General features: G+C 40.3%; 1 long non-coding RNA gene across 1 annotated transcript; it reads left to right on the forward strand.

The window, feature by feature from the left end:
* Positions 1–1,694: 1,694 nt before the first annotated feature.
* Positions 1,695–11,032, forward strand: LOC120518100. The gene is made up of 3 exons (XR_005631177.1): positions 1,695–1,992; positions 2,911–2,999; positions 10,870–11,032. It is a non-coding gene; the product is annotated as an uncharacterized LOC120518100 (long non-coding RNA).
* Positions 11,033–72,089: the final 61,057 nt, after the last annotated feature.

Raw genomic sequence — 72,089 nt, forward strand, 5'->3', positions numbered from 1 at the left:
AATGATTAATGTAGTATAGGGAAGCAGGGCCGGTAGTAAAACAACAAAAGGCAAAAGGGTGAAGCAGATAAAGACCTGAAACACCTTTTGCACTCTCAGTTCAGTGAAAGAAGACAACTGCAAGGAGGTTCACATGCCCGTGTATAATGGACAGATCACCATATAGAAATGCAGTATGTAACACCTCTAATGCACCACATGGCTCAACATTCTTGCTGCGTCAACCAGCAAAGAAATGTTCAACACCCCTAATGATGTGCCCACAGTACTGCAACGTAAATGAAGACCACCCTGCTTTTTGAAAGAGTCATGTACTGATTCGATGACTTGGAAATGGCTGTTGGGGGCATTGACTTCAGATGGAGGACTATGTAACAGCACCGACAGGTTGCATCAGCCTAGGGATGAGTCTCCAACAGCATGAGCTGACATTCCATTCATCCATTATCCAACCCGCTATATCCTAACTACAGGGTCACGGGGGTTTCTGGAGCCAATCCCAGCCAACACAGAGCGCAAGGCAGGAAACAAACCCTGGGCAGGGCGCCAGCCCAATGAGCTGATATTCCATCATGTAGCTTCAGAGCCAGCCACTGGGGAGCCCATAAAAATGGCAAGCCTGAGAGGGGACATATGAATTCCAGACTACATTTCTGAGAGTATGCTGAATTATGCAAAAACTAACATGTAACACTACAAAGAAGGCACATTCTTACAACAAGGGTAATGACAAGAAGGCCTAACTAAGCATTAATGAAGTAAAACAGATGACCCAGCCTGGATGTGATGCCTGCCCATTGCTGGACTCTCTTTTGCATGCACACACCCCAACCTATGTAGAAAGTTGCCAGATAAACTTATATACACATTTTTGGAATAAGTAATGTGGTCAGAATGCCTGGGGAAAAAAAAACAAAAACATGACAATGCAATTGGAATGGTGATGTTTGGGAGTTGATGGGGATGGGGCTATGCCAATTGTATATTGGCACTGATAAAGGTTGGAATTGATCATCAGCTTCTGGAGACGTGTGCCACCAAGAAATTGTGTTGAAAATTGAAATTAAAGCACTGATTCATTCTGAGTGTACATTTAGATGCTGGCATTGACTTTGGCAGAAAGTCAATTTGCTCTTTGAAAATAATGAGCCCATATGAAAAATGAGAGCTGGCTGGCCAGTCCATCTGTCCTGTTTGCTTAGCTGATTTTTAAGTTGTCATGGTGTCTCATTCAGATGATTCCTGGATAACAATTGCCACTTCAATGTCATCACTAGGGAATTCGCCCCAGTCTCCTTGCACCTTCTAGTTGAAGAAATACTGCAATGTTTCTTTCCTGAATGCTCTTCTTCTTAGATGTTAGCAGCAGATAAGTTGTCCATTTGACATATAGTAAGTAGGCAGGCAGATCACTGAGAGGAAGTGGGAGCCTCCTGCTAAAATGCATAAAGTCACTTCACCTTCCTTCAGGATGAGAGACCAGCTTTAGATAAAAAATGACGACTGCATTCTCCTTTTTGTCCTTAAGTCAAAATTAGTTGCTTTTGTTTTTTTACTAGGCATTGAAAGAACAGATCAAGATGCATCACAGTTTAGAAGAACTTCCTGGAAATAACCCCAGTGTTAAATACCCCGAACACCTTCAGCCTTGAGCTCAGACTGTACGTCTCCAGAAGGCAGGCTCATGATACAAGCTGATTGTGCTCAGGGCTCTTTCCTAGTAGTGCCGGTTTTCTGCTTAATTGTAGTAACTGCATATTTCAGAGTTTCCATGGCATTCTGATTTCACTCACCAAGTACTAATTCTGGCTCAGAATTTTTTAGAGGTCAACAGCTGCCCTTATCTCTCAACAGGTGCACCTCATGCGGAGTTTACGCAGCGGCTTTGGATTACAGAATGGAAACTTGTTTTGTTGCACGGCACGGACCAAGAATACAAGAGTTGTTTGGCCAGCGGGGGGAGCAGAAGTGCTCTGCAATGGAGATGAATATGTAAGTGTTAGGGCTGGTGATACATCATATACTGACAAGAGATTCATTGTAATTTTTGTATTTTTTAATAGAAGCATGTATTTTCCTATAACCTGATAAGATGACCAAGTAGCAATGTGGAGGACACACATAAAGGCATAGCGGTGGAAAAAAGACAGAGGGGAGAGAGCAGAGTTGCTAAAAGAGATCCACCTTCATTAATGTGGAGACGCCTTGGCTTTAAGAATTTAGATGTAGAACAAAGTGAGGTATGGTATTTTATAAATGTTGCTAGCACTTCTAATCTGTTTCATCACCTCAAACAGTAATCCACATATTATGCAGAATGCGTCCAACTTTGTGGACCTGTCTGTTTTCCAACTGCTGGAAACACCACACCACACACTAATCAATTGTCTTCTTAATGTTAGCAGTACTGCCACAAAGTTTGAATGAACATTCTGACAAACACATCATGCAGATGGACATGTCATTGTGAAAATCAAAATTACAAAAAAAAAAAATTGCACAGTGCTGCCAGGAATGGCAATCTTAACTTGGATATGTGTGTATGTCTTTACCTTCCACAAAACCAAAACAGCGCAGCCGCGTTTGACTTTCCATGGCCAGCACTGTAGGAGCACACAACGAATGAACGAGAGCCTAAGAAGAGTTTCCAGAGATCACGTATAACATTGATAAAGATGATGAAATCAGCAGGGGTACAAAAAATAAGTTAAGTGAGGTGTCAGTCTGGGACACGTAATATACCTGCTATGTTTCAGCCAGGTTTTTTTGCCTGGCTGGGGTTCAGATCTTCTTTATTCATTCTTGGTTCTTTTGTTTGTATCAGTTTTATTTATGTTTATTTGCATTTGAATTTGTCCATGTGTCAATGCCTTTGCTATGTGTCTTGTGTTTCATGGGTGGTCCCCCAAGAGGTAGGCCTACGTGCTGCATCACCGCCAGGGACTGCCCTCAGCCCTATATAAAGGAGACAGTTTCCACAGTTCCTTGTTAGGGTGTTGGTGAGTATTTTGTTTTGTTTTTGTGTCTCTGCTTATGTTTATTGTCTTTTCAGGATTTTTGACCTTCTGCACTGTTTTCTGACCTTGTATTGAGACCTTTCTGACAACTTCTTATTGCCTGTTTTTTGCTCCACATAGCTTCATGTTATTTCACAGAATTTTTGTTAAGAATAAACTTTGTATTCCACTTGATCCTCTGTGTTGACAGCCACGGTTTTTGATGAGATTTCCCCCTCTATTGGTCATTTTTGGAACATTTCAGAACTTAAGCACTTGGGAACTATCAAGCGGCACTGCTAATACTAATGATACTACTGGTTTAACATGGAAGATTTTTCTCCTATGTTTTTCCTTCTTTTTAGACATTTTTTCTTTTTATTTTTGTTATAGTTAACAAAATTATTATTATTTTTTTATCAAAAAGGGCGGCATGGTGGCGCAGTGCTAGCCCTGCTGCCTCACAGTAAAGAGACCTGGGTTCACTTCCTGGGTCCTCCCTGCGTAGAGTTTGCATGTTCTCTCTGTGTCTGCATGGGTTTCCTCCGGGTGCACTGGTTAGGAGCATTGGCAATCCTAAATTGTCCCTGGTGTGTGTACCCTGCGGTGGGCTGGCGCCCCGCCCAGGAATTTGTACCTGTATTGCGCCCTGTGCTGGCTGGGATTGACTCCAGCAGACCCCCGTGACCCTGTGTTAGGATATAGCGGGTTGGAAAATGACTAACTGACAGATATTTTCATTTTTTTTTTTATTAATGAGAAATATAGTTAAAGTATAAAAGAAATTTTTTTGAAAGTTCCCAGGTCTGGATTAATAGATTGTATTTTTTGATATAAATTCTATTTTATATTTGGTTTTGTTTTTTGGTTTAAATATCACTGTATTACTTTCACGTTTAGCGATTTCAGCCCTGGCAAATGAAAATCATCCTGAAAATCCCAAATCTCTGCCACTTGATTAATCAAATTCACGCATCTGCACTGTTTTTAAATGCACAATGGTGTGACAAAAGCAAAAATAAATAAATAATCAGCGATGACTTGATAAACTTAGTTCACAGGAAAAGCAAAGATGAATTCCAAAATTTAAAAAATCGGGAGTTGTCTTCCCTAGACTTTCTTGTATACTCAGATATAGGGATGGATATTTCAGGAGTAAACCTCAAGACATTGGTTATATTTTTATATTATGTACATTAAAGATCTAGTGTGCGTGTGAGTGTGTGTGTACCCTGCGGTGGGCTGGCACCCTACCCGGGGTTTGTTTCCTGCCTTGCACCCTGTGTTGGCTGGGATTTGCTCCAGCAGACCCCCGTGACCCTGTAGTTAGGATATAGCGGGTTGGATAATGGATGGATGGATGGACATTAAAGAACCATCAATAATAAATCAAATTAATAATATATTGAACAATTATTACAAAAGTAAATTTGAATTAATCAGACTCTGCAGCTCAAAAGTTGCTAGAAATCTACATTTTGTACCTAATACTTTTATGCAAAATTTGGTTGACTGAAGTGAAAGCGTACTCAGGTTATCGTGTTTACATACACACACACAGACAGACAGACACAAAGACATAATTCCAAAAATTGTATTTTCTGACTCAAGGAGGTCTAAAATGTCGAGATTCATCAAAATCTCGAAATCGAATTTTTGGGCAATTACAATACTTTCTCTATACTTTGTATATGAGAAAATAAAAAGGAAATTGCCTGAGATATTAATTTTCTTTGGCTGACCTCTTTAATTTGTTTTGCTGTAAGGATAAGATAATCAGTATGGATGTGCTGTGTGGAGACTGGCCCAGACACAGACAGGTGGACACGTTCATTTCACCCAACACACGTTTATTTACAACAATAAAGTCACAAGTGCACCACAAAAAACCCCAAAAGTCCTGGCCACAACAATGCCTTTTCTTCTACTTCAGACCGCCTCCTTCTCTCCTCTTCAGCTCAGTCCACTCCGCTCCCGACTCTCGCCCTGAATGAAGGGAGGCCGCCCCTTTAATAATCACCCGGATGTGCTCTAGGTGGGTTCTGGCAATCACCCGCCGACACGCCCCTGTGTGGCGGAAGTGCCGGCTGCATTCCCGGAAGCACTCCGGGTGTCCCTGCTCTTCTTCCCTCCAGCACTTCCTGGTGTGGCGGAAGTGCTGAGGTCCAGGGCTCCCAAGGCACGGGAACGCCCCCTGGTGGTGACCACGGGCCCCTACAGGGTGAAGCTTCACAGCTCTGTGCCCGTGGCCCCCAAAGCAACCAGCATGGCGGCCCCCACGTGATCTAGGGCGCACGTAGACCCTCCTCCGGTCCCTCAAGGCATCCCGGCCAGGTCGTTGCCCCTGGCATCCCTGACAGCTGTGATTTCATGTAAAATAGCTGCCATTGTCATCGATTGCACACACTGACATGCCTGCTTGAGTTACTGTAACCCCTGGCCACACACAGCATAATAGTAATCCATTTCTAAAAATGACATAGCAAGATCAACATTTAAAGAAAAAAACAAATGTCAGACTAGCAGACAAAATATGACAACAAGGAGGCACAATTCAAAAATCTTTTTCAGATAGCAGAAGAAGAATGAGACTTGAGAATGCCTTTTTGGAGCTACTAAATGTTCCAGTCTTTACAAGATTATATCCTCGCATCTCTGTGCTCTGGACAGGTGAGCCTATTTCGGTAAATGTTCACTCTGGTACTATGTTAGGATTGCTAAAATCGTTACATTCCACAATGACATTTCTCTGCTATATTAAAAATACGACAGTTCCACACATACACACACACACACAAATGCTATGAAACATAGCAACAAATAACGTTGTGTCACACAATAAAGAACCAAGAAGAAGGTGTGATTCTTTTCAGGAATGCTTGATTATACAGAATGGTGCCAGTGAAACCAATAACATAATTCTGGAAAACATGCCTAATGTAATTCAGTCCAGCCCACGCCATACAGACACCCACACAGAGCCAGAATCATCATATAATGTAATCTGGAGGCATATGGCTGAATATCAAAATAATCATAGTAACACCACTCATTAAAATAAAAACATCTACACTAAAATACTATGAAGATGAGAAAACATGTTTAAAACAAATATTAAGGCAAAGCACAGAAAATTCTGAGCAGTGCAGCAATTATATTAACAATTATGTACACCAACAAATAAACAATCAGTCAGCGTGATGAACTTAAAATGCAATCAGTTACATGTCTTTGTTGTCATTTCCTGTAAAAGAATCAGACATAAAAAGGAGAAGTCCATCTCATTGTAGTCGTTCATCTAGAGGCGCTCAATTTTAGGCAATCGGGGAAAGTGACTGAAAAGACCAAGAAATGTTTCAGGAGTTTCAAACTTTCTGGAGCCTGTGAAGAAGGTAACTACAAAGTAGAACGGCCTGTGCGTTTTGGGACCAACTGTCCCGTCTTCAGGGGCCAAGCAGTGTGGTCCTAAAATTATCAAACAACCATGAACAAACTGAAAAAAAAACTGTACAAATGAATGCTGATTTAGTCTAAAATTCACCTTAATGAAAAGGATAAGTATGTGTCTTTATGTCCGTCTGGTTGCTATGTCTCTGTCATTCCAAAAAGGGGGTGCATCACAAACATTTTTAGCAATAAAATCCACTGCATTTGTCATTCCAACAGATGGCACATCACAAACATTTAAAGTGCTTTTATGAATCCCGTACCACATGGTATTATATAACAGAGATTTACGTATTGCATGGTGCACTGCAAACGTTAACACTGAGGTCTACGTTGATTACTTAGATTTCAAACCCATTTTAGACAGGTAGCACAGCTATAGTACTGAATAAAACTTACAGCAAGGTTATTTGATTTACAATTTATATTAATTGTCTGATTATTACCTTTTTGGTGAAAAATAGAATGTGGATCACTTGAAATATCATAAACCAATGGACTGCATAAACACCTACAGTATAAATAATTAAAGCAGTTAAAGACCAATAGTCTATACCAGTAAAAAAGTGAAATAGAGAAAGGAGATTACCTCAGGTACTTTACAGAAGGATAAGCCAGAGACACTAACCCTTTAGTGGCTGTTTTGCCTTTTTAAAGTTTGCAGGCTGGTCTGATTAAGGCCTTCGATGACAATATATTACAGTTAGAGGTTCAGGCTGCTTTTATCTTAAGAACAACTAAGATGAGAACAGGCTTTTCAGCACAACAAAGATCGCTGTTTCTGTCCACGTAATTTTTCCAAAATAACATTGATAAGTCGAGTTTTGAAAGTCCCTAAAGTCCTATTGTCTACCACACTACTTGATATCTTATTCTATGTGTCTTTGGTTTTATGTGTGAAGTTAAACTTCCTAAAAATTATGCAACATTTCTCCTTAACAAGTTTCCAGCTGTGTCCCCGTGTTCTTGATGAACACATTTTAAAATAACAGTCTCGATCCACTGTATTAATACCCTTTATAATTTAAACACTTAAATCTTGTCTCCTCTTAATCTTCTTTTGCTTGAACTGAAAAGGCTCAACTCTTTTAATCCATCCATCCATTATCCAACCCGCTATATCCTAACTACAGGGTCACGGGGGTCTGCTGGAGCCAATCCCAGCCAACACAGGGAGCAAGGCAGGAAACAAACCCTGGGCAGGGTGCCAGCCCACTGCAGAGCACACACACACCAAGCACACACTAGGGACAATTTAGGATTGCCAATGCACCTAACCTGCATGTCTTTGGACTGTGGGATGAAACTGGAGTACCAGGAGGAAACCTATGCAGACACGGGGAGAACATGCAAACTCCATGCTGGGAGAACCTGGGAAGCGAACTCAACTCTTTTAATCTTTCTTCATAATTCATCTCCTTTAGGCCCGGAATGAGCCTCGTCCCTCTTCTCTGGACCTTTTCCAGCACTGTTTTATGTTTTTGTAGCCTGGAGACCAAAACTGTACACAGTACTCCAGATGAGGCCTCACCAGTGCTTTATAAAGCTTGAGCAGAACCTCCTTGGACTTGTACTCCACAAATCATAGAACCTCACATTCTGTTAGCCTTCTTAATGACTTCTGAACCCTGTTAGTTGATAGTTTTAAGTCCACTACGACTCCTAAATCCTTCTCATAAGGTGTACTTTCGATTTTTAAACCTCCCATTTGTAATCAACTGTCAAAGTCTCCATCCTTAATGCAGGGTCTACCCATATGTAACACCGGATATTTGTGTTGAGTTACAGAATGCATTTTACAGAATACAGCATGCAGAACAGAGCTAGTATGAATATTTCTTTTATATTCCATAATTCTGATTTTGAAGGTCTCAATGTTTTCCAGATGTTAAAGAGTGGGCAGGGCAAACCAATACATATCCTACCCTTTTAGTTATCTTATACAATCAGAGCGCTGTTTTAAAGTAACACAGACATTATTAATAATAATCTGATCAATTTTTGGCACATCATTACAACAATTGAATTGAAAAAAATTGAATATTACTCCATTTATTAAATGTTAAGAGGTCAACAGAAGTAGAACAGTAAGGTGGGAGGAATAAATAAAGCCTCTCATACTGCATTAACAATTCATTTATGTTTCAATTACAGGTTAAAGTAAAAAGAAGGGAGGTCTTGAAAAACAGGGTTGAGCTGTAAAATATACTGAACATGTAAAGCTACACACCATTTTGTTATGTGTGGCTTGTTTATAAAAGATTGCAAATAATGCCCTTTTATAGACATTCTTTATACTGCTTGCATTATAAACTCAAATAATAAATGTACTAGTCAAAGAGCTGGCTTATTTAATATTTTCAGACCGGAATATCAAAGCATCAAAAGGAAAACACGTGCAGACACAGGGAGAATGTGTCAGCTCCATGCGGACAACAAACAGATATGGAATTTGAACACAGAATGCTGGATCCTTGAGGCAGCAGTGTGCCTGGGCACTGTCTTTGTGGAGCTTTCATGTTCTCTTTCATTGAGAAAATCAATGAAAGCAAATGGCAGGAGCAGACAGCTGGGAGTATTTGAGTATTACTGAGACCTACAATCATATCAAAGACAAGTCACCTAAAAGGCATTTCAGCCTCCTCTTAGTCTTTACTTCAGTGATATTTACATAGATAGTTAGCTGAGCAGATGAAATTGTCTCAGATCTGTACAAAAGATCGATAATTGTTAAATAAAATGTGAGCAGAATGGCCATTTCAGTTCATCACCATGTTCGGAGATTTAATATTTCATATGACAAGAGTTATCCTTTCCTTCTATCTCTTGCACGTTGATGAAAAAGATTTGAAATGTCAAAATTTACTTTTATCACTTGTACACATCATAGTTTCAGTTCAGTTCATACATTGACTTTTTCTTCATACATTTTGTTAATCATGAAGGGCCATCAAGTTATTTAGACAGAAGTTGATATTGGATATGAATGTTGTGAGCATTTTAGAGAGGCGATAGCCTCCTACAGTAACTGACCCTGAAAACCACTTGGCTGGCTATCACTGAGCAGGGTCTATTAGTGAATATTACCAATTATGTGTAAAAAGAGATGTCAACTAAAAACAAAAAATCTTATATATAAACGTCTTCCCGTGGAAGTGTGTGTGTCTGTCTGGCCCAGAAGTGAGAGGTGGAGTCGGAGTAAGGGGTCCGCCTCCAAGGAACCAGAAAACTCGTTAGACTCTAATAACACAAGCGAGGCCAACACATCAGCAAAACGAAACCTCAGAAGAAAGACAAAGTCGCTTAGCCACTAACATCAGCAAAACGGTATCCCTTTTACTTTTCCTCCCGCCTTTAATGCACAAGCGATGCAAGCACGTCGGCAAAACGAATCCTCCTAGGAGAGAAACACCCAGTGAAGTTCCGTTCAATTAAATGACATCTCTAGATTTCAATTTTTTTCTGACAATTTCAATAGTTTTTAGGACTCCAGGCTTTTTACAGCACGGGCTTACACAGCTAGTAAATAAATAAAGAAAATCTCTGAAAATAGAGTATCTTGCTCAGTGCTCTCCTTCATTACAAATTTGATACAAGTGAGCAGCTAGCTTACTGAAGTGGTACAAAATTTAAAAATGCTATTATGAAAATAATGAATTAAATTAGGCAGCTCCTTTTTTATTATTGAAACATTATTAAAAATGAAGGCAAATTACATTTCATGCATTATATTGGTAATTATTTTCATGTATTTTGCTGATGCTTTTTTATTTTCAAATTTTATGCAATGCTGTGCCACCAAAGCTATGATGGAAGACCGTTTTACAGACCTGTGATGTAGCTACTACCAGCTAACATGAACTTCTCATCACATTTCCACCTTCTACTTCATTTTAAGTTGATTTTTCCGGATCAGGCCATGCTAAACTAAAATAAGCCATTTCCGAGGGGATATCCCACCTGACTGTGCACCTCTTTTATTTTGTATCACTGGAAGGTTCACTGCTGGAAGGTCATTTTATGTTACCTTTAGATCCACAACCTAATTTTTGATATGTGCAGCTATATGGTGATCCTTCAAGACATTTATGAACCACTATATTCTAGACACCACATAACCGCAATTTCCTTCGACAAACAACGGTCAATATGTACAACTGATGCTGGGTCTAATCAGGATGTGGACCTTTCTTCCAATGTGGGTAAACCTTAGCTTATTCCTTTTAGACATGCATAAACTTGTACTGTATATCATTATAATAGTTGAACTTGAAGATAGATGAGCTAATTGGAATTGTCTTGGAGACAAATGGCTGTCATGCATGTGCGTCTTTGGATCACCTTTTTGGCTCAGATCGGATAAGCAATGCCACTCAGGGACTAGAGGGGGCACTGTCACTAAAAGTCTTGCTTCTTCCATCTGCAGTTCAGAGCAGATGCCCGTTGAGTGCGAGTGGCCCCACCCTCATTGGTACAATTTGCCCCACCCCTTCTGGTCAGAACCATATAAAGGCTGGAATTCCTGGAAGAAGACACCTCAATCTTGACCCAAGCCTACTTCAAGACGGAGCTTCACAGACAGACTCTTAACAGAGAGCCATTAGTGCGTGCAATTTGTGTGCTTTATTTTGCTGCCATGAGCTGTCTTTTGTTGTTTTATTATTAAACAGAGAAGCCAGGTTGGCACTGTAACTTTTCTTTGGACTTTTTCTGTCACTCGTACCCAGTACTGTACACATTTTGCTTGAAAGGCCACAATGTACTGTATTTTGCTGCAGGTTTTGGTCAGACGAGCTAAGATGAACTCTAACTGAACTCTGGAACTTTACTCATAAGTGGTTCATATAGAGCAGCTCTGTGAGACCTTCTGAGTGGCACCATGTAATTTCTGGATACATCAATGTATTTGTCCAAGTGTATACATATCTTTGTTTTATGTTATCTTAGTGTATACCTCACATTATAATCTTAGGCTAGAATAACCAGACAGTTTATAATTCTAGCGCCAGATGATAATATCTAATCTCAGTTGAATTGGATATGGTCGAGATAAGTATTCTTGACGAGATAAAGTGTTTCACACATGCTTTTATGACGTAAGCTTCTGGAACAAGCTGTTCATCATCAGAGTAGTTTGCCGATTATCTTTGTGTAACATCACAGAATCCAGAACTCTATTTGTGGCTTTTGGCATAACGGACAGATTGTCCAAAGGTGAGAGTGAGAACCATCCACCTAAACACTGAAGACACCCCCCATGAATCAGCCTGGCTTCTGTGTCAAGACAAGTCGCATGAAAGACAGGCCTTTTCTCTCTTTGTCTCTCTCTCCCTCACACCAATGTTTCTTTTCATGCAGATGTTTAACTTCCATATCATTACAGGAGCGAGAAATGCAATTGTGTGAAATATACATAAACAATATGTATATATATATGTTATTTCTTTACTCAGGTTCTTTTAAACCAATGCTAGGTTTTGCTGGAAGACCTGAAATCCTTTAGAATCAAACATTTTCAATAATAGAGGATATTAGAAAGCAAGCAAATGCAGCAACTATACATAGTTGACTGAAATACAAATGTACAATTTTTCAGAAAAAATAAATAAATGTGAAAAAATATATATATTTGCACATATAGTATGTATAGACTGGATATGGCTTCAGTCCATCTTAGTCCTTCAGTTAGAACTTGATTGGGATATGAGGGTAAAACTGGAGAGTCGCAAAACAGGCCATTAAGAGTGTGCAGTCTGGAAATGGGACCCTGCTACTCTGCAGCTCCTCCATCACCGGATTTTCATATGGTGCAGGCTGACTTGGTCACCCTAAGCTTGTTCGGGTATCAAGATCCCAGTTTCATTGGAATTCACATAGCACTTTGCAGTCATGCTTTGGACATTGTTTTAAATAGCTAAACTGTAGACAAGTCACTTGATATCAAAAGGCCACTTCTAGACCAGACTGTTGGCATGAGTGTTATTATGAATAATTCATTTTAAAATAATGTGCAGAGGAGAGATGCTGGGTATATTGGGAAAAGGATGTTAAGGATAGAGCTGCCAGGAAAAAGGAAAAGAAGAAGGTCTAAAAGGTGGTTTATGGATGTGGTGAGACAGGACATGTAGGTGATGGGTATTAAAGAGCAAGATGCAGAAGACAGAAAGATATGGAAGAAGATGTTCCACTGTGGCAACACCTAATGGGATCAGCCGAGAAAAGAAGAAGTAGAAGAAGCTATTGAGCCAGTTTTCTTATAGCCATAAGCAGAGTCCACTTTCAACTTTTCGTCAAATATTGGGGGGTGTAAGAAAGGCGCTATATTGCACCAGACCTGACACAGATTTGACATGGGAGGCATGTATAAAATACAGAAAGTTTTATTTTTCTTCACCTGTGGGGCACGTATTCCCCGTGAACTCCACAGGCACAACACAGTCCCAAGTCCTTTTCTCTCTTCCACCACCACTCCTCCACAAGCTTTATCCTCCTCCTCCTGACTCTGGCCACTGAGTGGTGGTTTTCGACTCCTTTTATGGCCCACCCAGAAGTGCTCCAGGTGCTTGATCACCTGTTTCCGGTTGCACCCCCGGGTGGGGCTGAAGATTAGTCCAGCTGGGCTCAAGGACCTACGTATGTCACGCCCCCTGGCGGCCACCCCAGATCCCATCAGGGCTGTGAAGGACTCCATCTCCCATGAAACCCTGAGAGAGACTGAGGCACTGCTCCAACCCACAGGGGCGGCCATCCAGCGTCTAGGGGGAGGTACTGCACCGTCCAGGGCTGCTCCCCGTGAATACCCATCAAAGGGGTGTCCACAGGGCCACGAATCAAAAATAAAATACACCAAAAGTGAAGTAGTGGGACACAATGTTTTGGCCTTGTGCATTTGCCAGTTTCGGTCTAGATATTAAACAAAGAACATTCGTTTAAGAAATTTAAGAAGAAGAAATGGACAATACCACAAGTGCACAGTTTGTGCTGTGAGGAAGGATTGAAAGATCTGAGAAGGTTTTTGGTGTCAAGAGAAAAGAGAATAAAAATGAGACAAGAGATAATTGCTTAAAGCTATAAGGGGAATTATTAAGATGAATTCCTGCTGTTACTTTAAAGTTTATTCTTCAGTATAAAGATATATGGAAGGCGGCTAGGAGTAATTCAGATAAGAAATAAATATTATTTTCACCCACAGAGAACTTTAATTGCAAGATGTAGGGCTTGTTACCTGCTATTGAAACTTTAGCTACCAGCTTAGGAATCCTTTTTGGACACATTTTGCAAACTGAAATTGGTTAGCCATTTTGGGCTGAATGGCTGCTTCATAGCAAGATTTTTTTCGGCAGGATGGGGTGGTGTAGTGGATAACACTGCTGCACTTGAGTTTGAATCCCATGGCCAGTCATTGTCTGGCAGAATTTGTTTTCAGATCTGCATGGATTTTCCACTGGCTGTGCTGATGGCAAACAAAAAATAAACCCCAACCCCAAATCACCTAAATACCAATGATAGAGAAGAGATAGTTGGGTAATTGATGACTTTGAATTGGCATTGTGTGCTTGCCAGTGTAGGAGGGCCCTGTGATGGACACGATGAACTGTCTTGGTTCTTACTTTGCACCCAATTCTGCTGGGGTGGGCTCTTACTGGCCACAATCCTGAACTGGACTAAACAACTTAGAGAAAACTTTATTTTGGAACAAGCTACCTTTGCAGATTTAATGTTAAAATATCTTATCTCAATAGTAATAATGACAATGCTATGGTCTTCCAACAGTACATTTACCCACTGTGATATAATCCATCCATCAATCCATTTTCTAACCCGCTGAATCTGAACACAGGGTCACGGGGGTCTGCTGGAGCCAATCCCAGCCAACACAGGGCACAAGGCAGGAACCAATCCTGAGCAGGGTGCCAACCCACCGCAGGACACACACAAACACACCCACACACCAAGCACACATTAGGGCCAATCTAGAATCGCCAATCCACCTAACCTGCATGTCTTTGGATTGTGGGAGGAAACCTGTGATATAATGAACCTTACAAAAGGCTTTGTTTGTGTTTCACAGCAATATGTGGCCAATTCATACATTATATTGAGTCCTTCTTCTACAGAGTTACTGATTTATCTTATGTTCTTCCTTCAGTGTTGTAGTATAAGAAAAATCTATACAGAACCATTTAAAGTGCAGAGTGTTAAACAAACTATACTTAAAAAGAGGCAGAAACACAAGAAACTCATGCTTGTGTGGTTCCAGGCTGAGCTGCCATTTTCTGTAGGTTGTCTGCACGATCTCCCTGTTTTCATATGGGCTTCTTCTCATCACTCTGGTCCCCCCTTTATTCACATACCTATTATAGATTGACTGGAAGTTGAAAACTGACCCAGTATGAGACGCTATGCTTTCATGCCAATTTGTACGTCAGTGTTGATTGAGGGGACTGGCATTCTGCTCAAGGACGGTGTGTGCATTGCTCTCATTGTTTCCTGGAAACACTTTGTGACCCAACCAGTAAATGGAGTGTTCAAAGTATGTATGACAAGATGGATGAAATGAAAACAGAGGATGTAAAATGACAGGGTGTGGGAAACAGTGGGAGCCCAAATGAGCCGAATGTAAAAATAGGTTTGAAAATATTGAAGACAGACAGCCTCAGAGCCTAAAGATGACAAGAATGTGTGTGAACAGGTGTGGGTTCAGTGTGGACGCGAGAAACAGAGGCGATGCCACTAAGCTGAGAAAGTGTTAAGTGAGGCTATGGAATAGTGAGAAGGCTCCCAGGATCTCAGCTGTTGTGCCACTTCACATGGGCAGACATTCAAGTGAGTTATTTTAAGCAATGGTCTGTGAGCAGCGGAGTGTTGTCATCTAGCCAGTCAAGCCATATCAGGTATCTGCAAGAAACGTATATACACTGCCTGTAAACAGCATTCAACCCTTTTAAGTTTTCTCATTTTACACTATTGTATCACAATGGATTGTGTTTGGCATTTTGACCCTTATCAACAGAAAAAGACTCTTTAATGTCAAAGTGAAAACAGATCCTCTTCCAAGAAGCTTAAGTTAATTACAAATATAAAATACAAATTAATTGATCCCATAAGCATTCAGTTTGAGGTGACACACCTACAGTAAATCATCACTGGTGTAGCCAATTGGTGTTAGAAGTCACATCATTAGTTAAGTGGTGGTCCCTTGTCTACAGTCGAGGGTTTTCCATTGACTGTGCTCATCTGGAAGACCCCACTTGTGGTGAGTCAGTATGGTGGCCTAACGTTCACAGTGAAGACAAGAGAACACTTCAAGCAACTCAAATGGAAAGAGTATGGCTTAGCTGGAAATCTGACAAGAGCAGGCCATCCACAAAAATCAAGTGATGGGTTAAGAAGAAGATGAGGGAGTGAGGCCTCCAGAAGACATGTAATAACACCAGAAGGAGTTACAAGCTGCTGTAATGTGTTGTGGCCGGGACACCTATATAGTGGAAGGACCTGGGGAGAGAGCATGTTCAGGGCATTGCCTCCCCTGCTAGATGGCAACCGTCCTGGGTTGCAGTGGTGTATTGGACTCCCACAAAGATCCTTGTGAGTTGGAGTTTGGAGCAACCCTGCTGGGTTCTGTGGGCACCTCTGGGGGCATTGCAGGAATGGCTGAGCCCTTTGGTGCAGCACTTCCACCACAACCGGAAGTGTTGCCAGATAAAGATCACTGGACACCTGGAGCACTTCCGGGTGCCCTATGAAGGAGCCAGCTGCCACTACTCTGGGGGCCAGAGTCAGGATCTGGTGGAGGAAGCTTGCCAGGTGGAGAGGAGGTGCATTAAGAGGAAGAGAAAGGGACAAAGAAGAAGAAAATAAAGTGTTGTGTGCTGTGTGTTTAGTGCAGTGAACTGTGTTGTGCAGGGGGGAAATGGGGGAAGGCATTTCACACAAGGAAAATGAAAAAATAATAAAAATGTGTGTGCTGAACGTGTGTCCTGAGTCTGTCTGTGTCGGGTTTGGGCAACAGGAGCGCCCTCTGCAGGCCACAAAGTATAGAACAACTGTTGCTCAGGTGCTATTGCAGAAAAAATCTAGATGGATCTGTTTGCTTCTGGTTTATCATTCCAACACAAGACAGGAAACAGATGCCATAACAAAATCCAATACTATGACTCCATCAGGGCTGCCACCTTAATGACTTGAGCAGAGGCAAAGATGAGCATAAAAGTTTTCTCCCACAATAGACATATAATGAAAGGCACTTTATGCTATATAATGGATGGTGCTATACATGCATAGATATCAGAACTTAGTATATAGATAATATAGATTTTCCATCACAGTGTTTCACCAATAGTTGGTTTATGGAATAGTGGCACAGAGAAAGCCATTGTTAAAAAACAGTTAGAGTTTGCCAAAAGGCACATGGGAGAATTATGAAGTCAGCAGAAAAAGTGAGAATAAATGCCATGTTTGAATGCTGCACATTATCAAAAACAGTGGGAGTGGTGACAGCATGACTGCTGTGTGGATGCTTCTTTGCAGCAGGCTTGTGAGGCTAACATAAATGCAGAAAAATTCTGCAAGGAAAGCTGGAGTTCTCTAGAACTCGGCCAAATTCAGCATCGGTTCTTGGTTATCTCTCTTATCAAGGCCCTTCTCCCTGATTGTTCAGTTTGTTGGAGTAGCCAGCTCTATGAAGAGTCATGATTGTTCCAAACGTATTCTCATTGCTTCAGGATTTTTTTGTAGCCTTCCCCAGTTCTGTACCCTGACACAATTCCTGTCTCTAGGCTTTGATGACAATTCCTTCAACCTCATGGCTTGGTTTTCGCTATGATACCAATCGTTAACTGTGGGACCTTCTATAGGTAGGTGTGGACCTTTCCTAATCCTGTCCAAGTTGAGTTGACCACAGGTGGACTCCAAAAAAAGTTGTAGAAACATCTCAGGGATGATCAATAGAATGGGATGCACCTGAGACAAATTTCAAAAGTCACAAGGGGTCTGAACATTTGTGTCGGTGTGAGATTTCAGTTTTTTTTTTATTCTTAATAAATTTGCAAACTTCTTTTGTCATTGTAGGACAATGAGTATTGTCTGATAATGGAAAAAATGAGTTTACTTGATTTTTAGCTTTTGTGAAAAACGTTGAAGTTCTGAAAACTTTCCAAAGGCATTCTAAATAATTAACTTACAACGCTGACTTATCACATTTAAACTATTAACCAAATTAAAATAAAGCAGTGGGTTTAATAGTAGAGAGATTAAAAATTAATGCCAGTCATCCACCGTGTCAGGCTTTGCATCCCATGACTGCTTTAGCTGTGATTCTCATAAGGTTTGAGCGCGGGGAGGCAGGGCCACAATTGCTTGAAAATTTTCAGCATGTGGAGGCCTGCTGGTAGCCATGAGAGTTTTAAAGAGCCATTAAGGGTCATTACGGAGAGAGCAGTGGAGCTTTACGGCCATAGCGTTCAGTAAGCCGGGTTCAATTTATCATTTTCAGTGACTGGCATGAGAGTGCAGCAGAGTAATTAGTGACCCTCTACCTACAAAATTGTTTTTGTCTTTAAAACCTGAATCCACTTAAGGTACAGGACATAAAAACAATTCTTAGTCTTGCGTATACTAGAATTTACCATTTAATACTTTTGATTTTCTCATGAGGTCAACAAGATAAAATGAAAGAAAAACAACATTATGAAGGCTTGCAGACAAAGGCTTTTAAGCGGCAATAATAAACATAAACTTATCAAATGATCAAAGGTTTCTTTTATTTACTTACTTATTTTTTAACAAGCTCCATGCTGCTAACTTAATAATCTCACACTAAAAGGCTTGACAGTAACACAGCAGGGTAGACAGCAGTTTAGAGTTGTCACTGTATGTGACGGAGACTTTGCTAGGTGGAAATGAGATCTGTCTGAGTAACTTCATTAGTGGCAGGACTAGCCTCACCCTTCTGTTTCACAGCTGGAATTTCATTATCTTGAGCAAACCACAAATATAATTCTCACACAAAAATACAGTTCTCTTTTTATTTTTCAATGTAATATAAATTAACTGTTTAATACCGCACCTGACAGCGACGAGTCCCTTCCTACAATCAAATCTGTATCTTCACTCTGATCAGCCTGGACACAGTGTGCAAAAAAATGAGCCAATTAGCTCTTCTACAGTACTGTACATTACTAGGGTAATAAAACTCTAATGAAGAGTCAAATAAGTAACAGAGATAATACCTATTTTTATGATAACAATATTCTCAAGATTATTTAATCCATTTCAGACTTGCGGGGGGCCTTGTTATTATAATGTTGAAATGGCTAGTGCTGCTGTCTCTTGCATCCAGCATCCTGGTTTCAAATCCAATGCTTGGTCTTTGTTTGTGTGGAGCCTGCATGTTCCCTCTGTATGTGTGTGAGTTTTCCTGCCACATCCCCAAATAATATTTGGTTCAGTTGTAGTGGTGCTACTGAGTAAAGAAACTTCAACTCCCAGCAGTCCCCGCAGTGGCTCTGATTGTTCGTCTGCTGAGGGTGCAGGGCTGCTGGGAACATGGAGGCCGGCGTGACATTTAAAAGTGGGACAGTTATACAGAGAGGAGTCTTTTGTGTTTCATGTCTGGAGTTGCCTGTCTGTTTGCCTACCCATTTTGTCTTGGATCTTCTCCTGTTTTGGGTGTACTGACTGTCTGGTGTCTTCTGCTGCATGAGCACTGTCTGAGGATTTGTTGTTGTCCTGCAAAGAAAGGAGCGCTCCTGATCCCATTCACACATCATCATCTCGTCAGGACTGATCTTTACATTCATATACAGTGTGCAGATCTCTGAACTATCTACCTCCTCCATTTCATTTCATCAGTTGCCATTTTCCTGGACTTCATATTGTTTGGTTTTTGTTAGTAATTTGTGGTTGCTTAATCTGTGTTTATTGTATAATCGCCGGAAAGGAATTGGGGTGGGATCATTGTAGTTTTCCTATATTTCGTTTATTATTGTTTCATACATTTCTTCAATTTCTGTTTTATTACTGGTTGCTTTTTTGTCTCTGTGAGGAAGTGTGTGTGAGTCAGGCCAAGGCATGGTGCGTTCCTGGGATCCCCATCTAAAAAAATAAGTAAATCGGCATCCTATCGACGGTGTGAATCTTAGCTGGGTTTTAGTCTGCTACAAATTGGTGACTTTAAAATGGCCTCAATGTTAGTGAGCATGAATGGGCCCTATGATGGTCCACAAAATGCCTGCAGAGATGGTTCCTGCCTTGTACCCAGTACTGCCAGGATTGTCTCTGGTCCAAAACATTGAAATAGATTAAGTTGGTTTGAGAATATAATTATTATGCATTTACTATCTTTTATCATTTTAATCAAACTTTAAGGCACTGTTGTTGAAAGCCCTGCCTGAAAACATAGTGGCAGAGAAAGCTAGTTAAGGGTGAAATGCACCCATATATAGAATAATTTTCTTTGTTCCTGAAAATATAAAGTAAAATGGGAACCCTGGGGGACATTGTATCAAGAATTTCACCTCTGCCTAGGTCCAACTGAATGCAGTGAAGCCTCTTATTATGACCTCTTATTATAATATATGCAGTGTCATGAATGTGTGTCAGAGGGTCACTCTCCGAGTTCTTCCTGGGTATTGTGCCACTACCCCGAGCTGAGATGGGGTGCTGCAACTGTCTTGTCTTCTTTAACCTCCACATTGCAGAGAAACCACCCAGTGAGGGCAACGGACTCTGCCTCTTTCAGCTCCTGAGCCATAAAAGTGAGACTGCCTGAATGGAGGCCTCACTTCTGGTTCAAGCAACCTAAGGAGAGGAGCGCAACAGCCTGTTCATAAATTCTTACTTTATCATTTGAACTAGCCCGAGTGTTACAGGGCACCCTTTTGGTTTATTCTTGTTTTTGTTGTCTTTTTCAAATAAACAGGGACAGCTGGGCTGACATTATTGTATCAGCCTATCATTCCCATGGACGCCCAAAGTAGGAAACGTAACCATGTGATCCTGGAGACTCCCAAATGAAAGAGAAACCAGTCAGTTTATGTTGTCTATTGAAGTTTTGTTTAACATGCTGGTTTCAAATGTTGCATCAAAATATTCTGTAACAGTATAGTGTAATGAGAAAACTATTATCAATAGTGTAACATCAAATAAGATTTGATTTGATATGATCACTTGTGGGTCTTGGCAGGGAGCGTAACAACCTTAAATCTCTAGAGTGCTGGCCGACCATCTGCTTTACACATTTTCATATTGTGTCTGTAGAATTCTTTTCCAGGTGATTCAGTTTTCTGACACTTTTCAAGCCTGTGTACATTAGATTCAGTCTGTTATTGCATTAAAGGCCAGTGGAGAAGATGTTGTGAAAAGTAAGTACTAAGTTTCCCTTGGTAATTTAACATAATATTAAAATGTTTATAACAACCATCAGCTCTGTCCTCTTAAGCAATTTTTTTCCAATTTTCTATCATTTGCTTAACATAATTACTTATCTAGAAAAATCCTTCCTCTTGTAGTATTGTAAGTAAAATTGTCTTAATGCCGCATGTTGCAAGCCTGTTTTCAGCTGAGGGGCTGGGTCAATTGGCCATGACGTGTTCTTGGCTTACCTTTGTGTGTGTGTGTGTGTGTGTGTGTGTGTGTGTGTGCATGAACAACATAAACATTCCTGTGAGGCTTGAATATTATCTCCTGTGTTAAAATTAGGACTTCCTGTTGTTTTTTAGTTTTTTCTTCAATCAAGCCTTTCTACTTTCAGCTCAGGCTTTTCCCAATCAAGGCCAGCAAACCAATACAAACAGTCTACTATCACAGTGATTTGAAAAAAAAGGAAGCAGGTTGATATTAGAAATGCATGGATAACAAGATGTTACACTGTACCTTCAGTTCCTCCCACTGCTGAGGAGGACCATGCTAAATTTGAAAATGATATCAAGGAACATTAGAACAATCTAGATTATCAAAGGCCATTCAGCCAATCCTATCCACTTAATTCTTCTAAGAAACCATCAAGTCTAGTTATAAAAAGGTCCTCCTGTCTAACCACACTACTTAGTCACTTATTCCATGTGTCTGTGGATCTCTGTGTAAAGAACATATTTCTAATGTTTGTGTGAAATTTATTCTTAACAATTTCCCAACTGTGTCCCTGTGCTCTTGATGAACTCATTATAATGTAACCATCTCAATCCACTTCACTAATTCCCTTCATAATTTTAAACACTTCAGTCGTGTCTCCTCTTAATCTCCTGTTGCTTAAACTGAAAAGGCTCAGCCCTTTTAATCTTTCCTCATAAATCATCCCCTGTTACCCTTGAATTAGCTTAGTCGCTCTTCTCTGGACTTTTTCTAGCACTACTATGTCCTTTTTGTAGCCTGGAAACCAAAACTGCACAGATACCACTTCTGAGCACTGTGAGCAGTGTGCTTGTTGGTGATGCCAGCTCCTCTCTCTCTCTTATCCCTCAACGTTTCTGTACAACACCAACTACACTCCACCCATCCACTGAGCAAATCTCGCCCTTGTCACCAAGTGTATTGCTGTGGACTCAATCCACAAAGCATCTCAGTTCACAGACTTGCACTGTGGTGAACTGTGGGTGGTCACCCATGAACCTCTGACTCAGAAACGGAGTGCACTCAGCATGAGCTGATAGCCAAATTCCTTGTGTCAGCTAGGTAGACAAAGCACTTCCTGGTGTCATCAGCTGAGATCTCTTTCTCCCATTTCTTGTCATTTCTGCTCAGCAATCACCACTACACTCCATTCCATCCTTGTCTCCGAAGTGTATTGCTCTGGAGTCACACCACAAAGCTTCTCGGTTTGCAGATTGGTATGGCCGTGAACTGCTGGTGAACAGCAGCAAATTGTGGCTCAGAAGCAGTCTCCTCATAGAATGAGCTAATAGAACTCCTGGTCTCAGCCATGTTGATACCACTTGTGAGCACTGTGAGTGGAGTGTTTCCTGATGACGTGAGTGGAGTTCTCTTTCTCTCGCCCCCTTCTTTTCTGCACCACCATTGTAATGATTTAAATGAATGAATGAATGAATCAATCAATGATTCATTGTAGAATAAAATAAGAGCATGTAAAGATATTTTGATCTGTGCATCAGCTACTTAAATACAAGTAAACGGTATTTTATTATAAAATAAAATTATTATAAAAAAATTCTTATAAGAATAACTTATTTCCTTTTTCTCCAGCACAGTAAATTATTTTAATTCACTACTCTTGGCAGCCCACACAGTACCCTTGCTAATCATCCAAGAATCCAAAGTTCTGTTGCCACTATTAAAACTAAAACTAGAACAACTGATCCCATTCACTTATTCGCATTTGTTCCACTAACTTCCAGAGTAGTAAAGAACTGATCTGAACCATTTATAAACCAAAGATGTGAACTGTATAAAGGAATAATAACAGGCAGCTAGAAAACTCTAATCTGAAGGGATCCCTAATTAGTATAGTGCATTATTTGCTCCATTCCCTTAGAACAAAGGTGTTACTTACGTATTTGAAGAGAACTCAGTGGCAAGGTGAAAAATGTCAGACACGTGACAATATCCTGGCAGCAACAAGCACACAACCATGTCAGGGCATCCTTATATACTGTCCCAGATTAGCTATATCTGTTCATTAACACATCTTTAGGCCATTCTACCAAATAAACCCATCCAAGCACATTTCACGTGGAGGGTACCCTAAATAGGAATCATGTTGGGTCCATGTTTAGTATCCACTGAGACATCATAGCATCCTTTACATTTTAAAATTATACAAATTAATATTAAAAAAGACAATAGATGCACACTTCTTATTTGGGTTACCTCTCCAAAGGCTTCAAGAGAAAACTCCAGAATGTAGACGTTGGTAAGTCAGAATCTGGCTGGCTTCTGAGGATGCACAGGTTCATATAAAGTCAGAGCCTTTCCCAGGTACTTAGAGGCATTTATATTTACAGAATTGAAGCCGTAAGGACAGACAGCCAACTAATAATAAAATGGGGTTTCATGAGCTATTCGTCCCAGACACCTTACATGTACAGCACATTCGATCACAAAGTTTGGCGAGTTGCTCACAACTGCACACTAAGGTAGTGCTGGTTCAGCTCATGAATTGCTAAGCCACGTTGTTTGTTTGAGGGTTAAGCTAGCCTGTTTGGCTTTAACAAAAGCCATTTCTGATGTTATTGAGTATATAGTGTATTTATTACATAGGTGGTCATTTTGCTGCTGCTGCAGTGATGTCATGATTGATGGTTGCCACTGTACAACATGGCAGGCCTCTTATGTTCTCATCCTGTGCCAAATTCATGCATATGCGTTTATACACACTTCCACTGAACCTTGAAGCTAATGAATGGCAGATGGCATGTCATTAAATATTTTCCCATTGTATGCTTTGCCAGTATGTTATTTTAACGTTAGATTGAAATGCACAAGGCATTAGAAGTCAAAAGCCATTTCATTTACACAGTGCATCTAAAAATAAATAAGTAAAGAGTTTGGTGACTTGACAAGAGGCAGCAACAGCACTAACACACTTGCTGTTGCTATCTGGCTTGTCTGATCACATCCCAGCTCATTATAGTTAATGTACAAAGCCTTCCATTATTGGCCTAATTGTAAGTCATTGAAAGGACACAGCAATCTTTCAAAACAAGGGGTGAAAAAAAGAGATAATTTATCACCAACAATAAATGCAAGCTCTCATATTTTTTATCATGTGAGTGATGGACTCCGCTCAGGTGACAAAGAGACACAACAGCAGGCACATATGCACTTGGACTCTCATTCAGCATTTTCATTTGTCATCTTTAGTGCTTATGCTTTTGACATCAAATTAATCATATCAGCCGGACAGTTTCTAAGCGTTCCTGTTCCATAACACATTCCCCTGAGTCTTAGCTACTTAATATACAGATGATCCGCATCAGAGCACCTCTCACAAAGAATGACATAACTCTTTAGCAAATCAGCAAGGACGCAGAAAGGAGGGCTCGTGGTGTGTGATTAAGTGAAGGTGACTTGAGGGTCCAACATGTCTCATTGGGTTCATAGATTTGCTATTAATGTTGGATGAGGTGGCAAGAAGAAGGATCTTTGCAAGTTTTACAGGACAGAATTGCTGGGAAACTTCTAATGAGAAAATAAATAATGATAACTTTAATTTATAAGTGCCTTTGAAAACATTTGAGACGCTGTATGAGTTAAAAATGAGGGACATACAAGAAAAAGAAAGTTAAGATAAAACAAAGGATACAATTATCACATCCTTTTTTTTAAGATAAGCCTTTAGGTTACTTTTAAATGCAGAAATTGTAGAAGATTTTCAAACGTAAAGAATTTGGCAGTTCTCTAACCTGGAAGCTGCAGTACTTAATGCTCCATCACCAAGTAAATGCTGTTTAGTTGTTAACACATTATTTATTAGATGACTAAAATTACAGTAAGGTGTCTAATAATATACAAGAAAGAGAACTTTCTGCATAAGAAAAACAATCTTGTAAAGCATTAGTTTCATTGTGGGAGTGTTACAGAGGGACCCCACCTTACGTATTGTAGCGACCCGTGGTGGAGTCTTTAAAGATTTTAGAGCCGAACTCTGCCATGCACTTCTCCCAAGCTGTCGTCTAGCGGATTGCCAGCGTTATGCACGCAGCTGCACCCAGCTCTTTAGATAACGAGCACTCGTGTCCCATACACCGCACGACTCTGAGTGTCTCGGCAATAATTGCTTAGATAGAATTTTAGAGTTTTATTAACAGATAGCCAGTAAAACAAAGCTTAAAAATCATTGAATAGCCATGGTCAAGGTCATTTACAGAGCCATCTTTCTCATTGATGGTGACTATTTACATTTACACAACCCCAGACGGCGATAACCCAACCCACCCCACCGGTTGAGCACAAACACATATAACACTTACAACAGGAAAGACAATTACGTACTTAGTTATTTTTGACACAACAATAAGCTTTTACATAAATTACCCATAAATTCCCCACAAACTATTTACATAAATTACCCATGAGGCGTCACTCCGCCAGCGCTTGCTGCCGGGTCGTTACAGTATCATAACCCCAGTTTACTCGCTATCTGTTTATCTGTTAGTGGGGTCTCAGGCTGCGCTATCTTTCACAGACAACGATTACAGACAGACCAAGACAGGATTAATTTCACGTGCCATTTATCATTAACTTACTCAGAGACAGCAGAAAAAGGGTACAGTATAGCAATCAAGCAGGGGAGCAGGTACAAGTTTTTATTCACTTTATTCATAAATGTTAGTCATAAATATCCTTAGTTTCTAATATACAAAGTGGTTACATATGGGTTTGGCATTAACCCCATATTTTTGTCAAAAGCTACACACCTAATGTGCCTAAGTGGAAGGTCAGTCTGTCTGGCAGATCCTCAGAGATTCAAACTACTTATATGATTTTGCAATTCACTGCTGGGGGTGATGGGTCCCCCTTGGTGAATTGATAATTGTCACAGCTCCCTTGGTTGATTTACAGTGACATATCTGTTTTTTTCACACTTCCACGGGGTGTCAAAGAGTTGGGGCTGACATCCCTCCCATGGTGACCTGTGGTACCTTGACCAAGCCTGGCCTTCTTTTGTTCTCAGTTCTTCCATTACCCATTACAACTCATAGGACATACCTCAGGGGTGGCGCAGTGGTAGCGCTGCTGCCTTACAGTTAGGAGACCCGGGTTCGCTTCCTGGGTCCTCCCTGCGTGGAGATTGCATGTTCTCCCCGTGTCTGCGTGGGTTTCTTCCAGGTACTCCGGTTTCCTCCCAAATTGTCCTGTGGTGGGTTGGTGCCCTGCCTGGGATTGGCTCCAACAGACCCCTGTGTTCGGATTCAATAGGTTGGAAAATGGATGCATGGACATACCTCATTCTTAAACACGTTTGGCCCACACTGATCTTAACCCCCTTTTTTACCTGTTCTAGCAGCAAGCCAAGCAGCTCAACATATCTTACAATAGAGTAATTAGTAGACAAAGTACACTTAAACTTTCCTCCGTTTTTCTACTACATGCTTTTATCACAATTACATTATGTTTCTAATTAATACCTGCATATAAAACAGGGAACGTACAGCACATGGTTATACATAGTTCATCATAGTCCATGCCCTTATCAGACACACAATATTTACCAGATGTCATGAGACAAGCATGAGTCCAAGGATTATTGTGACTGGGTAAAATAGACCAGACATTACATAGGCCAAGATGTAGTCAGGACAGCAAGACAGAGAAGTCAAGACATAATGAAACATTTTCACACCTTCCTGCACCACCATTTTGGATTTTTGTAGGCACTGCCATTTTGTAGATAGTTTTGTCAGTGACTGCTACTGGGTTACCATGGTAGGCCACCTGGAAATATTTGACATGTGATCTCACTTGTGCAAAAGTATAAGGGTCAACATCATGCATTTCCTGGTTGTCCGAGATCGCGATGCAAGCAAATTAATTGCTGCATATTGTCGCATATGGCCGGGTCCCAGCCAGGAAGAAGACAAGAAAGTGCTGTTTTTGTGCTTTGTACTATGCTGCTGAGGGAAGCGAGAGAGAGGAGCTTCCCCACTTATTAAACGTGTGCTGTGTGCTGAAACACGTGCCTGGTGTCTGTCTGTGTTGGGTTTGGGAGACTGGTACACCAACATTTTTAAGACCGTTGGTGTTTTAATTAATTTCTTATTTATAGCGTTTGACTTAATTTATCGGCTTGCGTCTTTCTTCAGGTTCCTTTTCCAATTTTCTTTGTTGCTTGCCATCTCTACTTCCAATTGGAGAACAGCAGCATCCCACTGGTAAGGGAACGTCTAAGATATTCCTGATAGTTTATTGTGTTACTTTTTGTTGTTTATTTTAGGTCATTTTTATATGTTAGTATTTTTTATTCTTATAATGTTATTTTCATTTAATGTATCTTGCTTTTTATTCACTGTGTTAACATTACGTGTTTTCTGCTAACTATTACCCATGTGCTCTGTATTTTGAGCCGACGCTTAGCAGTTGGGCTCCATTTAAGATCATGTTGCCTCTGCACCTTTGCTGACGTGTTTGTTGCTTTTTGCCCTCTTGTCGTTTGGTTTATCCTTGGAATCTTGATTTTGTAACTTCTCATTTAGGCTTTTTTTTTGGTTCTTTGACTCTTTGTTCTTGCAACTGGCTTTTACTTTTGGATCAGAGATTTGGCTTTGTTTCATTTTGGTTTGCCATTTCAGGCACTTTGTTGTTGCTTTTTGATCTTGACTTCCTTTATCGTTTGGAGCATTTTTAAAATAAACTCTATGTTTTTATTATGAATCATTGTCTTGGTTATTATGGGGCAGGGATTTTTGTTGCCATTTCCCTTTTGAAAGTTATAGATTTTGGTTCCTTTTGGTGTGCACCTAAAACTTGATTCTTGATTTTTGGTGGTCAGGTTTATTTTGGAACTTTGAGGCCTATCTGGCAATCCAGGCCCATTGAGCCTAGTTTTGAGGTTAAGCCTTTTTGAATATCCATGAACTGACTTAGCAATGCAGTATAAACATTTCTTACTCTATTGTAACTTTACATCAATCCATCCATTTTGTAACATGTGTATTTGGTTCAGAATTACGGGAGCAGGTCGCATAAGTCTTATGCCCTGCTGAGAAACAGACAGGTGAATTATTTACAGAGCTAAACAGGAAGAAGCGCATAAAAAATTCAACTAAAACAAATAAAAATAAACCTAGCGACCAAGAACTGAATTCAGAAAAACATGCAAAGAGGTCAAACCAAGTGAAACTAGTGAGAAGCATAGAAATGGAAGGCTTCTTTTAAATATATTTTTTTAAAATTTACTTAGGAGGTTTGCATCTGCAGATCAACCCAGCTGACCTTTTATTCTGTCTCGCCAGTTACCTGGCAAGAGGACCCAAAAAACAGCTTTTAAGACAAAGAAAATATCAAATGAATGCACTCGAAACCTAATCATGACAATAAGGTTGTGCATGTTCCGCATGGAAGAAGATCATCAGTGGAATCTCCCAGGGGTCTGTGCTCAGTCCATTACTTTTTCTAATTTAAATTAATGGCATAGATTCCAGTGTAGTCAGTAAACTACTGAAATTTGCAGGCTACACAAAAATTGGTGGATTAGAAAATACTGAGGAGGTTGGAAAAACATTTCAAAAGATCTGGACAATCTTCAAACTGAAAAGAAACTTGGAAAATGCAGCTTAAGGTAAAAAAGTGCCAAGTGTTACATAAAGACAATGTGAACATCAATAATAAATAGGAGATGGGTAATCCTGTCTCTCCTCTTGTTCTTAAATTGTACCAGGTGCAAGGCCAAAACAGACCTAGATAAGATGCCAGCCCATTACAGAACTCACATTTATGAAGCTGGTTTACTGTCACCAGTTAGCTAAACTGTTAGCTATACATCTTTGGGTTCTGGGAAGCAAACCGGAGTGCTTGGAGAAATGTCTACACAAAAATGGGGAGATCACCCTAACAACACATGCAATGACCTGACTGGCATTTGAACTCTCAAGATCTCTGAAGATGGGCGACATCATATCATATAATTTATAGTAACTTGATTTATGGCTTCTTGTGCTGCCTGTACAGCTGCTTTGTACAGATTGATAGATTGAGCGTGTTGACTAATATTTGTTTTAGTTACAGTAATGTCTTTCATGATAATTACCATTACTGGGCACAATGGAAAAATATAACCAGCAAATGCAATATAAAAATGTCAAAAAATGTATTGTATTGTCAGTATATGTGCAGACACTTGCAAAATTGAATAAAGCAGTAAACAGAACCATCAAACAGCTCATTCTGCTTCAGTCCAGATGATGCACCTGACCAATTTACTCTTCATTTGTTGGTAAAAAGCTATGGATCTCTTATCCAGCCGCCACATAATCCTTCAATATTAGTAAAGGATTGTGTGATTTGCCCATGATTTAATCACCGCAAGACAGCAAATCTGCTTTAAGTCACCAAATCTCATGACAGATCGCAAAGTCAATATTATTCCATGGCACTTGAAGCAGGGAACCTGCTACAGAACAGGTTGAATGATTTATGCATTGCAACTTGGGGACCAATTAAAATGAACTAATTTAGCGGTACAGCTTTCAAGCACACCCAGTGGTCAGGTTGGCCTTCCTCTATTTTCTTCTTTTTTTTTACTGCTAAGCGACACAAGGAAAGTATAAAAATATATAAAACGTAGAAAAATGATAGCGGTGTAGAGAGGCATGTACTGTAAAGGATGACGGGTGGGTTGATAGTCCAATGTTGGACGGAGTTGGTATTAATTTAGGCCATTGCACGTTGTACCTGCTGTTATTGTGAATTCTTGTCAAATTGTCCTTTGCTGTTCTTTGATGATATCTGCAATATTCAGGAGGACTTCAACACAAAATGTGCAACACCTTCATTAGAGTTCTGCTGCTTATGGCAGCTAACACCGTGAGTGCATTTTATCACCATTTCTTTAGTCTGTAAATGCCACATAGCTACCTATTGTGTTCAGGAATCAGCAAACACAAAAATCTTGTAGTGTTACTTCGTAATTTAAGTGACAGGGAGAGGCAAACAGCATATGGTGTTATCCTAAGAAATCCTGACTTAAACCACACCAGGAAAAAGTTAAGAAGTACACTACAAAGTGACCTGCAAGAGTCTTCTTCGCCCCACTAATGCTACAAACCTAGAGCCAGCCTTCACATTAACTTGTTCCAATGAGCATACAAACACCACATAAAATCAGGACACAAAATGAAATGGAAGGGAGTGACACATTTTCCTTTTAAACAACTAGTGAGATCACCACTGCAATGGTTCCAGTAGACATCCTAAATTACAACAGATCTGAGCATCTGAGCAAACACCAAGTTCCTATGACAAATTCCGACCTAATAGAGATAGATCTAATTTATACAGATTGGCATGATTTTGTAACACTTTGGTATGATATAGTTCTATAATGTACTCCATGTACCTTAAATGGAAATGTTTCTCAGCCTTTTTCACGTGCCTAAGTGTCTTCGCGACGCACTGTGGGGGAGTCCCCCAGTTGCATGCCATAAGAGATCGGACAGGGACAGTTTCTCTCACAGAGGCATTTCTCACATTCCCACCAAAACTCATTCTCGAACCTCAAACAAACATGCACACACTATCATAAAATGTAAGTATTGCAAAACATAACTCTTCCTTAGATAATCATCAAAGTGGGTCTCCCTCTTTGAATTGACCATGTCCGAGCTGGAAAAGGAAAAATATTTCCCAATGGCAATACCAATTGCTTATACAAACCGGCACATCCCTCTACCATTAAAAAGAATTGCACGTTGTTACCCATTAGCTGCAGCGATTGAGTGGTTAAGTGGCAGCGGCAATGCAGATCTCTGAGGCACTCAGTCTTTCTTTCAGAGTAGGCACACAAGCCTTGCAGACCTGAGGATTGCTGTGATTATGCTACAGAAGGCAGCAGGTGAGTGCCAGTGTATTGAATCGCAAGAAATTTATAATACCAGTAACGGCGCACTGCAAGGCCCTAACCCTAACGTGCAGTGAATACACTTGCCTTGAGCATTCATAGTTTTCATCCTCTTTCTCTGTACATTGTGGACGTGGCCCGGACACAGACAGGCAGACATGTTGTAAAGTCACCACCACACGTTTATTTACAACTATTTACAAAAGTTCAGTGCACACAAACCCCCCAAAGTCCTGGCCACACAACACCTTTCTTCGGGCCGCCTGCACACTCTCCTCTGCTTCGTCCTGCTTCCACCCGACTCCAACCCCGAATGAAGGGAGGCGGCCCCTTTTATCCACACCCGGATGTGCTCCAGGTGCTCCCCGGCAATCTTCCGTTGACACGCCCTAGTGTGGCGGAAGTGCCGGCTGTTCTCCCGGAAGCTCTCCCTGCTTCTCTTCCCCCCAGCACTTCCTGGTGTGGCAGAAGTGCTGAGGTCTAGGGTTCCCAAGGCATTGGGGCGCCCCCTGGTGGTGACCACGGGCCCCTACAGGGTTGGGCTTCCAAGCCCTCTACCCGTGGCCCCCAAAGCAACCAGGGTGGCGGCCCCCACGTGATCCAGGGCGGGCGTAGACCCTCTTCCGGTCCTTCAGGGCGTCCCGCCCGGGTCGTCGCCCCTGGCATCCCTGACGACGTGTAGCATTCGTTTCCTTAGAGGTTGATGTGCTTGCTGCTTACTGAGCAGCTCTTCTTTTTTCCACCCTACCAGCCCGCTTCTTCTCTTCTTTCGTTGGCATCATTTTGCGTTAAAACTGAATAAGTCAATGTTTGTGTTGCAATTACTTACTATGTTTTCCTTAATTTTTCACTTAAGCTGGCACTTAAGTCTTCAATCTGCCTCAAGAATGATTTCAGATATGAAGAGTTAGGGAAAGTGACAGCATATGGTGATAGGGAATGAGAACGGCACCTGTATGCATGTGCTGCATGGCCGCCCTGCTGGCCGCTGCCAAAAGTTGACTCTAAAATAAAATAAAACAAAAATAAAAATAGGAATAACCTTGGAGGTCAATTATCACCCCGAAAAAAGGGTAGTAGGCGTCACTTAGTATGTGTATACCAAATTTCAGGTCAATATTTCAAACGGTATGCAAGCTACAGGTGATTTAAAATCCTGGACAGACAAACGGACAGCCACGGTAGCGTATTATATATAAAGATATATAATATCTATAAACAAAGCACCCTACTAAAGACATGGACAAGTCAGTACATTCTGAATTTCATGTTTATTTGTGTACATTTTTATTGGCATTATCTTTGAAGTAAAATTATGGACTTTAGGAAACTTTCCTAATAACATCTTTCTTGGTCTGCATTGCCGGCAGTAAGTCGAGCCCTTTTCCAGTGAGAGTTGGACTCCGCCAAGGCTGCCCTTTGTCACCGATTCTGTTCATAACTTTTATGGACAGAATTTCTAGGCGCAGCCAGGGTGTTGAAGGAGTCCGGTTTGGTGGACTCAGGATTGGGTCACTGCTTTTTGCAGATGATGTTATCCTGTTTGCTTCATCAGGCTGTGATCTTCAGCTCTCTCTGGATTGGTTTGCAGCTGAGTGTGAAGTGGCTGGGATGATAATCAGCACCTCCAAGTCCGAGACCATGGAGCCGGAAAAGGGTGGAGTGCCCTCTCAAGGTTGGGGGAGAGATCCTGCCCCAGATGGAGGAGTTCAAGTATCTCGGGGTCTTGTTCACGAGTGAGGGAAGAATGGACCGTGAGATCGACAGGCGGATCGGTGCGGCATCCGCAGTGATGCGGGCTCTGCATCGGTCTGTCGTGGTGAAAAAAAGCTCTCAATTTACCAGTCGATCTACGTTCCTACCCTCACCTATGGTCATGAGCTATGGGTAGTGACCGATAGAACGAGATCGCGAATACAAGCGGCTGAAATGAGTTTCCTCCGCAGGGTGTCTGGACTTTCCCTTAAAGATAGAGTGAGAAGCTCAGTCATCTGGGTGGGGCTCCTCCACATCGAGAGGATTTAGGTGAGGTGGCTCGGGCATCTGATCAGGATGCCTCCTGGACGCCTCCCTGGTGAGGTGTTCCGGGCATGTCTAACTAAGAGGAGGCCCCGGGAAAGACCCAGGACACGCTGGAGGGACTATGTCTCCCGGCTGGCCTGGGAACGCCTTGGGATTCTCCCAGAAGAGCTGGAAGAAGTGGCCGGGGAGAGGGAAGTCTGGGCATCTCTGCTTAAGCTGCTGCCACCGCGACCCGACCTCGGATAAGCGGAAGAGGATGGATGGATGGATCTTTCTACAGTAGTCTGTTTGCTATTTAAGTAATGTAAATTTCCCAACTCTTTATATGTATATATGCAATGATGAATTAGCCCCATCTGTAATTTATATTTTTATGTGACTTGAAGATGATTCTGTAGTAATGGGATGTATTGACAAGGGGAAAGAGACAGAGTATAAGCATCAGGCAGAGAGCTTTGTTTCTTGGTTCAGAAAGAGAGTTGGCCACAACTTAACATTAGCACAACTAAAAAACTGATCATCAACTTTTGTCAAACCAAAGAGCCTCATGTCTATTCAAGGAGTGGATGTGGAGGTGACAAACTGCTGCACATACTCTGAGGTCCACATCATTGACAGGTTGGACTGGTCTCATAACACAGAGAACTATATAAGAAAGGGCAGAGCAGACTGTTTTTCTTAGGAGACAGCACTCCTTTAATGTGGGTAGTGAAATCCTTTACATGTTCTACAATTCTGTGATGGCCGGTGTGACTTTCTTTGGTCCAGTGTGCTTGGCTTGTAGCATTACTTACAAGTAGCGAGGGAATAAATCAAATTCACAGAGCTGTTTGCATAGAAACTAGATGATAGTTTTAGTAGCAACACTACATTACATGTATGTGATATTTAAATTACTGTAAATAGTAATTTCTTTAGATTGACAATTTTAAATTATATTTCCTTTTAAAAGATTTCTAAAAAGTAATCATTTTTCCAATGTGATAACAAATGAAAGTGTCCAGAGAAAGTTTTAAAGACTGTAATTTATATAATGTCATAAATTCAACATAGTCAGAGCTTACCTATCTAAATATTTTCCAAAATAACGATTGAAAGTGACTTAGTTGCTATTAAATTCACTATTAGAAAGATTTAATTACAGTGTGTACAGTGAGAGATTAAATAAAGCAATTTTATCACTAACAAATGATGGATCATGAATGCCACTTTTGATCATTTTTTTCCGGTCAAGTACATAACACAGTAGCTCACACATGAAATTCTGCAAGCAGAAGTTGTACTGTGCAATTTTCACGGCTGCATCTGCAAGTATTCCTCAGCAATAAAATATATTATTAAAGTTTTTAAGAAAAGTTTCAACTTTGTCTTTTAAAGCATTTGTTTTCAAAGTTTCCATCACATGCTCAATTTATTTTCTCATTTAGAATTTTTTTGTTTCCTGTGGATCCACCTGAGGGCCTGGACCAATTGGCCCTGCAGTGTTCTTGGAATATCCATAGGTGTGTGCACACGTGCAATGTAAATTTTTCAGTTTGGCTATGGGGCTTGAAAGTTACCAACCCTTATCATTATCATTATTTTGAGGATTGCTTTATTACTATTGTTTTAATCACATGTTTACATGACTGGATCAAGCTTTTCAAAGTTAAGTTTATGCAGCACAAGTCAGCAAAGAGATACACAAAGTGATGTACCATTTGCTCCCTTAAAGGTAGCCAAAGTAATCTGAAAAGAAAAAAAGTAGATCAACAGAAGTAATGCGTCAATCACAAGACATTACACTTATCAGAATGGGCTGAGAGGTATCTTGATCTTCACCCATCACTGAGGAGAATCTCCTGACTGCTCTAACCCTGAAAAAGTCACCAAAGAAGTCTACGTGTGCTCCTTCCACTTTGTGGAAAAGAAGTGTGGAAAAATAATAAACAGTTTGATCAATCTGGTATACGTGACAAAGGCCATGCAGAGCCTGTCTTGTCCATAGTGCACATGACAAGTGCAACTTCTTGCTTCTCCTAACGAATAAAAAACCACAAGTGACCAACTGATGAACTTAAAGAATGTTGTAAATGCTGATCCAAGCAAAATGCTGTAAGATGTAATGGTTTGAAATTCTTGTGCAACTAAAGTCATAAGACAAAGGCCCTATAAAAAATCTGGGACACCGACCCCTCGAGGCAGATGAAGGGCACGTGTCCTAGGACTGTGCCTTTCTGTCATGTTACCTTTGCCTGGTGTGTATTAATAAAAGATTTTTTACTAACTTTAATTATATCTCTCTGTCTTCAGTCACAAGAAACGACACTATGGAAAAAGTGTCAACAGAAGCCATCAGTTTGATGCCCTTCTTTCAAAGAAGCACAAGATATTGGTCAGGAAATAATAGATATGTTTAGAAAATCAACATTTTAATTGTTTGTGCTGTCCAGTAAACACCCAGTGCTTAGCACTAGGACAGTCATAGAAGTTTGTGTTTGAGTCAAGCAGTGTGTGTAGTCCATGTGTTCTTTACATGTTATTGTGGCCTGAAGTTTATAGACACTTATTTTTGACATTAAAATGAGAACCACCATTTTGCCTACTTACATGTGTACACCTCTGTTTTGAGCTTTTCCCAGTCAAGTTTATGCACCACAAGCCAGCAAAGAGGTTTGATTGTAAACTATTTTAGTTCAGCCAGTCCACAGCCAATAGATTTTGTAGGACAACAGCAGGTGGTTGCAAGGCTCTCATTGTACTTAACGTTTATCTATATTTGCTGTATTTTAACAGATGATGATGATGTCAGAGAGTATCACAAAGATCATATGCCAATTGACACAGAGCAGGCAACAGCATTGTCTGATTGAATTTCTGTAATGAGAATGGCATACAAACATTCATATCTTGAAAATCATTAGCAAAACAGGAACAAATATTAAGAGTTAGATAAATTAGTGGTGATGTTGGAGGCGCACAAATGCAGGAAAATGCAGCTTTCATGCTGAAAACACCACTGCTAATGGCACATGTTCTGTATAGATGACATAACCTGCAAACCGTTCAACACCTTAAATTGCAGCCAGAAACATAACTGCATGTTACGTCATGGTGCTGAGTGCTGTATTATGAAAGCATCATCTGAAATTGCTTTGTTGGAATAATTCTATTGATTTTAATTCACAAGGTTACTTCTGGAAAGTGGGCCAGAAGAGATGTCTCCTCCCAAGGTCTTTTTTCTTGAAACTCAGCACGAAGGCGAATCAATGGCTCTTAACGTGTACTATACTGCACAAGGAAAGATTTCTGCAGTAGCTAAATTGAACTTTAATCTGCATTCTCAGAAGCTTATTTATTTCCATGCCTTCTTGTCTGGCAGTATAGATTTTGGCAAATCTGCAGTTTGAAACCATTAATCACTTTTTGTGTTCCCACAGCCTGACTTGAGAGATACACCAGCATCTAGTTCACTGAGAATTTCTCATATTTAGTACATATCAAGCTATGTATATCTCTCCTTGCTTTTGTGGATGAGCTTCTCTCTCTGCTTCTTTCTTTTTTTTTCTCTATTTTTCGTGCTCTCTCTGCTCTGATTTTCCTAAAAATAGTTTTGTGGTTACACAACAGCACAGAAGTGGCATTTGACAAGATGGACTGGCATTAAAAAAGGTCTTGTAAATGATTCTCTGCAGCTGGTTTGATAAAAAATGACACTCTTTCTAAAGATGATTTTATTATTGCTTCTTCTAAAGAGTCAGAAGCTTCAGATTTTGAAAAGATGATCTGAGTCATTTACAACATACATTTTTTACATTCGATTTAAAAATAAAAATGTATTCTATACTGTGGAAAATACTGATGGAAAAGGAGTAGCTTACTAAGTTTTATATGTGGGCTTATTGAAGGGGTCACCTTAGACTGAAAGACCACTTCTTCATGGACACAGACCCCAGGTCATGAAGGGACAGTTTTATTTGACCCGATCCAGAATTGTTCATCATATCATTATCCCCAATGAGTGAAATAAAATAAAAGTCTGACTGCAATGTAAAAGTGGCTACAAAATGATCATACAATTGATGTGAGCAGCCCGCCTTAAAAAAGGTGTGGACAATGGACATGGAGTGGCATGGAAGGAAGCCTCAGTCGACAGCTGTGGCAATCCTCATGTTCTGTTTGTCTCCCATAAGAGTCACTCTGTATGGTGTGAGTCTTCTGATGCAGTCAGCTAGCTATAGACGTCTCTTATGGGTATTATGAAATAAAGACAAATAATGGCACTGTTTTATGAATCAATAGCAATCAAAATCGACATGAAATTTGGTTCCCAAGTCTTCTGACATGATTATTTCTCTTGTGGAAAAGGTTTCAGTGTGATGTAAGATGAGTGCTCGATAACACATGTGAAATACAAGTGTGATCAGTATGGACCACCAGGGCACGTACAGCCACCATAACCCAACACAGACAGGCAGACACAAGTTCCCAGTCCAGCACACACGTTTTATTTACACATTTCTCTGCTCCCCACAGCGCAGTACTTAAAGCACAGTCCTATTCTTCTTCTCTTTCTCTCTTTTCTCTGCCTCAACTCCTCTCCCGGCAAGCTTCGTCCACTTCCTCCCAACTCTGGCTCCCCGAATGGAGTGAGGCGGCTCCTTTTATGATGGCCCTGGGAGTGTTCCTGGAGGCTCATTAATCGGACCTGGAATCACTTGCAGGTGTGGTGAGAGCCCAACGTAGGGCTTTGTAGCTCCCACTGACGGCCCCCGTGGAACCCAACAGGACTGTGCCAAGCTCCAACTCCCAGCATACCCAGCGGGAATCCATAGTGCCACAGCTGCCCAGGAGAACTGCCTTCTACCGTCCCGGGAAAGGTATTGCTTTGCTGATGCTCTCCCCCCAGATCCCAGGCCGTGTCTGACCATCACATCAGCTAGTAGGTCATATTTATAGTACCCTAACTGATGATGTCAGATTGTGCATGTTCTTATGTATTTATTGCTGTGCTGCTCTAATTTTTTTCTGTTCTTATTAAGTAATTCATTTCAATATTTGTTTGTTATTTTTCACTGTAGTTGTTGCATGATTTCCAGGTTTTCACAATGGTTAGTAGCTGCACTGACTCTTATCTTTGCATCATGACAGACTCGTCAATTTATCTTGTGTAAGGCTAGGGACTGGATGCATTTCATGTCTAAGCTTTTCAGTAAAGAGGAAGAGCTGCTGCCTCACAGTAAGGAGACAAGGGTTCACATGCCGGGTCCTTACTTTGTGGAGTTGGCATGTTTTCTCCAGGTTCTCTGGTTTCTTCCCAATGTTCAAAGACATGTGGTTTAGGTGAATTAGCAATGCTGAATTGCTTCGGGTGTGTGGGGGGTCTTTTTCCTCTGAGATGGACTGGCACCCTGCTCAGGGTTTGTTCCTGCCTTGTGCCCTATGCTAGCTGGGATAGGCTCCTGGAACCCTGGTCTGGATTAGGCCAGTTAGAAAATGACATGACTTTTCAATAAACAAAGTAAGACTATTGAAAAAAATTGAAAAATTCAGTTTCTTTGACTTTGCTTCATTTGTGTTATTGAATTGCATGTGTTTATATATTTCATTGTTGTTTTTTGTTGTTTTTGAGTTATAATGTGTCATATTTTTTCTTATTTTCTAATATGGTTATTATTGGGTACTGTCTCTTTAAAATTACTTGTGTTCTTTGTAGGTGGAGACCCAAGAGGTGGGACCACCCTGACATCTCCACCCCTGAGCCCTTCCTCTAGCTAAGAAGGCTGATGGTTTGGGAATTAATTGCTTACTGTGGAGCTTGTGAACATTATTAACTATTGTTGTTAGATTTGCTGGCTCTTCTCACTCGGTCTTAAGAATTCCACTTACTGGATATCGTTTTGGGACTTGTTTTCTTAGGATTGCCTCTTGTGCCTCTTTTTGCTTTGTTGTGTTTTCCTTTGTATTTTTCCATTTCTATAATGTAAATACTTGATTTATAAAGATTCTCTGTTTGTCCTTTTTAAACAAGTGGAGGGTTTCCAGTTATCCCTCCTCTTAATGGGCTTTTGTTATTTTTTGGTATAGTTCTTGCTGTTTTAATGGCTCCCCATTTTCAGGCCTGCTCTGGCTGAAGTCAATGGATAGTTTTTAGGGCCTGGACTGAGTTTTTGAAGATCCTGACCTGCCTTTTGTGGAGCTTTTTGTAGGCCTCACCCCCATTCTGCCTTTGTGAAAACTCCAATTTATAACAATTAGATTATGAGTTTGATTTTTTTTCTCACGCATTCTTTAAAGATTGTTAATTTTTCTTGTTATTTACAATCTGGTTAAACACTTTCAGACCTCTGCCAAGTAACCCGATTTAATACCACAAATTCACTCTGTCCTTTATAGACTGAACTATTTAGTGTTAACACACAGATGACTCACATTCAGCGTATATCCTTTAAAAGCCAAAACAATTTAGAAATCTGCAATGTGAACTTTGCTAATAAGACTTTTGGTCAGTAGGCTTGCACTGCTTCTTTAAATTAAGTATAGCGATGAGTGAAGCAATTCACTGTGTCATGCATGTGGGCTTAGCGGACATCTCTAGAGCTCACAGATGGTAAATAATATCACTCCAAGCAGAGAGGAGGTGCTATCACTGTTGACTGTCCTTTTTTACCTGCCGTTCTGAAGCTTGACCACTGGAGGACCTGCTACCTAATTCTGTGTCCAGCAAGAAGGTCAAGATATAAACTCAGAAGCCACAGAAAGTCAGTGTTCAGTGTGGAAGCTGTTGAGGAAGAATGCAGAATGCTATCAAACAAACCTTTGATTTGCTTTTGACCTGAAGTCGTTTATGTATACAGTACTTGTGTGCTATTTTCTTTTCCACTTTTTGCACAAGCTATTAAAAGGTATGACCATCTGGTACTCCAACCCTTTTTTGGTGATTAAAGTTTTTTTTCTTTTACACAAGGGTGGAGTGGTGGATCTTATGCTAGGGGTCTGCACTGGTAATCGGAAGGTCTGCCCGTAAACACCAGAAGTGACACTGCTCCATTGGGCCCTTGAGCAAGGCCTTTAACCTGCAATTTCTTCATCCTGGGTATGATATTAATCTGCATCCAGCCCTCCAAGTAGGTCCTCCATCTTACAGGGAAAACTTACTTGGGGGTTGTTGGCAGGATTGGCACTCCAGTCACTGTAATAAACCTCAGACTGTTCCAGTGTGGTGCTGAGGTGTCACCCGTCGCATGGCTGCACTTGAGTCCTAATCTGGGATCTTGAGGTGGTTTGTCATGTGGTGGGTGTGGTAGCGAACTGTATCAGCGCATGCTCCTACCCTCTTTTACATCTAACAATCGACTTTAGCCAATGTACTGTATGGTTTAGCACTTTGGTTTTAGCAACGCTTTCTTTGACTTTTGGTATCGACTCTCACTAGAGTTTCTTTTATAAAATGCACATCTCCTGGTCCTCTTAAAGTCTGCTCTAGCAGCTTGCCACATTCCACCTTACTGGCATATTATTCTGAAGGGTTTGATGAACTTAGAAAAGCAGTTTGATCTCAAATCTGTGGATACACCAGGCCACCATCCACATTCATATAAGCATAGAAATATTGCATCATATCATAAATGTTTGCATTTCATACTTCATCATGTATCTGTATCGATTTATATAAACTCATGAACATATACTGTAGATACATTATTTTTATATGAACATTTACTATTAAATATATGACTAATTCATTATAATCACATAACCATTCATGTTGAGCTCATGAAATATGTATTACTTTAAAAATTTGCAGCAAGCAGTAACATTTTATTCTTATTTTCAAACATGCCATGTGGCAACCCTGTCCCAATTGGAAGCATTTATTTTACATTAATTTCTTAATTTATTGCATCCATTTTGAATTGTATTAAAGTGCTTTACAAGGTGGTGTACGTGTAAGTAACATTCAGTCAATTCATGTGGAGGTGTGGAACAAAACCAATACTGCAGCTGGCTTTATTGATTTCTGTGACATTTCAAAAGCCTTCAGTATTTTTCATATGTACAGCCTCATGTGCAGTTTAAGTAAAGCCATACTGTCTATTACAGCAAGCAGAGGAAATGTATTAGGTCATTGATCGAGGCTTACATGGCTTAAATGAGAGCCACATGTCAAATCTGTTACAGCAGTTTACAGTTCAGATACACAGAAACTGTCAACATACAAAGCAATCAAAGTGTCGAGGTGATTATGAACATTTACAAGATGTCATAATTTGGTGCAAAAATGTAAGGTTACTGCACAGTCAGGTAGTCTGTGATGAAGTCATTTACCAGAGGTTGCTATGTAGAGTGCCTTCTCTACATTTGTGACTGCTCCATTGTGCAATGAACAATTCAATTACTCAATTATCTATTTATTTAATGATTTAATTAAATTTACAAATTACATACAGAATTGGGCAGCACAAAGTGAGAAAAGAAAGTGCTGCTACCTCCCAATAAGGAGGGATGGAGCTTCCCATCATGGATTTTGCATTTTCTCCCTATGGCTGTGTGGATTTCCTTTCATAGTCCAAAGACATGCAATTTTGGGTGGATTGACAATCCTAAATTGGTGGTTGGAGTGTGGGTGTGTGTTCGTCCTGTGATGGACTAGCACCCTATATACCACCTGGATCAGGACAAAGCATTTTACAAAATGATTGACTGACATACAGAATCAAACATCAAGACAACAAAGGAAAATAACAAAAGAGCAGAAACTAATTAACAAAATCTTAAACAAAAATAAACTTAAGCCCATAAATCTACATTTCTGTATTCTACAACCTTGAACAAAATCAGAAGCCAGACCAAACTATTAAATTGTCAAAAGATGTAAACTTACCAACAAAAAGTACAAAGGGGTGTTGAAGAGCATAATTGTAATAAGTGAACCAAAGTGGTTCTGGCACATAGGAGGCTTTTATTGGACTCTAAGCTAACTACGAGGTGGCTAAAAGGCCAGAATAATGGTAGTTCCACGCCAGATTAGGGGTTGGCGAGGTGCACTGACTTTCTCTCTCGATCCTCTGCAGACCATCCACGGGAAATACAGCACATTTCCAGAATCAATGATGATGTCACTTCTGGTTCCGACGGCAACGATAATGTTACTTTCGGTTCCACTGCCTATGACGACATCACTTCCTGTCCCGATGACATCACTTCTGGTCTCAGCCTTTAAAGCCACCATCTTTACACCTCTGAAGCTGTTCTGTTTTGGAACTTGAACCCGAACACAACTCATCTTAAACAAACCCATTTTGCAGCCAGGGCATAATATACGGGTGGCTGCCCCAAACCTTTCTGATGTCTTCTGTCTATTCCTGTGACAACAGATACAACAGTAAAAATAATACAGGCCAAAAGCAATGAGGAGTGTGGAAATTATCAAAACAAAACCATAAATAAGAAAAATATTCAAAACAAAACCAAAGTAAAAAAGGTAATTCAATTAAAGACAAGGCACTAGATCCGCTAACCAGACATCAAACCCAGAACAAAACAGCCAATACAAAAAAAAAATACAAAGATCCAAATGAGAAATGTCAAATGGAGCCAGAGAATACTTGCCAGCATGCTCACTAATGCCACAGCTGAGACATTGTGGCAACAAGGGCCCTAAACAAGTGTTTCTGAAGAAAGCGATTGGTGCAAAGTGTGAAACAACAACAGCAACAAAAAGTAAAACAGTATGTGAAGGGAATGGTGCTAAATTACAAAAAGAGATAACAAATGAAATTAAGAGTTCAACTGACCACTACCTAATTCCTATAGTGTTAATCTCAAGCATGTTTATCTCTGTTCAAATTGGCTCTACAGCAGCAAAATACTCTATAAACCACAAATGCTAGAAATTTGCAATTACTTTATTTTAGTAGACAGGAGATAATCTATGACCACTTACAGATGATTAAGAAGGAGTTTGTGGCAAGTCGCTGGTGCTGTGACCCGGCAGGGACACCTGGAAGGACCAGGAGGTGGCATGTATGTCCTCCAGGCCACGAGGGGGCAACCACCCTGGATCAGAGGAGGACCACGGGAGAATAGAGAGAGGAGACTCATGCCCATTGGGGCTCGTAGCCACCGCCAGGGGGTGTCCCGAATCTCAGAGGGCCCGGGAATGATTTACTTCCGCCACACCCGAGAAGATAGAGGAGGATCCGTCCAGTGATGCCTGGAGTGCTTCCGAGTGCTCTCCCGACACTTCCGCCACACCAGGAAGTGTCATCAGAGGAAGCACCTGCAGCACATCCAAGTCAGGAGGAGAAGACAAGTTCTTGGTAGAGAGGCAAGGAGGCAGCCTGAAGAAAGAGAAGGCACTGTGTTGTGGCCAGGACTTTGGGCACTTTTGGGGGTTGTGGCACCTTGAGTAAATATGGGATTGTACAATAAACGTGTGTTGGGTGACATTAACGTGCCCTCCTGTCTGTGTCCGGGCCGGCTTCCACAGAGTTTTAACTAACCATGACAAACACATCAAAACTATTAAGCATTACTCACCTACTCGGATCCTTCTCTTCTGCCCTGTAGCATGTCTCCTCAATGTTTTAGCACATACCAGTCTTAATATCTTTTTCTTTAGCAAATTCTACAAGTCGTGTGGGAAATACTGCTCTCCATATGTGGTTTTTCATGATCACTGTTTGTGTGACTTTTCTACCAGTGGGATAGAAATGCTTCCACTGCTTCCAATAACAATGCCTGTGAAGCAAGAAACACTTGTGCCCTGATTCTGTTTTCAGTGCCTCAGTAAATCTCTAAATATGTTATTTCCTAAACCGTCCGCTGTATAGGTAAACATCAAGAAAGCCAAGATAAGGAGATAGATTTAGAAGGATGGTTTAGTTGTGTATCGTACTCAGCTGTTTTTGGTACCCAGCTGCTGAGTTCTTTAATTCTAATTGTGCTCAAGGTCAGGCAAAATTCTATTTATCATTTACTGTTTCGATTGCCGACATTTTCCCTCAGAGACCTGCATGTGTATATCGAGGTAATTGAAAAAAGGCTCTTAGTGAAATTATTTACAAAAAAACCCTGAGATTGTGATTAGATTTATTGTAATATTAAGGCGTGTGCACACCAGAGACAGAACAACTGAGATACTGTAAACATGTTGTGGTATTTTGAAGCGTAACATAAAGAATACTACAACATAAAATATGGTAGGAAAAGTCAAATTGGCGTAGGAATATATTTCAGTGGAGTTAAACAAACTAAGTGGATAGATATAAGGAACAAAAATCATCAATGCCACTTATTAAATGTTCTCCAGGTCCAGAGTTTCCTTATTGCTGTCAATGTCTTTCCTCATGAGTAGTGAAAGGAGAATTAGAGGGTCTGACCTTGCCTGGAGGTAGCAATTGTCACACAAACCTGAGAAAGAACAGTTTATAGGAAACAATCTATATATATAATTCACTAAGGCAAGACAACCATCACTAAGGCAAGACAACCATGGAAAGCACATCGGAAGGGGCGTGGATTCACTAAGCCACCGACAAGTGAGACACCTATGGCGCATGCAGGAAGGAGCCACGCCCACCAACTCTAAGACCATTGGATATGACGACAACTCGCAGGGCCACGCCCACCAACTTGGACGCGAGGACACAGAAAAAATGCTGTCATTTATACTCGTCTGTCGTAGAGGCCACATGCAGTGCAGGCCAGGTTACTGTCATGTGCATGTCATGCACCTCCGAGCTACATTGACTGTTCATAGAGGCATGTTTCTCGCTGAGGTGAATCGCCATATGTAGCGTGTGAAACGGTTTGCGAGGGGTATCCCATGGGATCCTTAAAACAATCCTTTACAACTGAGGTTAAAGCACAATGAAGTAAGCACCATAGCAAACTGTTTTAAATGCTACATACAGCTATTCGCTTCCACGACAAACATGCGTCATCTTAGATGCTCCTGCAGGAACACAGAAGACGTTTTCCTGCCCACCAATGCTCCTTTTTCACCGGCCGGCGTCTACCCTCGCTCTCTAGGCATTCACACTGCCTGCCCATTTGCCCGGACGTAAAAACTCACCGACCACCCAGTTAGTCCCTTTCGTCTGTGGTAAGAGTCCACATGCACGTCTGAGCCACGCGGTGTTTGTTATGCCGCGGGTTCACTATTGTGTTGTATTTTGCTCTCTCCAGAGTTCCATCTTTTCATTCACTTACTGTTGCATTCTCACACCAACCCGTTTTAGGCAACCGTGTCCTTTCAGAAGTGTTTAGCATTCAATAAATAATTGTGCATGACATTGAATGTGTTTACCCAGCGCAGATAGGCGTGCGTAAGCCGTTGAACCCCATTCGGGCTGCAAGCCGTGGAATTTCCACTAAGTGTGACTCATACGCTCCCACTCATTACGTCCCTACCCTTTGTACACACCCCCCTCCCACCTCGCTACTACTGTGGTCGGCTGTCTTGGTGGATTATATATAGAAAAGCGGCCAAAACCGAGGGGTATCCCATGGGATCCTTAAAACATTCCTTTACAACTGAGGTTAAAACACAATGAAGTAAGCAGTCTTTAAAAACGGTGTTTCCGGTTACAACGCACGACCGCATGCACCATAGCAAACTGTTTTACACGCTACATACAGCAATTCGCATTCGCGACAAACATGCGTCTTCTTAGATGCTCCTGCACTTTGTTCACACCCCCCTCCCACCTTGCTACTACCATGATCAGGTGTCTTGGTGGATTATATATAGAAAGGCAGCCAAAACCGCACAGAGCAATGAAAAGTCTAGAGTTCCATCTTTTCATTCTCTTTCTGTTGTATCCTCAAACCCTCACTTTTTAGACAACTGTGTCTTTCCAGAAGTGTTCAACCATCAATAAATAATTATGCGGTGTTTGTTATGCCGCAGGTTGACTTTGTGTTGTATTTTGCTCTCTCCAGAATTCCATCTTTTCATTCACTTACTGTTGTATTCTCACACCAACCTGTTTTAGACAACCGTGTCTTTTCAGAAGTGTTTAGCATTCAATAAACAATTATGCATGAGATTGAGCGTGTGTCTACCCAGCGCAGAGAGGCGTAGGTAAGCCATTGAACCCCATTCGGGCTGCAAACCGTGGAATTCCCACTAAGTGCGACTCATACGCTCCCACTGGTTGCGTTCCTACCCTTTGTGCACACCCCCCTCCCACCTCGCTCTACCGTGGTCGGGTGTCTTGGTGGATTATATTTAGAAAAGCAGCCAATGACTCAAGTGATGAGTTGGAGGTGGGCACATGAGCGGGCAGTACATACTAAACGAGAATTCAGCAGACTAGCATGACGGAGGGAGCTGAATCAACGTCCTTCTCCTCTCTTCCCATTCCATACTCCGCGCTGTGCACCCCCATCCCTCCGTCTGGCAAGAGAAGGCGCGATTGCGGTCCGCCAGTTTTCAGTCACAGACGATTGTGTGTTGGTTCGTTCCGTGCATTGTTACAATGTTGCTTTTCTTGCTGATTTATTACATTACCAATTTTTCAAATGTTCATTTTCTCCCAGTGCTTAAAAATTATTAAAAAACTGGCCTGATTATGTGGCGTATGGTACGCCGCGGGTTGGCTAGTATTTTTTCCATTCTGACCATCCACATTTGAATCCATCTGTCTAAGAGAAGGTGGCTGTCCTGGCAGCCCTCAATACAACGTGAGAGCCAAACTTAGTCACGTAAGCCACTAGTCCATCAAAGGGCACCCTTAAGGAGTCTAAAGTCCGACAGGCCATGGGGCAGGCTCAACTATATCCTAATGTAATTGTTAGCAATGCTGTCCATTGTGCTAACTGTTGATGCAGGGATTTCACTCACATTTAGTGGCTATCACACGTTGGTATACATTGTACTTCAGAGGGAGTTGGCTCTATTCAATAATTGCCAGGCCATCACAGATCTGTGTCTATCCCAGTTACCCCATTTGTCTCTCAGAGAGGTTGGTGGTGTATTGCCTCCCAAGGTTTGGATGGATTGTTCAGCCAATAATGGGATTCGCTTACCTCCTGCAAGAAATGTAACATGGTTGTTTCAGACTCATTATAAAAGAAAGGCTGTGTGACTTGAATGCCCAGCTCATCTAATTGCTTGAGGATCCTTACTGTACATGGCACTGTCTGTAGGATTGCTTTTGACATCATCCATGTAACTTTTCATGGTAAGAAGATGAAAATTGTTAGCTTCCAACTACTTGTCTTGCTCTGATGGAGATTAATTTAAAGGCTGTCATAAAGAGAAAAAGAGAGATTGAATATCCCTTGGCAATGCCCACAACCAGTTGTGAAGCCTTCTAGTGCAAAGAACATCTGGAAGTTGTTTATACATAATACACAATCTTCTTTACATCTCTGTTATAGATTTAAACTAAATGTTAGATATGTAGTATCAGCAAACATGTCATGAGGCACTGACCAGTTGTCCATGGCCACCAAAACTGAATTTAGCATACACCACTGCCATGCCTCTATATACAGTATACCCCCACTCAATTGTATTCTCCACAGACCACAAAATCATCACATCCTTGTGCTTCACCCATTACCTTCATGTGACACCCCGTGTAGTGGAAATTGGGGACACCAGCCTATACTCTAGGTGTCTAATATACAGGGCTGATCGTAACCAGGATGACGGCATAAGACAGGGAGACACAAACACAAAAGGGTTGGGATTTTGGAAAAATAAAGTGAAATTTTATTTACAGGTGCACATAAAGAAAAACAAAAATAATGTCTTGCTGCAAATATATATCAATACACAGTCCAATACCACAAAGGACACACAAAACTGTTATAAAATGAAGCCCAAAAATGATGACTATATACAGTATTTACAGTGCTGACTGAAAGTCCCAAAATTAAAAAGAAAAATGCACACAAATTAATGAAAACCCATATATACATAAACATTTTACATAAACCTTCCCTTTTATCATCACAGATCAGTTTAAATATCTAGGGGTACATATCACAAGAAATATAAAGCTCTTCATCAACAAAATTTTGCCGTCTGCATGGAAAAAATTAAGCAAGACTTGCACTTTAGCTGGAAGAATTAACATTGTTAAGATGAATATCCTTCCTAAGCTTCTCTTTTTATTTCAAAACATTCCAATATAGATCAATAAATAATTTTTTAAGCAATTAGATTCAACCATAACCACATTTATTTGGAATTCAAAACATCCACGTATCCAAAGAGCGAACCTACAAAGACCTAAGTCAGAAGGTGGCATGGCTCTACCTAACTTTCAGTTCTATGCGTATTACTGGGCAGCAAACATGCAAAGTATAAAAACCTGGACATGAACACAAATGGATGAACATGCACAGGCTTGGTCCGCAATAGAAATAAAATCCATTAGTACTTCTTTAAATTCCCTGCTTTGTACCAAAATAAATACAAGTTATCGGCAATATACTAATAACCCAATTGTGCTTCACTCATTCAGAATATGGAACCAATGTAGGAAGTATTTTAAGATAGAGATTTACTGTTGCCACCTCTGCACGAGAACTGCCTTTTTCCACCCCCTCAAACGTATGTAGTTTTTAATGACTGGAAAACATTTGGGATTAAATCACTTAAGAGATCTGTACATAGACAATGTCTTTGCATCATACAAACAATTACACTGCAAATGTAACTTACCAGCAACACATTTCTTTCACTACCTTCAAATTTGAAACTTTGTTAAACAAAACCTGCCCAACTTTCCTCACCTCCCACCTTCCTCTATGCCAGAAAAAAAAAATTGCTCAGTCTCAAGGACTCATTTCTGTAATATATAAAACTATTTTACAGCCCCTTCCTTTCAAAGATCCAAGAGAACAATTGGAAAAGGATCTGTCACTCAACATCTCAGAAAAGGAGTGGAAAGTAGCAATGCAGAGAATTCACTTGAGCTCCATATGTGCAAAGCATACAATTATTCAACTTAAAATTATATATCGAGCACCTCTGTCTCATTTAAAATTGTCCAAAATGTTTCCACGGCAAGATCCAACCTGCGAACGTTGCAATCAAGCTCCGGCCTTATTGGGTCACATGTTTTGGGGCTGCACCAAATTAACATCATTCTGGACCAAAATCTTTAAATGCCAATCAGACAGCCTTGGTGCCACAATCACTCCTAACCCTTTAACAGCTGTGCTTGGTGGACTCCCAGATGGGCTTAAAGTGGAGAAGGACAAACAAACTGTGATAGCCTTTACTACACTACTGGCACGTAGACTTATTTTGCTCAACTGGAAGAATCCTTACTCAATTATTTTAAGTCAGTGGGTGACTGATGTTTTATACTACTTGAAACTGGACAAAATCAAATTTGCACTTAGAGGATCTGTGCAGAACTTTTTCAAAACCAGGCAGGATCTAATTAATAACATTTTAGAATATGCATTTAAATTTAGGAAGCAGGTTCTCTCCCCTCTTTAACTCCATTTATCTTTATTCATTTATTATTTTATCAATTCATTTATCTTTACTAGCATAAAATCTTACACTGCTGGCCTATCTCTCTTTCTCAGGGATGGGGGTTGATTTTTTTTTTTTGTGAAACTTGATTTATGTGTAATGAATGTTGTTTGATTTTAATAAATTCAATAAAATGTAAAAAAAAATAAATAAATAAAGCTTTCCTCTGCAGTAATCCAAGTCAGGAAGCAGCTCCTCTGAACAGTGTACAGTATAATACAGGGTTTACCAAAAACAAGAATATTCAAAATACAGAAAAAGAATAAAAGTGTATATACAAAAATAAACATTGCACCATTAACCACAACCCAATAAATACCTCCACCAAAACTAATCCAGATATTTATACAAGGAAAAAAAATATTTACAATAATCAAAGCACAAGCCGCAGTGCTTGGTAAACTCAAGACAATGATCTACCAAGTACCTTTCTCTCTGCACCATCTAGCTAGAAGACCCCCTCTAGAGGCCGGAAATTCCCTTTTGTATTGGGTATCCTCGCGGTGACCAATTAAGCTGTCGCACGCAATGACGTGGACGTGTCTGCAAAAAGTGGCGTCCCTTGCCCTGCACAATTTACTATAAAAATTCGAGCAGCCGGCCTTTGAGACACGACTGCACTTCTGTCCTAAAACTGAAGTAAGCACTTGTTTTCTTCCCTTCCTTGAGCTACTGCCCAGACAACTGCCAATACGGGCTCCTGTATCTAAACCACAGCAAACCAATGCTAAGGTGATTTGCACTTTCTCTCACTCTTCTAGTTTTATGAGGTCGTGGGAGACACGCGCACAAGAAGACAGACAACGGCATCCGGGCCAGTTAATGGCAGAGCCGCCTTTTCACTCTACACGAGACCCGCCGCGACGTCCCCCAGAAGGTACTCATATTGTCAGCAGAGACATACACTTTGTCTTTGTAAATGGACAAAAAGGCAAGCTTTTATTCTTTATACTTTTTGTCCATTTTTCCTAACAAATGCCACTCTCATAACCCTGCAGAAGACACAAAACTATTTTTTGTTTTTTTTGCTGGTAATGTCAGAGAGACACATCACCACACTTCATTTCGACATTTCAGACTTACACCATTGTTGCCTTGACCTCACAAGCTGGTTTATCTCCCCTTTTTTAAATGTGTCTTTGCTTGTCAGTCATTTCAGTTTGATTGTTATGCAGGTTGCATGAGGGCTGGTGGTGCAGTGAGGAATAGCTATTGTATTTTTATTCAAGTTTCAAAGAGATTGCTTCCTGTTTACCTATAATAAATATTTGTTAATTCATGACATAAGGAACTCTTAAACTCTTCAGTTCAGCTTGTAAAATAGGGTTCACTACATTATTCCTCCACTTAGTGTTTTACTGCTTCTGCATTTATCAGAACTTATAGCATTCAGCTCAAAGCCATATTTGGTTTATTCAACATATCCTTTGTTCAAAACAAAAAAGAACTTGTGTGTGAGTGAACATCAAAATTTACTTCTCGTGACTTTTATGCCTTTCCCACTTCCTCCTTATGACTTTGTATAATGGACATATATACACATGTGACTTGTCCTTCAGATGACTAGATTTGATCCCCAAAGATATTGGTGTGGATTAAACTACACAATGTCCCCACTGAGCTTGTCTCACCTTTAGTCCCCTTATGGCAGCGATGGATGTCTTAATACAACATACATTATATGAAACATCCTTCTGGCATCCATCATCGCGGAAAGTGACTGCAGATAAATGTGCCCATCAATCAAGTCAAGCAATCAAAGGAGTTCATATATAGAGAGTATATTTAGAGTAGATCCTTATGAAAATATCCAGGTGGTCCTGTTATAATATATTTCAGACACTGTTTAGTGAGGTAAGATTATAAATGAGACCTGAAGCTGCTCAGCCTTCATCAACGTGCCTTATGTTCAGATACGGAGTTGAACAGTCATTAGTGTAAATGACAAATCGTAATGTGCAACATCCCATGAGTGGGATCAAAAAGACCATAATGTCATTGAAAATCTGAGATAAGTGCTTCTATGATTATCACTGTGCCAAAAATCATTGGAAAGTACAAAAAACTGATTTATAAGAACAATGAGCTTGATTAATGACAGGCATACAGTGTGGCCTAATGTGAAAATAGCTTGGCTTAATGCCACAAGGTCACCCTTTTAAATTCTCCCCTGACTATGTGAGTAGTGTTCTCATGCATTTGTCTGACATGCTGTGTAATGCAGTGTTTCCCAACCTTGTTTGGGCCACAGCACATATTTCACATTAGAAAAATCCCATGGCGCACCACCAAACAAAAATGTCATAAAAAGTACATGTAATAAAATATAATGATCTTCTAGTTTCAATTTACTCACAATTTAAAAGTTTACTTGAACACAACGCTGATATACACGCAGGAATTGAAGAAAGACACACACGAAGATCTTCTTCAACAGCTCAGAGTCTCTCTCTTTTTTTAGTTTTTATAGCAGTCATGCTTGAAAAGCCAAGCTCACATTGGTAGGTTGTGGGAAATGGGAGCAGGGCTGAAATAATTCTGTGTGCCAGAACGGGGAACTCCTTGGCAGCAGTCAGCCAAAAACTGTCCAAAGGCAGATCAGCAAAGCTCAGCTTTAAACCACGATTTTGTCTCAGTTCAGTTATTTTCTCCTTCTCCTGCAAAGTCATGTCCTTTCCAACTGCGGCTGAGCTATATGGGTTCCTAACCCAGTTAAGGCAATCAGTGGAAACTGAAGGGAAATAAAATGACAACTTCTGTTCAAGACTTTGCAGATGTTTACCTATTGTCTCACACAGAGCAGCACTGTTGACACCCTGCCATTTCTGGGTGTGTGGGAACATGTTAAGGTTGGCACTTTCAACATGTTGTTTCCAGAGCTGCACCATTGAACGAAATCCATTTATTTTATCTGCACTTTCGAGCAGGTTTTCATTTTCGGCCTTGCATCCGTGTGTTCAGGTCATTCAAATGTTGAAATATATCCGCCAGATATGCCAGTCTTGCACACCACTCATCACTTGAAAGCAACTTAGCATCATCACATCTCTCATTTGTCAAAAACACTTTTAGTTCCTCCCAGAGCTCATACACATGGACTAAAACTTTGTCACGGGACAACCATCGGACTTCCGTATGCAGCAATAGCACTTATTGCTACCATTTCCTCACACAATGATGCAAACATGCGACTTTTTACAGGTCTTGTCTTCACAAAGTTTATAATGCGCACAATACAGGAGCTAGGTCTGCTGGTAATGTCTTGGCAATGAGTGCCTCACGGTGCAGAAAACAATGTGTCCCAATAACATCTGGACATGTTGCTCTTTCACTCTGCTTACAAATCCTTTGGTGCACCCAAACATGGCAGCTGCTCCATCGTTGCAAACACTTATGCAGTTTTCCCACTTATGTCCTCCTTGTTCAAGGTACTTTGATACAGCTCGAAAAAATTACCTCTCCTGTTGTTCTTTCTGGCAATTCCTTGCAAAACAGGAAGTTTCCTCTGGTGGTGTCTCCGTCTACAAAGCGCACATTTGCCAAAAGTTGTGCATGTCCACTGATATTCGTAGATTCATCAAGTTGCAATGCAAATTTTCCACTGACATGCAACTTTTCTAAAACAATCCTTTCAGTGTCTGCAGACATGTCATGAATATGTCTGGCAATGGAATTATTTGAGAGAGGAACATGAGATATTTCTTTAAGAGCGCCAGGGCTGAGCATCTCATTTGCAATGACTTTGCAGGCAGGTAGTATGAATGTCTCTGCCACTGTGTGTGGCTGTTTTGATTTGGCGATGAGTTCAGCAACTTGGTAGGCAGCTTTGAGAGCTCTCTCATTCGTCTTTGTAGTTTTCCTCAGTAAAGCTGCCTGTTTCATAGTCTGTTCACGAAGTTGAATAAAATAGTCTGTGTTCTTGTTTTGAAGTGACGGGTGTTTTGTTTGGAGATGGCAGTTTAGGTTTGCTAGTAACCATGGCATTGTTGGACAGTTTTTCCCCACATACCATGTGAATTAAAGTGGTGGGCAGTGTCACACACGTGCGAGTTGGAGGCAGTCAAAGAGCCTAAAGGTGAGTGAAATCTCGCGAGACAAGGGTTTATCACGTGGTGCTTACCTGACTCTCTTTCTATCTACAGAAAACCGGAAGACAAGTAAAACAGTCTCAAAATCACAAATCCAAAATGGCCACGATGACGTCACTTACGGTTTCCATCTGATGACGTCACTTCCGGTTCCCACTCGATTACTTCAGTCTGCTCCTGGTGACGTTGGTTCCGTGGTCCCGCCTCCAAATGTCACTTCCTGCCAACCACTTCCTCCCATCATCCCATCCTCTATATAAACGCCATTTTGTTACAGCATTTCATTCATTTGTGTACTGGAAAAAAGTCATATTTGGATCATTCTTTTCATTTTGTCTGGACGACAATATACGGGGATAAAACCCCAAAACTTTTTCTATTTTGAGGACTCGTTATTTATTACAGCAGAAAAAGGATTGTAACCAGGAAAGACGAGAGGAACTAAACGACTTAGCCAAAACTCAAAGCAAACTCGTTGTTAAAAAGGACACATTAAATTTCAGAATGCAAAGAAGAACAAAAATCAACGTAAAAGTTTTGTTTTCTAAAGCATTGAATCCAATAAGTGATACTGGGTGTTATGTCGTGCCAAAAATTTTGCTAAATTATAGAGACTTTCTGGAAAGATTTTCATTGCCTTGTGGACAGATGTGGATGTCTGCCTAACCTAAACTAGCTACAAACTGTCTCCAGAAATTATGTTGATCCAACAATAATCAGTATTCACTGATTGGGAATTGAGTGACAGCTGTTTCAAGTTTGATATCCAGAAATTCAAATTGTTTAAGGAATGGTTAAAATAATTGGACAAACCGGGTAGTCATAGTTAACAAATCTGGAATTAGCAAATTCAAAACCCTGAAAATGTTTTATTTTAAATAATTTATTTAAAGAATATGAAAAGTCTTTCCATTATTGGTTGTAAAACTTTAGTTTAAATGGTAATTCCTTATTTAAGCAATTTTATACCTGCTATGTCACCAATGTATGCACAATTACCTGGTACTGGGATAGCATCCTTTAAAAATAGCTGTTATACAGTAGCTGCAGAATCATTACCTGAGGGGAACTACAGCTCCCAGCATGCAGCGGGATCACCTGGCAGTATTGTTGTGCTAGGGTTCACAGAAAGCTGATTGTTAAGGCATTCAATTTAAAAGGAGATTAGTTGGACAAAGGACAATTGTTATTTTTCTTTTAATTTCTTTACTTCACCAAGCTGCAGGAAACTTTATCCCATTTACCTTTTAGAATTCTAACACCCTAACTCACAAAGATTATAGTTCTTTTCTGCATTTGGTGTTCTTTATTTGCCGCTTGGTCATAGAATTTGTTTTGTGTCACTGTCACATGGCGCACACTCCTTCCATTTCAGATATGCACTGGACATTCATCAAAATGGTAGGACAAAGTTGTTGTTTTTTCCAGAAGGCTGTGCACCATTCACTTCATCCCACCAAATTGACTGTTGTTTGTGTGTTAGTAGTTTTTGTGTTTCGCAGTCATGGGTCGTTAGGGTGGGTTATGTAAACGTTGGTTTAATTTTTATGTTATTTAATTTGTCTTATTTTTAATTTAATATGTTTGATCTAATTTAAAATAAATAAAGCACTGTTTTTGTAACAGTTTTTTGTAACAGTGTGAGTCTGAGCACCTTAGGGCTGTCTACATAGTTAATGATTTACAGTATGCTATTGTGATCAGTGTCAGCATACTGTTTATTTGTTTGTTTCTTAATATATGTAAGTCTGCAAAGTTTGTTATAAAAATGAAGCACGTTAACCAAATGTTGAATACTGTTTACAATGAGATAACTAAATGAACAGAATAGTAATTTCTGAAAACATGCATGAAATTCTAATAGGATGGGGTATCATCAATGTGTCAGGCTTGCTTCAGAAGGGAAATGTGTCCTCACCTGACTGGTTAATTCTGGGATAAAGAGCTCTAAATGCTATAAAATGTCTAAAGAAACGTTTTGAAGAAAGTCTGGAAAGACCTGCCATCACACAAAGCCAAGACATCATGACCAAAACAGAAATTCTTAACTGACAGGGAACATTGCATAATATGCTAAATATTTGAATAATGTACAAAATTAATTTAGAGACAACAAAATAAGTAAAAAAAAAATATTCAGAATTACAAATACAAATGCTATATTAATAGTTATAAAAAAGTAAAGATGGGCAAAGTGCTTCCAAAATATAAGTAAAAGAGTGATATTTTCTGTAGAGGTTAGCCTCTTAACGCGCACACGTCCCGGTCCCGGGACAAACAGCGGTTCAAAAACGTTACAGTAATGTGTGCATGCCCATCTTGCCATGCATCTCGACACCCTATACATCAAATGAAACTTCAAAGTCTCGTCTTTCCGATGATATAAGCCATTTTGACACACAACAACCACAGCACTGACACTAAAGCCTTTTTTACAGAGAAGTACATACTTTTAAGAGTTGACTTTCCCTACCTTTGAAGACCCCCTGCAAGTCAAACATCAATATTTCCGAGCAGTATTGATCCCATTGTGTCCGTAAGGCTCCAGCGAATATAATCCAGTAAAACGATTTAGGTCCAAAACACACGATATATTCTCAAAGGGACAAAAACTCCAGAAAATGCTTCATAACTTGAGACCACCTAAGTAATTTTTTTTCACTTATATTGCTCATATTAGACGTAATTTGTTTCTGTCGGCGATAACCATGCTACCGCATGAAACACGGAAGTGTTAGCTTCTGAAATACACCTAAGTTGGCCAATTACGACGGGTCTGGGGTTGACTGGCACCTCGTATAGCCAACCAGTGTCACAGAAAGCTTGCAGGGTGACGTATAGCTCTGAACTCTGGTAGAATCTACCAGTTTGATTGGACACTGTGACTGACACTCAAAACTTACAGCCAATGAGCAGCCGAGCATTTTGATATGTAACTTGCCATACTAACTTGTAAAAAAAACAATCGGAGCTTCGTGAAGGTGGCATTTGTGCCAGTCTGCAGAGTTGGTGCGTGGTTGTTTATTGTGATTTCGCCAAGTTTTTTCGCAGTTTAAATATGAATAAAAGTAGAAGTTTAAACGTAAATAAACGCTCGATTAAATAATAGATGCATGTACGCGTTGCAAAAGTATTCAATCGGCACCCGCGAGGTATAATGGGAGAGAGCGACGTGCCACGCCCTTGTGCTTTCTGCTTGCTAGTGATTGCTGCCATCAAGTGGCACATGGAAAAATGCTGAGCTGTGTTGTAACAGTTTGTAAAAGAAATATATATAGTTTGTGTGCATTTTATAAAAAAAGTAAAAATAAAAATATAAATATATTTTTGGCCCATAACTTGTATTGACTATTTTACATAGAAATGTGTATTTTTTATTGTTTTTATTATGGAATATGAATTTCCATAACTAATAGAGTGACACTGTGTGTAGATATAGATTCCTTTAGGTGTAAGCTTTCAGTAGAGCCCTCATTGATATCTGTGGGTTGAAGCATTCAAAAGTTATTACACTTTTTCCATATGTTCCAAAATGTGGATAATGGTCCCTCTAAAAAGCCCCTGGGCATGCCCACATAAAAACTGGTGTAAAAAATGTCATTTTTACAGGTATTCTTTTCAAATTTGAAATTTGAGTAGTCAACAAGTTATTCTGTTGGTACATAGTGTGTTTCTGTCCCCACCTACCTACTGCAGCTTTATTTTCCTTTATTTTCATAAAAAAAACTTAGGCGAGAACAAAAAAATTTGTTTTTTTTGTGAGTTCTAATGTGCATAACTTTTGATCAGTCACACCTACAGTGATTCTGACTACTAAGGGTGAAACTAGAGAATGTTACCTTTACAAAGAGACCAAACATGTGTTTATACTCCAGATAGTTCAATAACAGCAATGATTCTAATTTGGAGAGGTCAAATTACAAGCGATTTAGCAAAAATGACCCCGAATGATAAGGGGCTTTAGAAGCCTTTGCAGACTTTAATAGTGGCACAAATTTGTTCTAAGAGACAAATGGCCATTAGATATGCCAGGGCCACTGGATATTTCCAGCCATGTGAATGCTGTCTTTACCTGACATCTAGTCGTAGAGTATGTTAGACTTGCCGACTGAGGTTGCACAAGAAAAATCACTGGTTGTGTCCAATTTAGTGATTGTGCGACAACTTTCCATAGTTGTGCTCGCCCCTCTTTCTAACAAACCTGCCTGATGATGCCAGTGCTGTATGAATTGTTAACAGGTATTGCAAGATCAGTCACAGTATTATCGCTTTTTATTTTTTTCATTTCTGTTGTGCTTTGTAAAACGCCACACATCAGACAGATGAGATGTCTTCTGTTTGTGAGGTTCAAAACATCCACGTTGCTTATTGCCAATCACTGGATTCAATACATTCATGCACACAGAGCCTGCCCCTATGACTGTGTTTGACAAAACCAAACCTGTTTGAGGGGCAAATCATAGACTAGTTGGACTGAGTCACTGGGTACATCAGACTAAATGACCACCCGTCACAGGACCGCATCACTGACTGCCTCCAACTGAGTAAGATTATGTAAATGAAGGCTACAAGTGTAAATCGCTGGAAAAGTCACATTATGTGACATGGCCTTTAAATAACCAGCCTAAAATTAATGCCCAGTCACTTTTTCTCCCAACTGCATTCTGGTAGACTTTGCAGGATCAGTAGAACTCGAACCAGGACGGCTTATGAGGCTACTCAATAGCCGATTCTACTTACAGCATGAATGTTTCTGGCATCTTTTGACCGATGTTGCATTTACTGTACACTGTTAAGTTCAATGTTTGTTGTTGATATTGTACAGTACTACTGCCACTAGTCTGTGGGAGCCATGAAAGTAAGAATTTCATCACACAATGTATACATGACGACACATTTCAAGTTGAAATTGCATTTTAAATAAAACAGAAGTAAGTGGCATTCACAGTGCTAAAGCACTAATTTAAAACAGTGCTCCAATTTTTATTTCCTTTGACTCTATCTTCACATGATTGTTACCTAATGAGTGTTGCTTGGCAACGGAATAAAATGGGTGGAGCAAGGAGCAAACTGTGAATGGAAGGAGTGGCCACTTACAGAGTCCGTGCCACTGCATTCGCAGGAATTCTATAAATATTGTGGAGGAAGAAATTCTGCAAAGTACAAATTCAAGAAGTTTCTGGAAAAAATATAAGCCATTTATTTCTCTGGGCAATAATATAGAACTAAAATATATAATAGTATTCAAAAAGAAAAATGATACCGAAGCGCAAATGCTCAGTAGCAGAGACGAATATATTATAAATATAGTGCTTATTCAATTGCTGCTTCAGGTTATTTCTTGTTATCAAAGAAAAATCACAATGGAATAACAATTCATTGTAAATAAACATCTTGTGTTCTTCAACAAATACTGCGTTTTCTGCATGCAATGATTTTCCACAAGTCCACAGGACTGATGCCAGCGGCTGAATTGATTCTCTGCTCTGCTCTGCTTGAACAGACTCTCCATTCTTGTCTCACTGCCTAACTATTGATTTTGCTGGGCTGAAGTATAATTATTTACAGTGGCAATACTAATGCATTACATTACATCTTGGTCCATTTCCCCATCGTGGAGGGAGTGCATCATTGTCATTCAGGTAAATTAACATTGCTGCTTACAAAACTGTAATAAGATTTTTGTCACTTTGCAGCATGCTCGGACTGGCTCAACATGAATCATCTCCTCTTCGGTACTTATGGTTAACCTTATGGGAGTGGGATTTGGCAGAGCTGACCATGGTAAAGAATGGATGATGGTATTATTAAAAATGGATTCATACTCAGTGGTGATTTGTGGGACAGTGTGAAGTCGGTAAGCAATTGAAAAAAAGATTTACTAAATACTTGTTATTTCCCCACCAGGGCTTTGAACTTCTTTGAAACAGGAGCATCATACTGCTGGTTTCTTTTCCATGAAGTGGAAAGAGCACATATTAGGCTTTCTTGATGGCTTTTTCAAATTTATGCTGTCAGGCAGTCCTCCTCAGTGGTGGGTGAAGATGAAGATGCCACTCTGCCCCATTCTAATAATAATAATAATAATGCATTATTTATATAGCACCTTTCCCATGCTCAAGGTGCTTATTTAAACAGCAGGGTATATGTAACATTGGGTACACATATTTCTGCATACAAAACTTAACAGATAAACACAGGATAAACAAAACATTGAACAAAATAAAAGACATTAACCAGAGTAAAATACTAAATTCAATTCTAAAAGAAAAGCCTGAACAAATAACATCATTTGAGATATAACACACATGCATATACATATTATCCTGAGCTGGTGTCACACATGTGCGATTAGGAGACAGCTAAAAGGCTTGAGAAAGTGTAATACTACATCAGACCAGGGGGTGGCGGAGTGTGCTGACTGTCTCTCTCAGTTCCTTGCAGACCATTCCTGGGAAATCCTGCCAGGTCCTAGCACCACTGATGATGTCATTTCCAGCTTTGGCACCTCAGATGGCATCACTTCCGGCCCCGGGACCTCTAATGACATCACTTCCGGTTCTGGTATAGATGACATCATTTCCTCCAACAGCCCTTAAAACCGCCATCTTAACTTCACGTATAGTTCTGTTTTGGACTCAGTCTTGTAAACTACTCATTCAATTTTCAACTTTTGCAGCCAGGATCATAATATACGGGGGACTGCCCTTTCTGACTGTCTGGAGTCTTTTTGTGACACTGGACAGACAGGTAAACTGAAGGAAGGGGCATATTGTCAGGTTACGTTATAATCCTTCCTGAACAGATGAGTTTTCAGTTGTTTTTTAAAAGAATGAATGGAGTCCGCTGATCTAATTCAGTTCAGGAGGTCTGGGCGCTATAGAGCTAAAGGCCCCATCACCCATAGGGTGCAGGTTAGTGTGGGGCACAACAGGATTGTCAGAATGAGAGGACCTTAGTGGGCAAACAGGAGCAGAGCAATGGAGAAGGTCACTGATGTAGTCTGGCGAGAGGCCATTTAAAGCATTGTAGGTTAATAATAGAATTTTATATTCAATCCTGTAAGACAGAGGGAGCCAGTGGAGGCGAAGCAGGATGGGCGTGATGTGGTCACTGTTGCTAGTCAGTGTTGGGACTCTTGCAGTGGAGTGTTGAATCAGCTGGAGCTGTGATATAAGATTAGAAGCAGCTCCTGCCAGTAGAGAGTTACAATAATTGATGCAGAATGTGATAAAAGCAGGGACAAGTTTCTCAGCATTAGAAAAGGAGAGGAATGAGTGAACACGGGACATGAGGTTAAATTAAGAAAATTTCTTAATGTGGTTAATGTGGGTGGAATAAGAATGGGAGAAATCAAACATGTCACTAAGATTCCTAGCATTAGAAGAAGGTCTGATGAGATCACCATCAAGAGTGACTGAGATGGAGCTCATAGTGGCTCTTTAGTGCCAGTTTGCAGGAGTTTGGTTTTGTTCTGCTCCATCCAGGTTTTAACTTCACTGAGGCAAGTTGTGAGCTGAGAAAGCTGCGATGAAGTTTCATTTATAACATTGAAACAGAGTTGAGTATCATCTGCATACAAATGGTAACCCATTCCATAGCTACGAATGTTACGGCCAAGGGGAAACATATAGATACAGAAGAGCGGAGTGCCAAGGACAGAGCCCTGAGGAACTCCTTGTGTGACTGGCGCTGAGCTGGACCTGCTGTTGCTGACTGTTAAGTCAGATAGGACTTAAACCACTGGAGGGCAGTGCCAAAGATACCCAGTATATTCTCCATTCTGGACAGTAGAATGTCATGTCTGATAGGGTCAAATGTTGCAATAAGATCTAACAGAATTAATATGCTGGTTTGTTCAGAGTCTGCTGCCATAACCAAATCATGTGTTACCCCAAAGAAGAGCAGTTTCACTGTTGAGTCTGAAACCAGACTGGAAGGGTTCCATCAAATTACTAGAAGTTAAGTAGCTGGTGAGTTGGGAGGCTACAACATGCTCAAGAACTTTTGAGAGAAAAGGTAAGCGAGAAATAGGCCGAAAATTTTTAAGATTGTCAGTATCAAGACAAGATGTTTTTGGGGTTACAGAATTATTTTAAAAGTGGCTGGCGCAAAGCCAGTGTCAAGGGATGTATTTATTATTGTTGTAACAGTTGGGATTATGGCATGAAGGCAGGATTTAAGAAGTGTGGTGGGGATGGGGTCCAGAACACAGGTAGTTGGCTTCATCTTACAAAGCAGGTCATTAACAAATGCAGATGTGACTGGTAAGAATTTAGAAAAGGAGCTGGATGACGTGGGAAGAAAATGAAAGATATAAACAGATGATGGATTTATGTTAGTTGAATTATTTAGATCTTCAGTTTTATTACAGAAAAAGTGGAGGAATTTTTCACAGACTTCAGTAGAGGAGGTAATTGGGCCAGAGGCAGTCTGAAGTAGTTTATTAACCACAGAGAACAAAACCCTTGGGTTATCATCAGAGGTGGGTAGTGTAGCCAAAAATTGGACTCAAGTAAGAGCAGCGTTACTTCAAAATAATATTACTCAAGTAGAAGTAAAGAGTAGTCATCCAAAACATTACTCAAGTAAGAGTAAAAAAGTATTTGGTGAAAAAACTACTCAAGTACTGAGTAACTGTTTGATCATAATAAATGATTTATTTTTTAGAAATGTTGTAATAAGACAGACAAAAAAAAATAAAATAATGTGTAAATTTTGCTATTTCCAAATAATAAAATAAAAAATGAGTAAAAATAAATAACATCTTTACAAAATAAAGATGTATAAATAACACAAAGTTCCAAATCTCAGTTTTTCACAACAAAGCTTTTGTTACCTACCTACAGTAGGTAACACGTATGTTTGAACGGTGCAGACTACTTAAAGTGACAAGATATCCTGTACACTGACAGTATAATACTGCATACTGTATTCACTTGCCCTCCAAATAGCACAGCTGATAGAAAATAACATCAGAACATGGCAGCTTGTGCGCATACAAGAAGTCTCACTTTACCTTGACTGTCTGTGTCTGTGCATGTTTGGTTACAATTTGCTTGTTCTTCACTCAGTGAACTGATGGTTAAGCTTCAGCAGGAGTTGACTCTCATTTTTCATGAATTCTTTCTTTCCCTGTCCTCTGTCATGCCTTGTGATTATTGTTGCTATGTCTGATTGGTGAAACGGAGTCTTGTGATTATTGTTGCTACGTCTGATTGGTGAAACGGAGTCTTGTGATTATTGTTGCTACGTCTGATTGGTGAAACGGAGTCTTGTGATTATTGTTGCTACGTCTGATTTGTCAAACAGAGTCTTGTGATTATTGTTGCTACGTCTGATTGGTCAAATAGAGTCTTGTGATTATTGTTGCTACGTCTGATTGGTCAAACAGTCATGCAGTAGATCCAGTGGTGGCTTCTCTCTGGCAAAAAAGTAACGATTCGAGTATTGCCCAATGTAGTGGAGTAAGAGTAGCGTTTCTTCTTCACAAATGTACTCAAGTAAAAGTAAAAAGTATGGTGCAGTAAAACTACTCTTAGAAGTACAATTTTTTAAATAAGTTACTCAAGTAAATGTAACAGAGTAAAAGTGACTCGTTACAACCCACCTCTGGTTATCATGGCCACTTTCTATTATTCTGCCATAATGTGTGTTCTTGGCTGCAGTTAGTGTATCCCTGTAAGCCCTTTGATGGTGAGAGAAGGCCTGGATATGCACAGTGAGGTCAGTCTTATGTGACATTCTCTCAAGGTGTCGCTCTGATCAGCAAATTGCACCTACTGCTGTAAGTGGGAAAAAAACTGATTGACACTGGGACATCCTGTCTTCATTTGGACCAGCACACGTTATATTAGGAAATGAGATCATACAGTGTATAACATTTAACTTTGTGCTTTGTTGTGTGATAACAGTTTACATTTATGAAGTTTGTTTCTATAAATGAAATTTTTAGACAGGACTTTTAATAATTAACTATTTTGGGACCTCTGTGTGTTATTTATTGGCCCAGGGGGTTGGCTAGAATGCACATTTTAACCTGAGTGCAAATTGGTGGGTTTGAAATGTTTACCACAGGGGTGTCCAACTCCGGTCCTGGTGGGCTGCAGTGGCTGCAGGTTTTCATTCTAACCATCTTCGTAATTAGCGATCCATTTTATTTGCTGCTGATTAACTTGTTTTGCCTTAGTTTTAATTGACGTGACTTACACCTATTAGTTGTTTCTTTTTCCTTAATGAGCATCCAAACAATAATGAGACACAAAACAAGCCAGCACATGACCAGCTAACCTGAAAATAAAGAAAGGTGAAGGTCTTGGTCATGTTGTCCTGCTCAGGTCACAAAAACATCTTGATGGTAGTCTTAGAAGAAACAAAAAATTGACAGTCTGCTGTGGCAAAATGAGAGCAGAAACAAGTCATGATATTCAATAACGGCTTTAATTAACAGCAAGAACTGGCTTCTTATTGAGAAACTGGATGAAGTCTGAAGCGCGAGTTTGCTGGTCATTTGTTGGCTTGTTTCACATCCCATTTCTGTTTGGCTGCCATTTAATGAAGAAATGAATCAATTCTGAGGGCTGAATCATTACAAACAGGGCAATTAAAATGAAGAGTAAAGGGGTTCATTAGCAGTGAGAACTGCTTGCTGATTAGGAAAAGGGTTAGAATGAAAACCTACAGCCACTGTGGCCCACCGTGACCGGAGTTTGGACAGCCCTGGTTTATCAGCTATTATATGTAAGTGAACTTAAGTGATAACAGAAGCTGTTCTCTTAGCAGACTTGACTATGGAAAGCCTTGCTGCTCACGCGTAGTGAGCCTCCACCAGTTGGTTTAAATGAAGGATGTCCTTGGATTTCATTGATAGCAATAGCTCAAGACAACCAATATTTTCTATCTGACAAACTACATTAAGCATATGACGGAAAACTGAAAAAACATTTCTTGAGAAGTCCATTTTAATAAAACTTGTAGTACTTATTTTGCTCACCATCTGAGCCCCACTGGCCCTTAATTCAGAAACACCAATGGGCATGCTGGTGTATGAAGAGAAATGTTTAATACAGAAAAAGGCCACTTTAATAGAGCAATAAACAATAAAAAGTAAACATCACATTGGGCTTTTGATGAGGAGTGGCACATGTAATGATGTTATAAGTTTAATTTATGTTATTTGTTTATTTTGTCATGTCATTTTCTAACCCACTTAATCTAATCAAGGGTCCTGGAGGGTGTTGGAGCCTATCCCAGCTAGCACAGGGCACAAGGCTGGAACAACACTGGACAGGGTGCCAGTCCATCACAGGGTGATCACACACACACACATACCCACATCATACGCACACTAGGGCAAATTTAGTATCGCCAATTCACCTAACCTGCATGTCTTTGGAGAGTGGGAGGAAACCAGAGCACCCAGAAGAAACCCATGCAGACAAGGGGAGAACATGCAAACTCCACATGGGGAGGACCCTGGAATGCAAACTCTGGTCTCCTTATGGTGAAGCTGTGATTCAGCAGTGGGCCATTCTCTTTATTATGTGTGTGTTTGAAATTTACTATACTGTTGGTTATGTGATTTTGAAATTTTTCTGGACAATCAAAAAATGCAGTTTGCAACAGCCTGCAGGGATGAAAGCCATATTACCTTTCAAGCCTGGCTTCCACCCGTCAGTATGATTCCGATGAGCTGCTTTGTTTTATTTTTTTTGCTTGTGAGGGGGATAAATCTCATTATTTCATTCTGCTGCATTATTCCCCTGCAAAGGAGTAACATGCAAAACCGGAATGCCTGAAGCACTGCAGCCTTTATTATAACAGACTGTACATCAGTAGCTTTGCAGTAAACATTAATACAGTAAACAAAATGGAACCGAGGCACAACTCAAAAAATGAATAATCCATAACCGCTTTTTTATTGTAGCATCCTTCAAAGCTAGACCTCCTGAAGCAGAAGAAAAGAAACAAAAACAGTGCACGACAAATGTCAAAAACACAACAGAAATGTGGGAGACACTGAGATTAAATGATGCACGATTTCATGGTTATATTAATGTTAAAATCACTTTGTCAATACTGGCCCTGTTAAACCAAAGATTGATATTAGTCTTACATGGAACAGGGAAAACAGATGAAACGAAAGCTCGTCCCTAGCAGGACAATCATACACCCCACATGTTTGTATTCTTTTGAACACCATGGCTGTTGCCCTTTATATTTGCAGTAAAGGGCAGAATAAAATGAATTACAGTAATCACGTACTATGAGAGGTGATTTGGTGGTGATGTAGGTAGTGCTGGGATCAAATTTGACACCCATAGGTTGTCTGTATTGTGGAGTTAGCCCTTTCACCCCAGAAAGACACAGGACACACACGTCCAAAACACACCCATTTAATTTTCTTCTTTACTTTACACAGCACCAACAGCCACAATATAACTCAGTCCTTTACTTTCTTTCTCTCTCGCTCTCTTCTTCTCCACCTTTTCTTTCTCTTCTGCTGCCACCTCCACTCCTCTCCTGCAAGCTCTATCCTCTGCCTCCCGACTCTGGCTCCTCGAATGGAGTGAGGCGGCCCCTTTTAAGCGCTGCAGTCCAGGGCTTAACAAATGTCCAGGCGCCCCCTGGTGGTGGCCCACAGGGTTGAGTTTCCAAGCTCTGTTAACGTGGCCTCGACACCCATCAGGATGGCTGCCCTCTCGTGTTTCAGAGGGGATACTGCTCCTCTCCCGGTCCTTCAGGTCTTTGGGCAAGAGTCCCAGCCAACCGTTACTGTTTGTAGCTGACATGTTCTGTCTCTGTTTGTGATTAGATGCCACTGTGTGCTCCTCTTTGCCTTCCACATCCCTGTAGATTTGCAAGTTAGTTTAGCTGACCCTTGTGAGAATGCTGCTGTGTGAGTGAGTGGGCCCTGCCATGGTTCCTGCCTTGTTCCAGGTGCTCCTACATCAACCCTAAATTTGATTACACAAGTTTGACTCAACTTAAACTAATATTCTAGACATAAAAAATACTTATGCCATAAAATAGTTGTAAATGATTTTTAAAATTCAACCTCTTTTTTCAAATACTCTAAATCTGATATCTCACGGAAAGGGATTGTGGTATAGAAATTTGAATTTCATAAATAAATGAATCTAAATATAAAGTACACTGATTTGTTTCCATGGGAGGACTTTGGTGCTGACAAGTGTTATTGATGCCAGTTTACAACTCCTTTAACCTTGGCAGAACAGTCCATCTACTGAAAGATCGAGGGCCCAGTGCTCCACTTGCCCTGAATGCAGAGATAATCACTGTTTATTCCTATGAATGACTTCATTGAGAACCAAGAAATAAACCCGTGAATTTCATAGAAAAAAAAGGTGTGTCAAAGAAGGACATTAAGGGATCCATAATGATGTGTGCTTTCAGAATAAAAACAGTGCAGAAGCTCCAATATGGTGTGTGTGTCTGTGGAGATGAGGAAACTGGCTGTTGGTGCATTCATGTGCAGATGTTACCAGCCTCAGACCTAGGGAAACCTGGGCCAGGTACAAGCCACTGTCACTACAGGGTGTAGCCACAGCTATATGGTGAAAAAACATAAAAGAAGCAGGCAGCAGTCCTGAGTCTCAGACCATACTTCTCTTTTCTCCTTTATTCTCATTTATCCAGAAATTACATCTTGCCTGAAGAAGGGGCCTGAGTGGCCTTGAAAGCTTGCATATTGTAATCTTTCTAGTTAGCTAATAAAAGGTATCATTTTGCTTGACTTCTCACCCAGAAATATGTAAATGCTTCAGTCTCTGCATAGATCAACATGACGATCAGTTACACAATGGTGCATGCCAATTTCCTCATCAGAAAAACAGTGTAAACACATTTACTTTGGTTCAACAATAGTATTGTTGTCAGCTATCAAGAAGTACCCGATTAGAAACCAATGTCCCCAGAACTCGTTCATTTTTAAAGGAAGCAGGCAGTTCTGTATCACTTCATTGTGTGTGGATGAGATACTAATCAAAGCAGTCTGATTATTCAAAGCTGGTGACTCTTTTGCAAAACAGGTAAATATTTATGTCCTGTAGATAGCTATCAACAATAACCTGTAGCAGAATTTTCTTTTCTTTAAAACACTGAATTCGCGATCTGCGGGTTGTCATCAAGTCACCTGCGCCCACATAGTACAGAGCCTGGGAAAGAACAATGAAGATGTGAAAAAGGGTGAAATGGAAATAAAGAAAGCAGGAGGAGAAATCAAAGGAGAGGAAAAAAAAAGATAAAAGCCAGGATCTTGGCAGCATTGGTACTGCAGGGAGGAGGTACAGCTGTCAGGGAAGAAGCCCTTTGCAGATCAGTGGTGCTCCTGTAGTAGGGTTATTCCTGCTAAGAAATGAAGAGACCAAGAGACTCCAAGAGACCACATGGATGACAAGGGATGTCTCGGTAAAAGAAGGGAACAGGGCTCGAAGGGTCATGGATGCTGAAGAATGGTGGTGATGGCACGACCTAGTGAAGATTGACCACTCTTGCCAGAGGGCGTGTCCTGCACATGAGCAGACCTTATGGGTGAGCAGAGTTAACAAATTGACTATCAATGATCTGGGTTTAGGGAGAAAATACCAGCTGTGGGCAACCTGGGCATCACAAGATATACACAAATCATGATGCAGAACATTTCAATGCTCTATTAGTCATTTCCAAATTGTTTTTAACATATTAAAATCTTAGAATGTTTAAAAACAAAAGCATAGTTCAGGTATAAAAAAACTTGAAATACCAGGATGGGAACTACAGCTTTTGTTTGTTAATAAATGATGTAAGATTCCTAATCAGTACACCAAGGGTGTACATTGCAATTCAGTAAACTATAGGAAAAGATCAACATTCTTTAACTACGTTGTATTCTCATCACTGTGAATGAAAGCACACGAGATGTGAAGGTCCTTGCAGAAGTGGAGTTTGAAATACAAATTGGAAGATTAAAAAACAAGAAGAATGGAATCTACTTTGCCAAGGTATCAGGTCAGGTCAAGTCAGGTTGAGGAGCATGCACTGGTACAGTGAATTGCCGCAGCTCCGGATCCTGGTTGCCAACCCCCCAGGCAGACACACAGTCCATTCTCACCCTGTGAAAATAACCCTCTATATGCCACAGCCAAGTGTTATGCAGGTGTCCCCTTGGCCTGGTCCAGCCTTCGGGTCCTCAACAATAAGTATCCTGCGAGGTGGATCACCTTTGGTCGTAATGCCATAACTGACACTTCCTCACAATGAAGGTAATGTGCCTCATTCAGGACTCCATGAGCAACCACTTGTTCGACACAAAGTCAAACCAGTGGTACCCAATGATTCTCCGAAGAGACACAGTGTCCAGTCTTCATCTCAGGTCACTGGATAGCGTCCATGTCTCGCAACCATATAGCAAGACAGGAAGCACCAAGACTCTAAAGACATCCCTTTCCAGCGACCTCATGACCCCCCATGCTCTCCCAATCAGTCTTAATAGGAAGAGTCACCAGAGATATGTTGCTGCTGAGGTAAGTAAACCTCTTGACGAGGTCGACACTCTCGCTGTGGACAAACACAATGCTGATGGCTGTGCCTAAGAGGTCATTAAAGGCCAGGATCTTGGTTTTTATCCAGGACACTTGCAAGCCCAGACACTCAGACTCCTTGCTTAGTCTCTCAAGAGCCCCACTCACAACCTCCATTGACACCACAAATATATCACAGCATAGTCAGTAAAGTCAAGGTCAGTGAATGTTTCTTCACAAAAAGATGCCCCAATGTGGGGCCAAGGTATTCATAAGTTTAAAATTAATACATTTATAATGTGACATTGTAGTACAATACTACTACTACTACTACTACTAATAATAATAAATTAATGAATAAATAAATAATTCATTTAGTTGCAGACAGGTGGATAATGATATTGAATGACTTCTCCAGGCTCTCTCTGTATGGAGGTCTCCCTGCGTCTACATTAGTTTTCTCGGGACACCCCAGCTTTCCTAGTTTGACTAGTGGCTGTAAGTTGGTCCAGTGTGTGTGTGTGTGTGTGTTCAAATGTGTGTCCTGTGATGCACCAACCATTTTCTAGGCTTGGTTCTCACTTGAAGCCAGAACTGCTGCTAGTGGCTCCATCCATCACAACACCCAAAGACTTGATTCAATTAATTTAGACTATTCATGAATGGACGAATGACTTACTGTGTGTATACAATAACACTATGAATGTTCTTTGGCTCAGTGTGACTAATTTAAAAAACGAATTAAGGCAAATTATACTATTTCACAAAGTTTGAAAAAAGTTACACTATTGGAACATTTTGCACATTAGGTAGAGTTTAACAATGTACAACACAGCTGACAGACAATTATTGAGGTAATTAGAGTATCTTCATTATGTAAAGCAGATATAGTGAAACTAGGGACACTTAATGCAAAGAGTTACTGACCTTTCAGTGAGTGACAGTTCTCGAACACAGCTTATTGTACTGGGAGACAGCCATGACTGCCTTTTCAAAGATAGAGCTTTTTTCTCATTATTCTTTTTTTGAATTATACTTTCTTCCACATCTTTGTGTCTTTAACATTGTACTTAAATGCTTGTCTTATGCAGACGAGGCTGACATTAAGCTCCCTAATTAGGATGTAAATTTTCTGTACTCCTGATTGACTAGGAGACTACCCCATTAACTGCCATGTTAAGAAAAGCAGCTTGGGTTACGCCATTTATCAAAAGGGTGACCATCCATCTGAGCCTAACAGACATGACCCAAAGAGCAGCAGCGATATGCATGTCCCAAGATGTCAGGGAACTTCCTTGTCTGTCTTCTTTTCAGTGACCTGGACAAAGGTCAGTGACCTCCAACCTTTTCTGTAGTTGGGAGATCCTTCAGCAGAGAAACCTCATTTCTCATCCAGTTTGCAAAAACACAACAACCACAGATTCTGTATTATATTGTAATCATGTTGGATTATTGGGTGTTTCTGTAGTAATAAAGAATTAAGGGTATAAGGGAGCTAGCGGGAAGTATATTATGATGCTACTCGGCAACAACCTTAGTAAAAGACTGTTAAAGTTTAACACTTTGAACCTGTCTCGTCTTTCTCCTTTTTGTTAGTGCAACATTATTGTCTACAGCAGTGAAAGGCAACCTTTTTCGAGTTGCGGCGCACTAAGTCCAAAAATATTCTTTCGTGGCGCACTTGAGGGACTGCCCATAAAGTCGTGACGATACAATCTATGGACAATCGCCAATAAAAACAGTTAATTTTACAAGTTTGAAAGACATTTTATTAATAAAGGAATCAAAGGATAAATCTTAAATTTAATTAATGTGAACGTTGAGCTTGTTTTTCAGCACATATGAGATTGATGTGAGGATCAATTTTCGAAAGACAGACGCGCATTTCCTTGTCGATCAATTCAAGTCTCTCGTGTTTCTTAGACTTCATTTCCGTAATTGTTCCGTTATCTGTTTTTCCAACATAAAATATATATTTTTAAACATTATCTTTTTAATCAACCAAAAGTTCAAAAACACTAGCAATTTTAAATATTTTACTAAAGTTATCGTGGAGCCCCAAGAAAATTTTGCCCGACAATGGTTTACAGATATAACACTTTAACCTTTACTCCAGGGGTCTCCAACTCCAGTCCTAGGGCCTCATGTATAACGCAGTGCGTAGAATTCGCACTATAACATGGCTTAATAACAAAAGCTGAAATGTGCTTACGCACAGAAAAATCCAGATGCAGGAATCTGTGCGCATCTAACTTCCACGTTCTTCCGCTACATAAATCCCGATCAGAGTGAAAAGTAACGCTCGTGCACGCGCTTTATGTAATGCCCCAACTCCTCCAAGAATTACACCTCTTTGAATATGCAAATGAATATAAATCGCCCTTAAGCGCAGCCTTCTGTGAAAAGACAATGGGAAAAGCACGGGGGAAAATAAGAATTTCAGCGAATACCAAGTGGAGGAAAAGGAAAAACATACTATTTGTTCAAATAAACCGTAGTATAATCAACAAAAAGAAGTTGATCGAGTGACATAGCGTGTTGGAGAAACTTGAAAGCTCATGTTCACAAAATCGCATAGTGCCGGAAATAAAAAAAGAAGTCACATATCAAAGTCGCTGTGAAAAGGTGAGTTGTAGCCCACTGTCTGAATGTCATATCAAAGCTTATTAGGGTAGAGAGAAAAAAAGGCAAACAGTGGGGAAAAAGCACGAAATGTCAACTTCAATCTCAAAATTTCCACTTTAATCACGTAGTTTATTTTGTCATTAAAATAGAACATCATAAACTTCATCTTAAAATTGTTTAATTAACCAGTTTCTCAAATCACATTGTAATTAAAGTATAGCATGTTAAATGCTTTGTTTTGTATCTGATCTTTTATGTGCTCTATGTGCGTGAATCACTACGTGCTCCTTAAACCGGCTCTTTTCCTCTAACAGGACACAGAATCCATTACATTCATGATATTACAGCTCTCTGAATAACTAAAATACTGAGATATATACGTGATATTAT

This window comes from Polypterus senegalus, chromosome 17 (genome assembly GCF_016835505.1).
Source record: "Polypterus senegalus isolate Bchr_013 chromosome 17, ASM1683550v1, whole genome shotgun sequence".
NCBI lineage: Eukaryota > Metazoa > Chordata > Cladistia > Polypteriformes > Polypteridae > Polypterus > Polypterus senegalus.